This window comes from Trachurus trachurus, assembly GCF_905171665.1.
Source record: "Trachurus trachurus genome assembly, chromosome: 8".
NCBI lineage: Eukaryota > Metazoa > Chordata > Actinopteri > Carangiformes > Carangidae > Trachurus > Trachurus trachurus.
Window position 1 is genome coordinate 1,963,854 of NC_139905.1, and position 72,089 is coordinate 2,035,942.

Genomic DNA, 72,089 nt, shown 5'->3' on the forward strand with positions numbered 1-72,089 from the left:
TATTATATAATATTGATTTGGGGGGGTTGGACTGAGCGTTGACGGAGAAAAGTAAAGTCTGCAGCTGAGGGTGTCTTCAGGAGTTCTTTCTTTCTTATTTATACAAACACAGTAGCTCATACATTATAGATGAATGATTAAATGAAGAATAAAAGAATAAAGCAAAAACAAAAAAATAAATAGACGTACAATTGCATATTAATTAAAGACATTAAACGAAGTAGATTCACATGTTGGTAGTTTTAACAACTATTTTGTTTTGTAGACAGGAGAGAGTTGCAATGTAGGTAGTCTACCGTTCAAACTCTGACTTAAAGGGATAGTTCACTCAAAATTGAAATTGCTCATTATCTCCTCCCCCTCATGTGGACTAAGGGCTGGGAGAAGTTTCAGAGTCCTCCGTGGCTTCTCTGAGTTACAGGGGGTCTCGGCGTAGCAGTGCATGTCCATATGACGGTTGCAAATGGATACCAACTGTCTTCGTAACAAAAAGACACACCAAAAAACATCCAAATACCTCCATGCTGCTTGTATGTAATGTCCCTCTTGTATTGAAGCCCCAACATGAGAAATTGTCCCGAAAAAAATGTAATTAGTATATATTTCAAGCTTCTTGAAGCTCCTCTTCCCGGTTCGTCAAAGACCAAGAAGAGGAGCTTCTGCTACAAACAAGCTTAAAACAGAGACTTATTACATTTTTTTCTGAACAATTTCTCATGTTGGGACTTCATTACAAGACGGACATTACAGACGAGCAGCATGGAGGTATATGCATAGTGCGAATTACAGCGGGGTTTGGGAGGGTTTGACCCCCCTAATTACGACTGTGACCCCCCTAAAAGAGGTACAAATAACAGATAGGGGGGTTTGAAACATTTATCTTTCTTATTAGTAATCATAAATACTACAATATACAGTATTTCCAAAGTCATGCCAGGAAGATCCTTGTAGTAAAATTTCAGACCCCCCTAGTGGACTAAACCAGTGTGTCACTATGAACCTGAGATACCGGGACTGAGTCCAGGTGTTTCGTTCCTGTGTGGAGTTTAACATGTGAACACGAGATTCCGGGAATGAGTCCAGGTGCGCTGTGTAAAATGTTGACCCCCCCAGTTGTCATTGTATAATTCACACTCTGGGTTTTTGGATGTTTTTTTGATGTGTCTTTTTGTTACAAAGAAAAGTGAGCCCCATTCACAACCATTATACTGCTACGCGGACCCCCCCCCCCCCCCCCCCCGTAACTCAGAGAAGGAACGGAGGACTCTGAAACTTCTCCAAGCCCTTTACTGTGCGTTCACACCAAAAGCTTCCAAAGCGTCAAAACACTGGAAGTCAGTTCGTTTTCAATGAGCGCCGGCGACACTGAGCGACCAAAGCGTCACCAGACGAGAAGTTGAGCCTTGGTTAACTTTATGGTAATTAGCTATGACGCGGTTCGGCGGCAACCTGTCAGAATAGAGACGTCCTTCGGCTCCCTTTTTTTGTATTTCGGCTCCCCAATGACCAGCGCGATCGAACTTTGACGTCAGTCACGTGACGAGCGACCAAAGCAGCTGAAAATATTTGCCGTTTTGGGAGCTGTCTAGTCTGACGCCCAGCCTCGAGCGTTGTTGACGCTTTGGAAGCTTTTGGTGTGAACGCACAGTTAGTCCACATGAGGGTGAGTAGATAATGAGTGAAAATTGAATTTTGGGTGAACTATCCCTTTAAACAACAAGAAATTTGTTTTTTTTCTTGAAAGTTGTGGGAGTAAAATTATGTTTATTATAAAATATGCATCATTGTCCATCTTTCTGTGTGTCATAAAAGCCACATATGTAATAGACTACTTCTGTTTACAAATGAGGTAGGTGTCACTGCCCTGCGCTGACGTCACTAATTTGCCACTTGAACGCCGAGCACGAGCCCCAGGTGACGGTGATGATGATGGTGATGATGATGATGATGGTTCTGTAACAATGTGGCGAGCGCGTCCCCGCTGTGCGCGACGCTGCGAACTGTACCCACCTCCCGCCGTTACCGTGGTTACCTGCGTGTGTGCACGAGCGAGCAGTGGGCAGGCAGGAAGGGAAGGGAAGGGAAAGAAGGGAAGGAAGGGAGGAAGGAGAGAAGGAAAGAGGAGAGGAGGAGTACCGAGGGGAAAGAAGAGAGAGAGGAAAGAGGGAGGGAAGGAGGGAAGGAGGGAGCGGAATTAGTCAGTGATAGAGGGAGGAGGAGAGGAGGAGAGGAGAGGAGGAGAGGCGGACGTGGCGGGTCCGGCGGAGTTGTGAGCTTCAACTGACGGACATTGGACCGACAGCAGGCGGACATGAGCCGGACCTGAACCGGGCCAGAACCGGACCTGAACCGGACCATCCGCAGGTAGGTAACGTAACGTAAAGTAACGTAGTAACGTTAACGTAGCCGCTCAGCTCGCCGTCATTCCCCGCTCTGCGCTGCGCTCCGCTCGGCTTCCTGCCTGTTAACTTAACGGTTAACGGCTGTCACCGCCGACTCAACGGCTCTCCGCTGCTCCTTTTGTGTGTCTGTCTGTGTGTGTTGTGTTGTGTTGTTTAGGGGGGGGGGGGCAGGAGGAGCAGGAGGAGGAGGGGGGGTCTGGGTCCTGCTGCTCCCCCCGCCAGCAGCTTCTCCTCCCCGCCTTCACTCTCACTTTCTCCCCGTGCTAACGGCGGCTAGCCCCGCTAGTCAGTTAGCTTAGCGCCGTTAGCACCGTTAGCACCGTTAGCACCAAGCAGCAGCAGCAGCAGCAGCAGCAGTAGTGTGATAAACAAGATGGCCACTGTTAGCGCGGCTAGCTAGCAGCGTTAGCCGCAGACATGGCAGCCTGCCCTGTCTTTGTACCGAGCTGCCGCCGCTGCAGCAGCAGCAGCCGGAGCTCTGACGGCTACCGGCCGCTCCGGGGGGGCCGAGAGGCGGCAGGGGGGGCACTAACATCCCGCTGAGGTGGTGGTGGGGGGAATAATAATAATAAAATAAAAATAAATCACCGCCACTCTCTGAGTCGTGCAGCGGCGTGAGGAGGCTACCTGAGCCGGGGGGAGGAGGAGGAGGGAGGAGGGGGGGGGGACAGGTATGTTCACCACGGCGGGACCGACTCTGCTGCTGCCGCTCAGCCAGAGAGGAGAGGCCGAGGCCCGGGCAGCAGCCAGGCCGAGCCCCGCGGAGCCGCTCCGGCCTCTCGGTGCTCCTCTGCAGCCGGGACACAGAGCTGCAGCACGGGGCAACTCTCACCGAGGAGGCCGCTGGCTGCAGCTGCACCGGACAGATGTTGAACTGGTGGAGTTACACATGGAACTGTAACTACAGATGTTGGAACTGTAACTACAGTTAGGCTATAGGTAGTTCTATTGGTAGTTACAGGTGTAATTACAGATGTTGTAACAGATGTGGTTACAGATGTTGTTACAGTTGTGTGGAGGTAGTTACAGCTGTAGTTACTGTTACAATGACTCCAGTTGTAGTAACAGTTGTATGTAGGTAGTTACAGCTATAGTTACAGTTCCAGCTGTAGTTACAGGTAGTGTTCGGTTCAGTCTGCAGCGGTTTGTAACAGCTGAAGCTCATAAGCTTTGACCTGAACAAAGACCTGCTCCTAAGTCAGACTCAGTGTTTCTGTCCCTGGTTTGTTCAACTGTTTGGACAAAGATAAAACAATTTGAGTCATTTTCAAAAGTAAAAGACAAGTGTATGTTTTGTGTTGTGTATATGTGATTGTATTGTATTGTATTGTATTGTATTGTATTGTATTGTCTTATTGTTTTGATGTATAGGACCCCCTGGAAGACGAGATGATGCATCTCAAGTAGGCCGGGAGCCAGGTCCACCCCTCAGGATGTTTTTTGCTACCTTTTTTTCACTATTATTTCTTGTTATCCCATACATTGGGCCATCACAAGTTGATAACCTCCACCCCCAGCAAGGATCCGTTTGGCCCCAGGGGCCAAAAAACCCCCTTTTTGGGAAAAGCTTCTGGCGAAATGATGTAATGGCATATATTAAGGTACTGCAACTGCATACATGGTCAGATAACTCTGAAATTTTGCATGGTGTATCCTGACACATAGGGGAAACTATCAGAATAATATTCTGGGGCTTACTGCCTTCCTATTTTCAAATATCACCCTCAGTTTATCCCAAAAGACAAAAAAATGTGTTTCCGCCTGACAAATTGTCATCAAATGTGATCACTTTAAAGCGTTTATTATACATATCACTGCCTTAGATGGATATGAAAAACTTCCCACATTTGTAAGCCTTAATTTAAGCCCAAAATGACCTTTCTATCTAGAAGATTACATCTGCTATGACCAAAGTCTTCCAGTGTCCTACCTCAAAATCTGAGAAAACGGAACTTTCAGCATTAGCATTCCAAATGGGATTAAGCATGATTTCTTGTACATAAACTGTATCTTAAACAAGATTGGAGGCTTTAGTTATAGGCTACTACTATACTATCTGAAGTTAATTACATGAAAAGTGGATAATGTTACACCCCCAGGTGGACCAGGGTATCAGGGTACAATATAAAAATAAATGCTAACCGATTTACACACACCAACACACTTACCAACCGACACACTTTAACCAACCAACTAGTCTATGGGCCAGACCAGATTTTGGTACCACTCAGAGTGGCAAAATCTAGAAACATTTTTTGAAAAGGTACATGTCCATAGATGATATTTTGGTATGATAACCCATCCTAAGTGGTAGCTTTATGACAGTTATCAGCTCATAAAGTTATCAACCCCCTGCAATAAATAGGCCTCCAAACGCAGGGGGCATATCTTGTTTTGTGTTCATTTTCAGACCTTTACTCATATGTTATGAGGGCATGTTTGGTAGAATTATAAAGTGTACAATCCCAGCTTTCATTAAGACCTAGTTTTGGGCCTATCTATAAAAAATATAAAGGTCACATGGTCAAAGGTCAATCTATCTCAACAACTATTTTTCCACTATTTTCGCCTAAACTGTAGTCTTTTTTTATAGCACTGTGAAATGTAGGAACAGCACTGACACAAATAACAAAAACTGAAATACTCACAGGACTGTAACAATTCAGGAAATGTATAATCTTCCCATAATTTCCTACTATGAGGGATGATTATGGGTCTTAAAGTGGAACACGGGCCCAGGCGAGAATTTTCAATAACTGCTTATTCCTCTGTATTTCTCAAAGAGTTTTAAAGTTTTCTATATATCTTTGCCCTAATTATCACCATCATCATGATTATAGTCCAGAGTTAAGGCAACTTATTCATCCTCCTCCATCCTCTGATTTGTGCATGTTTGCAGTTTGCACATTTTTATGCACTCTCTTTACATCTTTACCCTAATCATCATCATCATCAGTCCAAAATATGTGGCTTTGTAGGTTTGAGCATCCTAGCTCTTTAAATAATAATTGATAAATTAGTTATAAATAGCCTTTCTAGACATATATCTGTTTTCAATTGGGATTGCCTCGATCAGATACAGTATAATGTAATTTATTTACTTAGCTAACTTTGTTCATACTTTCTAGGTGGCTCAATTAACCTTATAGTGGGACGACATAGCTAGACAATTGTTCATTTTGTGATAAAAGCATCAAATTTGGTGATCTGATTGCTGAATATATGTTTGATGAATGTGGATATTGGGCCACTGCAAATTTTAATTCTGATGACTGTGGCAGCCATTTTAAAGAATTACTGCCAGTGGTTACTGGCATGGAATGCTCTGTGTCCACCCTACAGCTGCTGTTTCATCTTTTCAGCACCACAAATATAATTTAGAGACATTATAACTTGAGAAAAGCCTTATTACAATGTAACAGAATAGAATATAAACTCTATAACTCTTTCTTGGCTCTCACATTCTCCTTCATAGTCTGCGGCCTCCTCTTTTTATTGGGGTTTTCAATTAATAACATATAGCTATGCAGTACGCACAGTACAAAAACAAGACCAAAGTTTCTGACACAAGCATGTCTAAATATAAACAACTCAAAAAAAATATGAAAATGTTATTTCAGTCAATCATTTCACATACAGCTGGTGTTGTATTTTATATTAATATTTTAAATTATATTTAATATTGGGATGACAGTGGCTAAGGAGGTAGAGTGGGTCGTCCAATAACCAGAGGTTCGAATCCCGCCCCATCCCAGTCGCTGTCGTAGACGTAGATATCTTATCCACCTTGCCTCGTGTGATGTGTATGAATGTTTGGTGGTGGTCAGGGGGGCTGTTTGGTGCACATTGGCAGCCACACATCTGTCAGTCTGCCCCAGGACAGCTGTGGCTACAATTGTAGCTTACCACCACCGTTACTGTGTAAAAGTGCTTTGAGCGCTTCAAAGACTTTGATAAGGGTCTTAGAGGTGGACAGGTCGGTGCAGTTGCAGATGGATTTGGGGAGAGAGTTCCAGAGGGAGGGGGCAGCGGCCCTGTTGCTTGGTCATGGGGGGTAGTACAGGAGGTTGGCATCGAAGGAGTGGAGGCAGCGGTTAGGAGAGTGGGGGTCGAGGAGGTCAGTGAGGTAGGAGGAAGTCAGGTTATGGAGTGCTTTAAATGTGAGAAGAAGGATTTTAAACTGTATACGGTAAGAAACAGGAAGCCAGTGAAGGTTTTGGAGGGGGGGGTGATGTGGTCATGGGGACAAGTATGAGTGAGCAGGTAGGCAGCAGAATTCTGGAGTTTATTGAGGGTTCTGGATGAGAGGCCATAAAAGATGCTGTTGCAGTAATCAAGTCTGGTGGTGACGAAGGCGTATAAAGGTTTCAGCAGCAGAGAGGGTTAGGACGAAGGGAGGGACGAAATCAGGCAATGTTTTTTAAGTGAAAGAAGGCAGTCCGGGCTATCTGGGTGATGTAACGATCATAGGAGAAGGTGCTGTCAAAGGAAATTCCAACGGGATGTGAGAGGAAGGGAGTTAGGGAGATGTTGTCAATGGAAAGGGTGAAGTTGTCCGTAGATTTTGTGAGAGATTTGGGATCAATGAAGAATATCTGATTTGTCATAGTTAAGTTTCAGAAAGTTGTGTTGCATCCATGATTTAATATTGTTGAGGCAGGAGATGAGAGTGGTGTGGCTGGTAGTGATGGATTTTGTAGAAATGTAAAGCTGGATGTCATTGGCGCAACAGTGAAACTGGAGACCTTGACGATGGATGATGTTAGCAAGTACAGGATGAAGAGGAGGGGACCAAGCCCTGAACTCTGGGGGACACCTTGGGACAGGGGGACAGTGGAGGAGCAGATATGACTGAATTCAAGAGAGTGCAGTTCCAGTGATGTTTAGGGTGGAGGAAAGACAGGAGAGGAGGATGGAGTGACTGTCGAATGCTGCGGGTCGAGAAGGATAAGGATGGTGAGGTGGTCGGAGTCTGAGGCGAGGAGGATGTCATTGGTGATTTAAGAGCTGCCTGTATGTTGTCTATGGAATCCAAATTGAAATGGTCCAAATAGGTTCTTAGCTGAGATGGGCTTTCAGTTGTGCATAAATGACATGTTCAAGTATTTTAGAGAAAAATGGAAGGTTTGAAATTGACGTTGATGTTGGGACTGAGGCCAGGTTTCTTCAAGATGGGGGTGACAACAGCTTCATTGAAGGAGGGACAAAGCCCGAGGTGAGGGAGGTGTTGATAATTGAAGTGATGAGAGGAGCAATGATGGGGAGACAGAAGCTAGATGGAATGGGATCAAGCACGCAGGTTGAGGTTTTCATTTCTTTAAGAAGAGTTGGGATGTCAGGATGAGTGGGTAGTGCCCCCCAAAAATGCCAAAATCCCCTGCAATATCCTCCTGTGGGTATTCACTCTTGTACTGAGCTCTAAGTGCTGCCATGTGTGTGTCAGTCACAGGTATGACTGGTCCAGACCTCAACCCAATTGAACTCTTGTGGGATCAGCTTGGGAGTTGCTGTACATGCTACAGTGACCAACACAACCACACTGGTTGACCTTCAACAACTCCTGGTTGATAGATAGATAGTTAGATAGATACTGCATATAAGCATCTTGTAACTTTGTTTTGAAAGGTGCTCTACAAATAAAAGTATTATTATATACTGTAGATATATACTTTACTGTCCCCTGGGGGTAAATTTGGCCTTGACTCAGCAACATCAGACCCTTCAACCACATACAAAGACCTGTAGGCTTCCAGACTTCTCCTGCCTCACCCAGGGGCGGGTCTGCCATGGTGGCATGGAGGGGCACCTGCCCCCCCCTAAAACCTGATTGGCCACCCTGTGTGCCCCCCCAATGGTCAATGACTTGTGGTCAATCACTGTGAAAAGCTCTTAACCACTCCTATGTTCAGTGTACAGAACTACTATAAGCACTAACTTCTGATTATGGGCCGGATCTACTAAAGGTTTGTGTGTATAAAAACGTGTTTGTGCGTGCAAACTTGATTGTACATGCAAACACATGCTGAAGCTGATCTATTAACCAGGCGCACCGAGGATTGCATCTCTCAAACGGTCAAAATTGCACGTGCAATTCATTTAGCGTGTTTGCCTTAATGAATATGGCGTTCCTGCCAGAACGTGCAAAATATTGGGAGGAGTAGATGCAGAAATAGTTTAGGCGAAAATGGTGGAAAAATAGTTGTTAAGATAGATTGACCTTTGACCATGTGACCTTTATATTTTTTATAGATAGGCCCAAAACTAGGTCTTAATGAAAGCTGGGATTGTACACTTTAAAATTCTACCAAACATGCCCTCATAACATATGAGTAAAGGTCTGAAAATGAGCACAAAACAAGATATGCCCCCTGCGTTTAGAGGCCTATTTATTGCAGGGGGTTGATAACTTTATGAGCTGATAACTGTCATAAAGCTACCACTTAGGATGGGTTATCATACCAAAATATCATCTATGGACATGTACCTTTTCAAAAAATGTTTCTAGATTTTGCCACTCTGAGTGGTACCAAAATCTGGTCTGGCCCATAGACTAGTTGGTTGGTTAAAGTGTGTCGGTTGGTAAGTGTGTTGGTGTGTGTAAATCGGTTAGCATTTATTTTTATATTGTACCCTGATACCCTGGTCCACCTGGGGGTGTAACATTATCCACTTTTCATGTAATTAACTTCAGATAGTATAGTAGTAGCCTATAACTAAAGCCTCCAATCTTGTTTAAGATACAGTTTATGTACAAGAAATCATGCTTAATCCCATTTGGAATGCTAATGCTGAAAGTTCCGTTTTCTCAGATTTTGAGGTAGGACACTGGAAGACTTTGGTCATAGCAGATGTAATCTTCTAGATAGAAAGGTCATCTTGGGCTTAAATTAAGGCTTACAAATGTGGGAAGTTTTTCATATCCATCTAAGGCAGTGATATGTATAATAAACGCTTTCAAGTGATCACATTTGATGACAATTTGTCAGGCGGAAACACATTTTTTTGTCTTTTGGGATAAACTGAGGGTGATATTTGAAAATAGGAAGGCAGTAAACCCCAGAATATTATTCTGATAGTTTCCCCTATGTGTCAGGATACACCATGCAAAATTTCAGAGTTATCTGACCATGTATGCAGTTGCAGTACCCTAATATATGCCATTACATCATTTCGCCAGAAGCTTTTCCCAAAAAGGGGTTTTTTTGGCCCCTGGGGCCAAACGGATCCTTGCTGGGGGTGGAGGTTATCAACTTGTGATGGCCCAATGTATGGGATAACAAGAAATAATAGTGAAAAAAAGGTAGCAAAAAACATCCTGAGGGGTGGACCTGGCTCCCGGCCTAAAGGGGTTATCCTTAATAAATTTGAAATTTGAAATTTGAAATTTGAAAACACACAACAGAGTTTCTTGTTTCAGTCGTTTATCTTTTCACATATTCTCACAACATAAAGTTTATTCTGGTGTCAGAGTTGTATTTTCACCATGACGACACGTTTTATTACCGTGACGACTCCAGATGTTTAATAAAACATTAATGTAATGTCATGAGCTTTATGACATGGACGAAGCTTTGATTGACAGACGGACGGAGGAAGTGTGTGTGTGTAGAGGTGTGTAGGTGTGTGTAGGTGTATGTGTGTGTGCATCCAGAACAGGAAGAGGGAGGTGAAACACTGAGACCAGAACCAGAACCAACCAATCATTGCTACAACCATCTGACCTATCAGGGTCTGGTTCAGATGTACGGTGGCCCAGAGGGCTCAGCTCACTGTGTCCGTCACTTTATCCTGTCCCCAGAAACAGCTGCTGTTGTTGTTGTTGTTGTTGTTGTTGTTGTTGTTGTTGTGTGTTTCATGGAGCAGCAGTGAGCGGTTGAACCACCGTAGTGATGGAGAACAGCTCCAGCTCTGATCCACCTGGATGAACTCACCTGTCCTCCTCCTCCTCCTCCTCCTCCTCCTCCTCCTCCTCCTCCTCCTCCTCCTCCTCCTCCTCCTCCAGCAGCAGCAGCTCTGGGGTCAGTCTGAACTGACTGCTGTCATGTATGAGTGCTTCCCTGTGTGTGAACGCCAAAAACGTAATTTATTTGTGGCAGGCCGCCACTGAAAGAAGGTGCTGTTGTTGTGAACCGGTACAGAGCATCGGTACCGTATCGATCCAGATGTGAAAGGTTCCTCCGTCCCTGGTTCTGATGATCCATGGGGAAGAGGAGGAATCGAACCCTGACCACGGCCGCAGCGTCTGTAGCGTTAGATGCTGTGTAAACACCTGATTGTTTGTTTTCATGTGCGTAGTGATATTCAGTCCCATAGAGATGGATATATCAATCGCTATGGTGATGTGTGCTGGTACAGTCTGTATCCATGGTAACGTCTTGTCCTGTAGTAAACGCCTGAAGTGAAGCTGCTACTTCCTGTTAAATATAAGTTTTAAACAACCGCCTCACCAGCTTCCATGCTGCTGCTGCTTTGTTTTGTTTGTTTTTTCCAACTTGTTTACTGTTTTCTGTCCCACTGACGTTGTCGTCAAGGTGATGACGTCTCTCGACGGCCACGCCGGTCGCCAGCCGGAGATCAGACCGGTGGTAACGGAGCCTGATGCAGATTGTTAGCGCGTCGACTCACGTTTAAAGAACCTGCAAAGACCTGTTAAAATGTCAGAGGCCAAACTGAATTAAACAGCTCAGTCAGAATTAACAGGTGGAATAAACCTTTACTGAAACCACAGTCCAATCCACAGTAAAATGACAAAATGTAAACGGTGAAACTGAATGTTGTCTGGTTCTGGTTCTGGTTCTGGTCTTTCTGCTCCGTGTTGACGTGAACGTGTAGAGACGTTTCTTCACTTGAGTCACAACAAAGATCAACCAGAGATCTGATCTGGGATCAGTCACAGGAGGTTTGGATCTCTACAGTTCTCAACGGGCCTGAACATTAAAACCGGACCGGACTGAACCGGACCGGACTGGACTGGCGGGTGTTGAAGCCCGGACCGGACCGCAGCTCACTAGCGTTAGGCTAACTAATAAAACGTCTGTGGTGAATAAATGCAGAGGCTCAATGTCAACACCAGATCAGATGAAACAGTTAAAACCTGGACGACTGATTCAGGATGACCTCGGAGAGGAAACGGTCTCCATGGAAACACATCTCCTGATGATGCTTGTTAGCACGGCAGCTAACAGCTCAGTAGGTGAATGGTGATGACATCACTTCCTGCTGGTGTGCGTGTGTGTGTGTGTGTGTGTCCATGTTGCTGGCATCAGCTACAGGGGTCAAAGTTCAGCCTTTTCAAAGTTCAAATTCTCATTTCATGAAAACATGAATCTTCATGACTGGAGAAGCTGAAGACGGTTTTATTTTATATTCATATTCATATAACTTCTGTTCAAAGTTTGTTTTTAATTCTGGAATTATCATTATCATCATTATTATTGTCAGTGTCATGATGATGATCGTTATTATTATCATTATCATAACCAAAAGAACACGTAGTTACACCCTAATCACCGTAAATCCTTTGTTTATGACAGTCCAGACTACACAAATCTATCTATCTATCTATCTATCTATCTATCTATCTATCTATCTATCTATCTATCTATCTATCTATCTATCTATCTATCTATCTATCTATCTATCTATCTATCTATCGTTCTATCTATCGTTCTATCGTTCTATCTATCTATCTATCTATCTATCGTTCTATCGTTCTATCTATCGTTCTATCTATCTATCTATCGTTCTATCTATCATTCTATCTATCTATCTGTGGCAGTGCCATGTTTGAAGTACTAATGTTACATGTCAGTATACGACAATGTTGTTAAATTTGTGTTTGTACTGCAGTGAAACTTGTGACAGTCACTCAAGTACAAGAAAAACATACTGAGGAATGTTGTTAAAATAACTGTCCATATCTGTGGAAGAAAATAAAAAAATAATTAAGTAACTTTATGTGTAATGGCGTAAGTACTTTATTCAGTGCGTTGCTGCCGTGTGATTGGCTGCAGCCGACTGACTGACTGACTGCTGTCTCCCCTTGTGTTTTCTCTGCAGGCTGGTCCTGGTCAGGTGAGGGCGGTGACGCTGCTGGATCGCCAGAGCAGCCTCTCAGGGACACGCCCCCTACCTCGAGGCCCCGCCCCCCTCCCCGGCAGCAGAGGGGGGGAGTGGAGGAGGAGGAGGACGAGGAGGAGGAGGAGGAGGAGGAAGGTGAGGAGGAGTAGCTCCGCCCCTCACCATGACAGACTTGGAGACTGAGTGCCTGAGCCCCGACCCCTCCCTGGAGGTGGCGCCGGCGCCCACGCTGGCCCTGCTGTCGTCCGACTGCCCGACGCCCACGCTCAGCTCGCTGGCGGCGGAGATCGCGGAGCCGCTGGTGATGCTGCCGTGCGTGAAGAGCGAGCCGGAGGACCTGGACCTGGACCCCATCCGGACCGTGGACCTGTCGGAGATCCAGCCGCTGTCCACTGCCGAGCTGGGCCAGGACCAGATCAAGATGGAGATCAGCGGCCTCGACTACATCAAGTCCGAGCACCACGGTCACCACGGTCACCACGGCAACCACCACCACCACCACAACCACCACCACCACCACCACCACCTGGGCCCGTTCCACCACGGCGACGTCGCAGAGCTCGAGTACAAGTCGCACTACGAGCCCAGCTCCATGTTCGACTACATCTCTCAGGTAATACGCGGACCAGGGAATCGAACCTGGTCTGGTCTGATCTGATCTCACCTGGTCTGACTGAGGCTCAGAGGTTACCACGGCAACTTGAGGCGGTTGCCAATGACGATAGGGCCCCCCCCCAGGCTGAGGCAGACAGAAACGTTGAGAAATAGAGCGATTTTCTGCCTCTGCTCTGGTCTCGCATTTGGGCTTACTCTGACAAAACAGTAGCTCGTATCAGAAAAATACACAGACCTTGGTCATCGTAAGGACTTCCTGAATGATTTGGTGTGATTCTGGTGTTTCTACAGTAAATATTTTGGAGACACCTGTGAGTTTAAAACATCGGTCCGCTCTGCTTCTCTCAGAAAATCTTTGTATTGGAGTCAATGAGGAGCAGAGACAGACGTGGCTGCACTTAGATGCTGATAATTCAAATTCTGTAAGTCTCTCTGATATTTTGAGCACATTGGGAGAGAGATAACAAGATTGTCTACACATTTGGAAAAAATCATGTGTGTAGAGTGTAAATTGTGGCCGGGCCGAGTGTGGAAAGAGAAAAAATCTGGAATTTTTTTGGGGCTCTCTCCCACTCTAACCGATGATGTCACACACTCTAACACGAACATTCCGTGCAATACACACCCATTATAATCTCATAATTTCTCCAAAAACGATCATGGTCATTGATCAGGGTTTGTTATAAAACTATACGACCTATCGAAACATGGATTAATACACCAATACACAAGACTTGTGTCTACTGTTTAAAGTTCAAATGAAGTCTCTAGGTGAAAGTATGCCTGAGCAGTAGACGTTTGAAAAACTCCAATGATTGTCCTTTTTCGCCCGTCCCATTGACTTCAATGCAAATTTTTTTGCAGTTTTTCGCAACTTATGTCACGAACAATTCATATTCTTTAAAGAAAAGTAATAGCACACCGATCCCAATTGAACCGAATGTTTTGATATATAATTTGTCAGTAGTAAAAATAAATTTGTAAAAAAATAAAAAAACGTTAAAAAATAACGGTAAGTAGGAAAAAATCCACACAATAACAATAGTGCTTGGTGCGATTGCCCCATGGCCCTAATTAAAGGTAATGAACCTACAGCTGACTGTAGGGATTATGGTGATGAAAATGTTGAACTGTCCCTTTAAGAAACTTTAGGAACCAACAAACTGATGATGATGATGATGATTCTCTCTCATGTAAAACTTTTATCCTCAGATTTTTTCCTCTCAAATCTCAGTGTGAGCCTCATGTTTTGACAAATAAGTCCTAGCAGAGCATTTATACAGATTTTAAAATGCCTCTTTAGGGGGACTTTAAAGGAATAGTTCACTCAAAATTTAAATTTCACTCATTATCTCCTCCCCCTCATGTGGACTAAGGGCTGGGAGAAGTTTCAGAGTCCTCCGTGGCTTCTCTGAGTTACAGGGGGTCTCGGCGTAGCAGTGCATGTCCATATGACGGTTGCAAATGGATACCAACTGTCTTCGTAACAAAAAGACACACCAAAAAACATCCAAATGCCTCCATGCTGCTCGTATGTAATGTCCGTCTTGTATTGAACCCCCGACATGAGAAATTGTTCCGGAAAAATTAAATAAGTCTATATTTCAAGCTTGTTTGCAGCGGAAGCTCCTCTTCCTGGTTCATCAAAATCTCGCGTGACACTCCGCTGCAAACAAGCTTGAAATATAGACTTATTTAATTTTTTTCGGAACAATTTTGCATTTCGGGGCTTCAATACAAGAGGGACATTACAGACGAGCAGCATGGAGGTATTTGGATGTTTTTTGGTGTGTCTTTTTGTTACGAAGACAGTTGGTATCCATTTGCAACCGTTATATGGACATGCACTGCTACGCCGAGACCCCCTGTAACTCAGAGAAGCCACGGAGGACTCTGAAACTTCTCCCAGCCCTTAGTCCACATGAGGGGGAGGAGATAATTTCAGTTTTGGGTGAACTATTCTTTTAACTCCAGTCAGACCCCCCCCCCCCCCCCCCTCCCTCTCTTGTTGCCCCCCCTGACTGCAGCTTCCTCCCTCCCCCTGCAGGTGACTGACACGCTGGAGTACATCAAGTCGGACCACCACGTGGACCTGCAGTGTTACTACGCCACGGGGCTGAGCGCCCTGAAGGCCGAGTACGTGGACTCGGCCGCCATGTCGGCCCACCTGCAGCCCAACAGCCTCGAGTCCATCCACATGGCCGAGCTGCGCACCGAGCTCAACAAGCTGCGGCCCGACGCGCTGCTGATGGACGGCGTGGGCAAACCGGACCCTGAGTTCGGAGGGGGGGCGCTGTACGAGCTGCAGCCGGCGGGCGAAGGCGCGGCGAGCGGCCAGGCCGGTCACGTCGCGACCAAGAGCCACCACCCGACGGTGAGGAAACCGCGCAACATGCAGGGGGAGAAGCCGTTCTCCTGCACGCAGTGCGGCAAGAGCTTCAGCACTCTGGGAAACCTGAAAACCCACCAGCGCATCCACACCGGCGAGCGGCCGTACACCTGCTCGCAGTGCGGCAAGAGCTTCGGCCAGGCGGGAAACCTCAAGCGGCACCAGCTGATCCACACGGGCCAGAAGCCGTACGTCTGCGCCCACTGCCCCAAGGGCTTCACCAAGGCCGACGACCTGCGCTCGCACCAGCGGCTGCACACCGGCGAGCGGCCGTTCATCTGCGCCACCTGCGGGAAGAGCTTCGGCCAGTCCAAGGAGCTGAAGGCGCACCAGCTGAGCCACACGGGCGAGCGGCCGTTCTGCTGCCAGCACTGCGGCAAGAGCTTCACCAAGGAGACCAGCTACCGCAACCACGTGCAGATCCACACGGGCGAGAAGCCCTTCACCTGCTCCGAGTGCGGGAAGACTTTCAGCAACTCCGGCGTCCTAAAGACCCACGAGAAGATCCACTCGGGCGAGCGGCCGTTCGGCTGCACGCAGTGCGGCAAGAGCTTCGGCCGCCTCGGCCACCTGAAGGCTCACCAGCAGATCCACACCGGCGAGCGGCCGTACGCCTGCCCCCACTGCGGCAAGAGCTTCAGCCAGTCGGGTCACCTCAAAGCACACGAGCAGATCCACAAACGGGAGCGATCGGACACGGCCAGCACCAGCAGCAGCAGCAGCAGCACCATGGGCAGTGACAGCAGCTGAGCGCTCCGAACCCTTTAACCTCGGAAAAACAAAGTATTATTCCTTTTTTTATAAATATGATCTATAAATCTTTTTTCCTTATGAAGTTTTCTTACATTTTCATACCTTTTGTGCTCTTTTTGCATCATATACGTGGGCGGGTGGATCGACTCATTTGCTCTTATGCAAGTGTCTGTGTGTGTGTGCACATGTTACGTACTGTGTGTGTCTGTGGGAGGGTGTAGATAATCTTTAAACTGGTCTCAACTGTAGTGAGCATAGTCTCTCTCTATCTCTCTCTATCTCTATCTCTACTTCTCTCTACCTCGCTCTCTCTCTCTCTCTCTCTCTCTCTCTCTCTCTCTCTCTCTCTCTCTCTCTCTCTCTCTCTCAAGGACCAAGTACCAGTACTTCCTGTCTGAGTACTTAACTGATACACAAGCACAAAACTTCAGTGACCAAGTTTGAGGACTTAACTGAACCTGACCGGGACCCAACCGCTCATCACACCGGCCCACCTGACCCCTAGTGGCGCTTTTCCTCTACACAGTCACGGCTCGGCTCGGTAAAGGTGCTTTTCCACTACAGCTGAGTTCTTCTAGTTCCTCCTCAGCCGTCTCTCTCTTTTTCCGATCCTCTCGTCAGCTCCAAACTCACTCGTCTGCACCTCGATTACAGATCACATACAGCGTGGTTCTACACCAAGGGGGCAGTTGTCGGTCTGAGAAGTGAAGCTTCTTCACTTCCGCGTTCAGAAGGGAGCAACTCTCCATAGACCCCCATGTTAAAATCGCCGACTTTACGTCCTCAATAAACATGATCAAAGCCTGGTGTCAGCACGTTTTTTGGTCTCAAAAATTTTCGCACACACTCTGAGGGGGGTGATTTTTTAAAACTCTACCGTTTTACTAGCCTGACGCACCAGACTACATCATTAACATGTCTAGTGTGTCAACGAGCGGTAGACCTCGGCTCAGTCCAGGGGGCGGGATGAAGGCTGTCTTTCAAACTGCCTCTGCACCAATAGGGTAGCGCTACGACCAATCAGAGCAAAGAGCAGGATGACGTTAGCCTGACAAGCCAATTAAAATGTATGTTGTCATGGCGTTAAGCCCGCCCAACGACTCTCTAAACAGATAGAGCGCTGTGATTGGTCAACACAAACGGTGTTCCAGACTCAAAAAGTTCCTATGGCTCGTTTCTAGACCCACCTACGGAGCAAAGAGATTTGCTGCTGCTCGGGGGCAGATAGATTTCTAGGCTAGTGATTTACTGTTATTAGGTTAAAATTCTGGCCAATTAGGGCGCGGAAACGTTGAGTGACAGGTCCGAGCAGCTCCGTGGACAGCTGCTTCGAGGCCGCCATATTTGAGTCACAAAAACAACTCCCCAAAACCAATGGGGGACGTCACGGATGCTACGTCCATATTTTTTACAGTCTTATGTTTTCCACACAGCAACATTTAACTCAGGTGAAGGAACAACAACAGTCTCGATACATATCGGCGGTCGCTGTTGCCGCTCTGTTTTTTTAAAATTTCCGGGTTTGATTCTCATGTGGGACGTAGCGCTCGCGACTCTCCCAGCGACGACGCTCTGGCCAATCAGTGGAAGGCAGTTGGCTGACGTCACGTTTTTGGTATCGCTTCGGCTCGCTTGGAACCAGGGCCGAGGAGGAACTTAAAGGGACAACAAGGAGTTTCTATTTGGTTATAAAAAAGTCTGATATTAATGTGGATGAATCTCCGTTACCACTTGTTAATGGTCCATTTTAGATAAATCTATGGTTTTGTCTCTATGGTTATTTTGTTATTATTAGTGGTGGTGGAAATGCTGGTTGAGCCGACCAGCGTTTCTTTACTTTCGGTTTCGTGGCGAGTCATGAGAATAACGCCGCCGAATCTCCGTTTATGGTGGGAACTACGACGGTATGTGATCGTCTTCCAACCTCTGACTTTAATTCTTGATGAATGAAAACATGAGTCTGTCTTGCGCCGGTCAAAGAATTTCACGGTGCGGAGGCTCATAAATGTAGTGAGAAAAAACATTTCGCTTTTCCAAAACTCCTCGTTGTCCCTTTAAAATAGTACCTGCTACCAGGTACTAGGGCTAGTGGAAAAGCAGAAAAAGCGTGCCGTGCCGTGCCGCGCCGTGCCAGTGGAAAAGCGCCATGGGTGTGACCTCAGCTGTGACCTCAGGTGTTTCCGTGAGCTCCTCCTGTTTCCTGTTTCCTGCTCCGTCCTCACGACTCCAGAGTTTTCACGCCTCAAGTTTCAGAAACGCTGCTGGACTCTTTTTTTTTTCTTTTGTTCATTTTTTTTGAAAATTCTGGGGTTGTGATTGACTTTGAAAAAAAACGATGAAACAGGAAGTGACAACTTTTCGCATCGGCCGTCATACGGCTCAGATAAAGCCGCGCGCGCTCGCACGATTTTTTTAATTTTTTTTTACTGTAACTGTTCGATCTACTTCCTGTTTTCCTGCAGCTCGCTCGTGTGCTCAGTGTAGCTGATGGTCACGTGACCTGACTAGACAGAGGCGTGTGGGCGTGGCCTCCTGAGAGCACGCCGTTGGTGATGTCATAGTGAGCTAAAAGACGACGATGATGACGCAGAGTGTTTTCTACTCAGGTGAGGAGGCGGAGCCAGTTAGTCGATCCAATCCGTGTGTGTGCAGGCGTTACCACCTCTGCGTTACCACCTCTGCGTCGAATTCTAGATTCGTCGGGTTTTCGAAACGCGCGGCTCTGAAGCGACAGTTCGTTGCCATAGCGTCGTCATTAAAGGATAATTACCGTTTTTTACAATCTGGACCTTATTTCTAGCATAAACTCCGATAATTTTCTGAAGGGATGAAAGAATTTGAGTCTACAGGGCAGCAGAATGCAGCCTCTAAATAACACATTATCTGCAGAGAAACTCCTTCATTTCACCAATATTTAGTTCTGATAGGCTAGTGCTATTCCCCTCTGAGTCCGGGGTTAGCTGTTATCAACATCCGGGGTCTGTAGGTTGACCTACTGACCTCTGACCTGGATGATGTCATCTCTGAGCGCCGCGCCGCTCATTCTGATAATAATCATTCTGCTTCGGCATTCGGGTCCATTTTTATCTCAACTAGCCGGAGCTTTAGTGAGTCCAGGTTGAGGAGAGGAAGCCTGTGGAAGCTGAACTTCATCCAGCTGCTCATTTTGTTCTGACAAGTCAGAAACACGCAGAAACGAACCGTAGCATTAGCGCTAGCAACAAGCTCAGAGATGACATCATCCAGGTCAGAGGTCAGTAGGTCAACCTACAGACCCTGGTCGGATGTTGATAACAGCTAACCCCGGACTCAGAGGGGAATAGCACTAGCCTATCAGAACTAAATATTGGTGAAATGAAGGAGTTTCTCTGCAGATAATGTGTTATTTAGACCAGGGGTTCTCAACTAGTCTCACTCTGGGCTCCACATCTTCTCATGGTCATTAAGTCACGACCCACTTTTATAGAATTCAAACCAAGAATTTTTTTTAAAGCCTTTAAAAACTAATTTTGCTCTTTATTGAGCAAAGTGCATTTCAGGACACATGAATGAAACTGAGGAGTTACCATGACAACTGCATGTACGGAAGTGAATAAAAAAATATCAAACTGCACAAAATGGAGACCAACAAAACGATAAATTTGACTTCTAATGCATCTCTGCATTCAGAGCATGTTCACACAAGTGAATAAATATCAAACTGCACAAAATAAAGACCCACAAAACAAAACCAGATTCACTGCATTCAGGCCACATTAATAAGAAACTGATATCTTTGCATTCAGAGGAAATGGAGCAAATAATAAGAAAGTGAGGAGGAGCATTACAACTGCATGTGTTCACATGTCTCGTGCCTTTCAAAATAAGTTATTTTTCAAAATAAAAGACATGTCCAACATCAGATGTGCATTAAATATTTTACTTTTTTGACCAGCTGTCCGCGACCCATCCAGAACGGGTCTAGACCCACTTTTGGGTCCCGACCCACCAGTTGAGAACCACTCATTTAGAGGCTGCATTCTGCTGCCCTGTAGACTCCATTATACGGATATACGCGCCTCTCGGCTGGAGCTCATTTCATCACAACCACTTGGAATGACACCAAAGTTATCTGGGGGAGGAAATGATCGGATTTCATGATAGAAATAAGGTCCAGATTGTTAAAAAAAAAAAAAACGGCAAATTATCCTTTAATCGGTGTGATTATAGATTTTCAAAGTTTTCCAAAAACTCTGAAACTGAAACGAGGACAAAGATCAGAGGAGGAGAAGGACAGACAGGTGGACAGGTGTGTGGTGGGCAGGTGGACAGACAGGTGGACAGGTGTGTGGTGGACAGGTGTGGTGGACAGGTGTGTGGTGGACAGGTGTGTGGTGGACAGGTGGACAGGTGTGTGGTGGTTGAGTCCCGGCTCAGGTGACGGTTCAGTTCAGTCTTTGCCAACAGAGCGGCGAGTTCTTCTTCTTCAACTCGCTCGCTGCCAAGTTTACTATTAGTATTGGACTTTTCCAGGTGTGGTGGGTACTCGCTCTGTTACCGTACTGTTCATTTTGATATTTGATATAATTATTGACCAGTATTGTTGAATTATTTTAACTGATCAGGAACAGACCACAGTGATCAATGTGTCTCAATATGATGATGATGATGATTGGCAGAAAAGTCGTTATTGTTGTTGTAGCTGACAAAATAAAGAATCATTCCAACAGCAACAGCAACAACAGGACCAAACACGGCAGCACAGCCCCCCCCCCCCCCCCCCCCCCCTCCCTCCCCCGATCGCTCACTGTGTACAAATCTTCTATTGATCTATTGATAATAATGTCATTCCTAAAAAAAATTAATAAAATAAAAAAAAAAAAGACAGGTGACGCAGCATCTTGTACTGGAAGAAGAATTATTAAAGGAACTAATGGCACTTCCTGTTTCTGTTTCTGTCTCTTTCTACTTCCTGTGTCTCGTTTGATTTTCTGCCTCTGGAATAAAAAACGTGAAAACAAAACCGACCAATCACAGAGCTCGTTGTTACGTCCACACAGCAAACAGATGTTCCTGAGGATCAAAGGGCAAACAGGCTTTTATTTTATTTTTTTAAACAAACTCTATTATCATAATAAAGACGTTATACAAACATGACATCATTCAAACAACATGACATCATAAATAATATGACATAACAAACATGAAACAACAGTGAAGTACAGGGAGTGCGTAATAAATATCAGAAATAGCAGAGCTTGCCAAAATAAAAATACTATGTATCAAGATGCATAAGTATACATTTGATCAATAAAAAAACAAATATATATAAATATATATATAGAGAGAGAAAAGAAGAAAAAAAAAGATCAGTAGATAAATAAAAGTGCCACATAAAACAGTTTCATTTGGCCTCGTCTGGAGAAATCTGGCTTTATGGAAGTGAAATTTACCCAACAGACACAGCAGTTCAACATTTAAGAATAAGACCATACTTTCACTTACCGTATTTTCCGCACTATAAAGCGCACCGGATTATAGACACAGTCGGCAAGCAAGGAAACGTCACTTCCGGTTAGGGCCGTGGGGGAAAACAAACCGTGTCCCCCATACACACTCATGCAAAAACGCGGCATTTTAAACCTTTGTCAAAGGCTTTTTCGCCGTCCTGTCTTAGTTTTAATCACATGTATATGCTGACAGAGAGCTATATTTTTAGAAACTCATCACGATCTGGGTCGATTGTTGTCCGTACATTTAAAAATATTAGGTATTTCACAGTCAGTCATATTTGTCTTCCCCCACGGCTCTGACGCTCTCTTAGTCGTCGCCGGCCGGCTCTAGACACTCGTAGACACTGCCTGAGTTATTGTGTATTATTTTGCACCGCAAATAAATTCAAAAACCACAACCTGAACTTTTATATCGGAACTTCGCTCATCTTCTCCAAACGTGTAACGCTCTGACCGGAAGTGAAGGTTGCCGACCCTGCTGACTCGGTGTAGGCTATGGCTGTGAAAACTTTATATTTTAAGATGTACGGACAGCAATCGACCCAGATCGTGATGAGTTTTCTAATATATAGCTCTTTGTCAGCATATACATGTGATTAAAACTAAGACAGGACGGCGAACAAGCGTTTGACAAAGGTTTAAAATACCGCCTTTTTGCATGAGTGTGTATGGGGAAAACGGTTTGTTTTCCCCCACGGCCCTAACCGGAAGTGACGTTTCCTTGCTTGCCGACTGTGTCTATAAGACGCACCTTCAATGAATGGCCTATTTTAGAACTGTTTTCATATATAGGGCGCACCGGATTATAAGGCGCATAGAATAGAAGATACTGCAGTCAAACTGGGGTTGCGATATGCGTCCACTAGATGGAGCTGTGCTAAAGGGAATGTCAACAAAACAGTCGGATAAAGTCAAACAACTTTATTAAGCGTTCTGACAACTCCGTTCCCATGGTAACGTTGTTCAAACGTTAATGCATATTAACATATTGCATATTAACAATATCTCCCAGCCTTGTTCACTCTTCTCCCAAACGTGGAGGGGAACTTTTCCCTGATTCAATAAACACGTAGTAAAAGAAACAGTCTGATACCACTAAATCAAACGTTAGTGCATAACTCAACATTGTTCAGTTACGTAAACACGTAAAGCTCACTTTTTCAGTTCATTCCCCGTCCACGAATCCCTCGAATTCTTCTTCTTCAGTGTCCGAATTGAACAGTTGGGCGAGTACGGCATTCAACATGCCCGCCGGCGGCTCCCTCTCGTCATTCTCCGAGTCAGTGTCGCTGCTGTTGCCTGGCAGTTCAGTGATTATTCCTGCCTTCGTGAAAGCCCGGCGCTGTCTCCCCGTCTTGGTGAACGTGTGTTCGCCTTCTGTCATCCACTGCTCCCACGCAGTTCGCAGTCTAGCTTTGAACGCCCTGTTGACACCGATATCTAGCGGCTGGAGTTCTTTAGTTAATCCACCCGGGATGACGGCAAGCTCCGAATTAGTTTTCTTCACTTGTTTTTTGACAGCATCGGTGATAATGGGCGCGCATGGAGTCGTAGATCAATAGGGACGGAGCTGTGTGGAAAAAGCCACCCGGTCTCTTGACGTAAATTTCTCTCAGCCACTCATCCATCCATCCCTTCGGGTTAGTTTTGATGATGACCCCGGCTGGAAAGTTTTCTTTTGGCAAGGTCTTCCTCTTGAAAATAACCATGGGTGGAAGTTTCTGGCCAACCAGTACCACATTGCATCAGGTCTAAACCTGTTAATGAATTCATTACAGGGATAATATCTACCGTATGTAGATTTTAATATGTAATTCTTCCCAAGATGCAATGTAATCACAAAACTCCCTAAACCTCAGTGAGTTGGTGGCTCAGCAGGAGGTCGCAGCCTTCACCTGCAACCTGGACAGGTGGAGTGGGGAGTAAAGGGGGAGGTGGGAGATGGATGGAGGGGAAGGATTGGATCAATTTACCCCATACACGGGGTCAGCTGAGCCACGAGACCACTTTTTTTTGGACATGTTTTATACAGTTAGACTCATTCTGTTTGTTTGTAGAAATATATGTTAGTTAGCAACAAAACTCAATCAAATCAAATCATCAAAGACGGTATAGAAATATATAGAGTAGCCTATCTTTGCTATAATTGTCTTGATGTAGAGATCCTAAATATGAAACGTGGCAAACCCCACTCCCCCCTACAGATAAATGTGAGTAAGTTAGCTTGGCTAGTTAGCTTCGTCTTGTCCCTTTGATTTAAAAACAGTATTGATCGATCAGGGCTGAGTTTTGATTGACAGGTGATGCTCAGAGCAGCTGAACAACTTCAGTTTGAGTCCAGGCTAGCTGTGGCTAGCTCACAGCTAACGTCAGGTTGATGCTGTAGCTAACTCTGTTAGTTCAGCCGCTGTTAGCATCACGTAGCATGTTTTGTGTTTTACAGGATGTTCAGTGCTCCTGTCAGGATGACCTCTGACCTTTCATGTTGCACCATCGTCAGGTCAACAGTTTAATGTGTCCTGTTAGCATATTAGCATGCTAACCTGCTAAACTAAGATGGTGGTAAACATTCAACCTGTCAAACATCAGTTTCCTGGTTTATATAGTGAGTCTGTGGCTTCAGAATTAGTTTAATGAGAATTAATGAAATCAGTTATAAATATATAAATATTGATAATAATGATAACTAGAAAATTTCCTCTCGGGAAATTTTGAATGGGCCACGGGAGCTACTGCGGGTTGTGCCATCTCTGTCAACATGGGAATCAAACCCACGATCTTAAGGTCAAGACAGAGCTGATCAGACAGACACATGATCATCTTTCTATAAGCACTGATATGGAGGAGCTGTAACCACATTAGGTTACCTGTGTGTGTGTGTGTGTGTGTGTGTGTGTGTGTGTGTGTGTGTGTGTGTGTGTGTGTGTGTGTGTCACATGAAGTTACCTGTGTGTGTTAGAGTGTGGGAGAGGAGTGCGCGCTTCCGCGCGCATTTGTATGTTACCTGTGTGTTTTGATGTGTGTGTGACTGTAATCACATGAAGCTGGCTCTAGAGTCTGTGTGTGTGTGTGTGACTGACTTGACACATAGTTAGTTAGTAGCTGCATCCTGTGTCAGTCTGATTTAGCTGTGTCGGTGTTTATAAACATTTAAACGAGCGCCAGGTGGATTGTTTATGAAGTTAACGAGCTCTGGCCTGAGGATCAAAGAGGTTACCACGGCGATAGGGGCCCCCGCAGGCTGAGACAGACAGAAACGTGGAGAAAAAGAGCCATTTTCTGCCTCTGCACCGGTCTCACATTAAGGCTTAGCATGACAAAACGGTAACTCCTATCAGAACAAAACACAGATCAACGTTGCTCTAAGGACTTACTGAAAATGTTGGTACGATTTGGTGTTTCTACAGTAAATATTTTGGCGACACTGGCAGTTTTAAAACATCAGGCCGTTCTGCTTCTCTCAGAAAATATTTATATTGGAGTCAATGAGGAGCAGAGACAGACGTGGCCGCACTTAGAGGCTCAGAGTTTAAATTCTGTAAGTCTCACTGATATTTTGAGCAGATGATGAGTGACAGGACAAGTTTGTCTTACAAATTCTGAAAAAATTATGTGTGTAGAGTGTAAATTGTGGCCGGGCCGAGTTTGGAAAGAGAAAAAATCTGGAGTTTTTCTGGCATCTCTCCCACTCTAACCGACGATGTCACGCACTCTGACACGAACATTCCGTCCAATACACACCCATTATAATCTCATAATTTCTCCAAAAATGATCATGGTCATTGAACAGGGACTGATCAAAAACTATATGACCTATCAAAACGTGGAGTAATACGACAATACACAAGACTTGTGTCTACTGTTTAAAGTTTAAATGGAGTCTCTAGGTGAAAGTATGCCTGAGCAGTAGACTTTTGTTAAACTCCGATGATTGGTCTTTTTCGGTCTTTTTTTTTCGCCCGTCCCATTGACTTCGCCCGGGCACTGGTCCCTGCAGCTATTTCATAGCTGTTGGGACCAGTGCCCGGTGCGATTGCCCGTGGCCCTAATAACAACACTCAACTAGCTAAAAACTTTATCAGCAGCTGAGTGTTAATGACTCGGTTCATTAACTGTGTAGGGGACATTTCTGCATTTATTTTGGCGGTTATTTTTTTGTTTTATTTTGGTAAGCTTCTGTTTAACAGGAAGTGATGTAATGTGCTTTTACTAAGAAGTTGGATTTTGTTCAGTTTAAAGATCAGAAATAAATATCTTCTTCTTTATCAGTGGAACTTTGTTAGCTTCATTGCACCCGACCCGTAGGCTACACCCGCCAATACATTGATCAGCAACCGTGACTTTCTTTTTTACTGGTGTTTGGGAAGAGGAAGGTCACTAACAACTGGTGAACGAGTCGTTATCTAATGAACAGTTAATTTCCTGCAGAGCTTTAACCACATTGATGAAGCTCAATGTGTTTCTCGCTGAAGCTCGTGAATGAACAGAAAGTGACTGGGACACGTTCAGGTGAGTTTGATTGAGTTTTTTTATTCCTCCGATTGAAAGACAGACAGACGTTTGGTTGGCATGGCAATGAAAATGAAAATGACAGTGTAAGCCATGCTTCCCCCTCCCTAGTACACACACACACACTCCCTACACACACACACACAAAGACACACTCAGTTCCTCAGGCTGTGGTGTGATTGGTTAGATGGTTTCTTCGATGACCTTTGTGATGACGGTGGTGGTGGTGGTGGAGGACGAGGACAGGCTAGAGGACGACATGCTGGAGGACGAGATGCTGGCGGAGCTGAGACAGAGAGAGACACAAGGTTTCATAAGACACTGGTTCTCTAACTGGTTTACATCAAGTTCAGTTCAGTTCAGTTTATTTCATGTCCCCAAAGGGCAGTTTGGGTTGCAGCTCATAGAATCACATAAAGGTAAAAAACATACAACGCAGAGGCATATATAGTGACATAAAGACGCATCATTATAAATAACAATAGCCTATAAATAAGATATGCACTAATTGTGATCATATAAGAGATAAAATATAGGAAATACCGTTAAAACACTGAATACAAAATCCAAGATAACACTGTTAACCACACCAAGGACCCTCGACTGACACGTTTTAGACCACGGACCCCCATTGGACAAGATATTGAAGCACCAAAAATACACAAATATTTGTTCTGAGACTTAAGAACGTTACTTTTTAGTTAATGTACATCAAAAGTAGGGCCAATGGCGTGACCTTTTGGAAATATTGTAGAGAAATTTCTGGAAAAAAGTGGTACAATTTCTCCAAAAACGTTTAAACAGCGGTTTGAGGAAGACAAATCGCTACTCAAATTCTTTCATCCCTTCAGTTATTAGGTTGGTCAATGCCAACTTTAATGAGTAGGTTTGTGCTTGTGGTTTATTCATCTATTTACTTGCATATTTGCACATTTACATGACATCGCTGTTGGTTTTTGATTTACTGAAAACTGAGAGCTGAGGGTCAGAGTTGTCTGTCCAATGAATGATTGTTATAGGTTATGTGTTGTGTTTTTTCTTTTCTAACTTAAAGAAGAACTATTGCAAATTCCAATACTTTATTCGGCCACTAGATGGGGCCGGTGGTCCAGCGTATCAGATAGAAACATCCTCGCCGGGCTGGCTTGTCTCATAACAAAAAGGAATTCTGCATTTGCTCCAAAGGCACGACACCGTTGGCTATATATTGTGTACAGATAGTTAATGCTCCCCTAGACCTATTTAATGCATATCATTAAACACTTTTTTTTATTGCTATTACTACTGTATTTGTGTGTGATAGTGCTAGTGATACTTTAATTGAACTGGGAGCTGTAAACTGAATTGCTCATATGGGATGAATAAAGTTTTATGAACCGAACTGAACTGAACATTTCTAGAACAAGTGGTCAAATTTCTAGTCTAAATCCTTACGCGCTGGCCTCTCCGTCCAGCAGCCTGCGGTACTCGGCGATCTCCATCTCCAGCCGGGTCTTGATGTCCAGCAGCATCTGGTACTCCTGGGACTGGGTCTCCAGGCTGGCCTTCAGCTGGGTCAGCTGCTCCTCCATCATCACCACCTGGCTCTGGAAGCCGCTCATCTGCATGGCGTAGCGGCTCTGGATCTCAGACAGCGTCCCCTCCAGAGCGGCTTTCTGCAGGGGACAGGGGTCAGGGGACACGGGTCAGGGGACAGAGCTCAGAGGTCAGAGGTCAAACATCTGGACCCCACAGACAGGACACAGACGTCCAGCTGTGAGTCCAGTCCAACACACAAGGTCATAAAGGTAAATATCTAGAGGAATCGATTTCCCTCTGACAAACTACTGTCTATTGATCCAAATGGCTGGAAAAGAAGAGTTGGTAACACTTTACAATAAGGGTTCCTTAATTAATGTTAGTTAGTACATTATTAAGCACTAATTAACTGTTTACAGATATACTAACAATCATTATTATGTATTATTTAGCACTAGGAAACACATTAATTAATGTAGCTTATTAGTAAGCAGTTAATAAATGTTTACTACTCAAAGTTGGTTAATAAATTATTAAGTAATAATACAAGTTGAATAATGTAATTAGTTATCATTATGTATGCATTACTCAGCATTAATTAACACATATTAATGCTTAATAATGTACTAACTAATGTTAATTAAAGGACGTTATTGTAAAGTGTTACCAGATAATGTTTCAATTACAATATATTTCCTTTGTGTCGACTGTGAATCCTGTGATCGTATCTTAAGAAGAAATAATTAGATTGATTGTGATTAATCAGAATTATTGTCATTGTTGTTATAATTATTATTATAGTTGGTAGTCATGGTAGTTGTTGTGGTGTTGTTTACCATGCTCATCTGTGACTGCAGCTCGATCTCCAGAGACTGGAGCTGACTCTTGGTCTCCTTCACCTCCGAGGTGGAAGACTTCAGCGTCATCTCGGTGCTCACCACCTCCTTGGTCAGAACCTCCGACTGGCGACACAAACACACACACAGACACACGGTGAGTCACAGGTTGTATAGCACATTAAACACAAGTGCTGCACAACATAAACACAGTCCAGTGTCGACAATGTAGATGAAAAACAGCATAAAATATCAACATAGATCACTACACTGCAAAAACTCAATATCTTACCAAGAATATTTGTCTTATTTCTAGTCAAAACTAATCTAATTCTACTTAAGATAAGACTCATTCACCACTTTTTACTTCTTTCAAGCAGATTTTCACTTGAAATAAGTAGAATAATCTGATAGTGGATCAAGTTTTTCTTTCTTATTACGAAGACAAAACAACTTCCTTTCACTGGCAGATTTTTCTACTTATTTCAAGTGAAAATTAGTTTGAAACAAGTGAAAATGATCTAAAAACATGTTCATTTTTTAAGTGATTAGTCTTATTTTAAGTGGAAAGTGGAATAGAATAGAAGGACTTTATTGTCCACCGAAGACAAAATTTCTACTACGGTGGACAATAAAGTCCTTCTATTCTATTCTGTTCTATTCTATCCTAAAGAGTTTAGTTTTGACTAGAAATGAGACACTTTGTCAAGAAATGAGTCAAATATTCTTGTAAAGATTTTGAGTTTTTGCAGTGTAAAATGAGGTAATGAGGACAAATAAAAGCTTTACTAGTAATAAATAAGAATAATGATAATGAAAGCTTGAGTTTTGACCGGTGCGTGTGCTCACCTTGGCCTGGTACCAGGCCTCCAGCTCTTTGCGGTTCTTGGCGGCCACCATGTCGTAGTGTTCTCTGATCTCCTCCATCACGCGGGTCAGATCCTCCTGAGGAGCCGCGTCCACCTCCACGTTCACCTGGCCGCTCATCTGGCCGCGCAGCGCCACCAGGTCCTACACACACACACACACAATATGTTAAATAAGCAAATATAAGCAATATGTTTTTAATCTTCTAAATTCTTAATTTAAGATTATGATAAAGATTTTTATTCTGTGGGTAATGGGGGCGGGACTAGATCAGCTTTTGCTTCTCCCGCTTTCCCTTTCGGCCATGTGTATTGTATTATTTGAACTAAGATGAAGTGTGATGATGATGATTTAAATTGACATGCCCGAAATAAACAAATTGATTGATTATATGGAACTACAGATGTATGACATGAATCACAATGTAAGGGGGGGCTGAACTTGATCAGCTTTGCTTCCTTCAGCCTCTTCTCAAACTTGCACAGTATCATTATTGTTTTTGTTTCTTTTTGTTTTTCTTTTACATAAACTGTTTGTCTTTTGATGTGCTTGTTTGAGACAAATAAAAATCTAATGAAATGATGATGATGAGGTGGTCACCTCCTCGTGGTTCTTCTTCATGGACACCAGCTCGTCGGTCAGGCTCTCGATCTGCATGCTCAGGTCGGTCTTGGCCATTCCCAGTTCTCCCAGAAGCATCTTGAGGCCGGCGATGTCGGCTTCAACAGACTGGCGCATGGACAGCTCGGTCTCAAACCTGCACACAGAGAAAACCATTCAATTATAATAATAACAACTCTGAGTCAAGCTAAATTAAAAAATCTACCAATTAAAAACCCAAAGTTAAAATTGACCCTTTGTTTATTTGTAGATGTTTCTGATCAGTTTATTGATCCTGCTGCTGCAGTTCCCTCCGCCACCAGCAGGGGGGGCGCTGCTCTCAGCTAAAATCAGTCGAGTATTCAGAAACAAACAGACTGAACCTGAACAGCTGATCAGAGGGATCAATATTATAAATGTATAAACAGTATGAGGTCATAAATTATATCTAATGATGATGATGAATTATCTTTGCTGGGGATCAATAAGAGATTCTGATCGATAGATTAACTTCCTTCAGTGTCATCAGATATTTTAACCAGTAAAATGTTTTTTATATAGTAATATATATAGTATAGTAATATGTTTTTTATATATTCTAATTGATTAATAGTAACGTCTGATATGAGTTTTATTGATTATTGATCGTGTGTCTGAGCCACTGACTTGAGCCTGAAGTCGTCCTGAGCCAGTTGTGCGTTGTCGACGCTCAGGATGATGGTTCCCCTGGCGATGATGGCGCCCTGGATCTGGAACAGACAGGAGATCAGTTTATAAATCAGCTGCGTCGTCGCGTCTCGACCAATCAGAGAGGAGAACGACGTCTCGACCAATCAGAGAGGAGAACAACGTCCCGACCAATCAGAGAGGAGAACGACGTCCCGACCAATCAGAGAGGAGAACGACGTCTCGACCAATCAGAGAGGAGAACAACAACGTCTCGACTCCAGCTGTCAATCACACGCCCACTCTCTCTCACCAGGTGTGAACTCACCTGTTTACTCAGAGACTCACATCCAAACGTTGCCGTGGTAACCACCTGCTGTTTATCAATGACATCACCCTCTCTCTTCTTTGGAAGCTGTTTTTTTTTTCTTTTCTTTTCTCCCTTGATAACCCTCCCTTGATAACCTTTGATTATTCTAACTTTCTCTCTTTTTTTTCAACAACCAAATCTGAGGTTGATTATTGTAAATTTCTTCCTGCAAAAAATCTAACATCTTACCAAGAATATTTGTCTTATTTTTAGTCAAAATGTCATTTCTAGTCAAAGCAAATCTCATTCTACTTAAAATAAGATTCATGACATTAAAAAGCAGCTTGTTTTTAGACACTTTTTCCTTCTTTCAAGCTGATTTTCTCTTAAAATAATCTGATAGTGGAGCAAGTTTTTCTTCCTTATTACAAGCACAAAACAACTTGCTTTCACTGGTGGATTTTTCTACTTATTTCAAGTGAAAATTTGTTTGAAACAAGTGAAAAGTATCTAAAAACAAGTACATTTTTAGGTGATGAGTCTTATTTTAAGTGGAAAGAGATTAGTTTTGACTAGAAATGAGACATTTTGACAAGAAATAAGACAAATATTCTTGGAAAGATTTTGAGTTTTTGCAGTGTGAAACTTCTCCCAGCCCTATTAGTCGACATGAGGGTGAGTAGATAATGAGTGAAATTTCAATTTCGGGTGAATCCCTATCCCTTTAAAGGGGCTAAATGCCTCTGTTTGGGGAGCAGAAGTCTGCCCAGCCCCCCTGACTTTCCCATGATGCCCCTCTTCCCCCTCACCTGGGCCTGCAGCTCAGCGATGGAGGTGAAGTAGGCGCTGTAGTCGCGGGTGGTGGGTCCGACCTTGTTCTCCACAAACTCTCTGATCTTCAGCTCCAGCGCGGCGTTGGCAGCCTCCAGCGTGCGCACCTTCTCCAGGTAGGTGGAGAGGCGGTCGTTCAGGTTCTGCATGGTGAACTTCCCGTTGCCGATCACGCTCTCCTCCATCCCGCCGCCGAACCCTGCACCTGCACCGCCACCGGCACCGAATCCTGCACCTGCACATTTACAACATTTATTAGTCAAACAGCTCTCTATCTAGCTGAAGCTATTTGGTACAATCAATTAGTGCACTGCAAAAACTCAAAATCTTACCAAGAATATTTGTCTTATTTCTTGTCAAAATGTCTCATTTCTAGTCAAAACTAATCTCTTTCCACTTAAAATAAGACTCATCACCTAAAAATTAACTTGTTTTTAGATCATCTTCACTTGTTTCAAACTAATTTTCACTTGAAATAAGTAGAAAAATCTGCCAGTGAAAGCAAGTTTTTTGTGCTTGTAATAAGAAAGAAAAACTTGCTCCACTGGCAGATTTTTCTACTTACTTCAAGTAAAAAGTGTCTAAAAACAAACTACTTTTTAATGTGATGAGTCTTATTTTAAGTAGAATGAGATCTGTTTTGACTAGAAATAAGACAAATATTCTTGGTAAGATGTTGCGTTTTTGCAGTGTGGTGTGATGTGTTGCTGTAATTATCTGCTGCAATGGAGAGTTAATCTGTGAAGGTTTAAGGACTCTAGGAAGACTAGCGATGGCCTTTGCCAAAGCTTTTTAATGGAGATCTAAATAAATAAATAAATGAAATGAAATGAAATGAATCCTGCACCTGCACCGAAGCCGCCGCCGCCGCCGGAGGAGTAGCTCCTGCTGGCCTGGGAGATCTTGATGCCTCCGCCTCCAGCTCCTCCGGCCATGCTGAAGGAGCTCATACGACCGCCGCCCATGCCCATGCCCATGCCCATGGAGCCGCCGCCCATGCCGCCGCCCATCATGGAGGAGCCCCGAGAGGAGAAGGAGGAGGAGAACATTGTGGTCATCCTGGAGTCTGGAGGAAGAAGAGGAGGAAGAGGAGGAGGAGTGTGTGTCGTCTGTCTTCTCAGAGGGAGAGGAGAGAAGTGAAGAGAGACGGAGATGACTGCTGCTTTTAAAGCTCAGCTCAGGAGCCGCAGGTAAAAAGGGGGCAGAGCCTCGGACACACCCCCACCAACCAGAGGAAGTGTTCTGTTGCACGACCGATCTCAGCCGTTCAGGTGTGTGCACACTGCAAAAACTCAACCCAACTTGTTTTTAGATCATTTTCATTTGTTTCAAACTAATTTTCACTTGAAACTTTTGTGCTTGTAATAAGAAAGAAAAACTTGCTCCACTGTCAGATTTTTCTACTTATTTCAAGTGAAAATCTGCTTGAAAGAAGTAAAAAGTGTCTAAAAACAAGCTGCTTTTTAATGTGATGAGTCTTATTTTAATAAATTGATTTGTTTTGACTAGAAATGACATTTTGACTAGAAATAAGACGAATATTCTTGGAAAGATTTTGAGTTTTTGCAGTGCAGTTTTTATCCCAAAGCCATCACAATACTGAACGGAAACAGAGACTGACAACATATCATCATATTCACATACACATATACATAATAGTTATTTATTTACTTATGTATTGCTAACTTCTATTTTATTAATCTTTTTATACTGTTAGCATTGAATAACTGAATGTCGGCGCTGGTTGTTGTTATTGTTATTGCGTATTGTTTGTCTGTCTTTTATGTGATGGCACTTTAAGGTTTTAGCTTTTAATTTTGTTGTACTGCTGCACAATGACAAATACAATTCTGATTCTGATTCTGATTCTGAGTCCAGTTTCTGCAGCACACACCCATTTTAACCTGCACTTTGAAACAACAGTAAAAAAGTATCCGAGTACCTTGGTGCCTCAGTTACATCGCCCCCCCTCATGTTATATAACTGGCTGTGATCTGCTGAGTCTGCGATTCTTCTCCTTTCAGCCTCTGGCTCTAAACTCTCACCTGTCACTTGGCAGCTGTGGGAAAACCCCCCCGGCTCCGAGAGGGAGGGGCAACACCGCGTCTGTTGTTACAGTGTCCTGCAGCGCATTGTGTGTGTGTTTCTCTGTGTGTGTGTGTGTGTGTGTGTTTGTGTGTGTTACAGCAGCTGTACTGTGTTTAACTACTGGTAGAAACACTGGGTTTGTTTATGACACTATACTGTATTTTACTCTGCTTTGCTTTGTTTTAACTTTACTTAAAGGCACAACGAGGAGTTTTGGAAAGTGAAGTGTTTTCATACTACATTTACCATGAGCCTCTGCGCAATGCTTGGACCGGTGCAAGACGGACGTCTTGCCAAGAATGTTTTTATTCATCAAGAATTAAAGTCAGAGGTTCGAAGACGATCAGATACCGTCGTAGTCCCTGGCGATGAAAACTAGCTTTTTTTTAGCTAACTCGGGTGCATCGTTCTCAAATAAGTTAAACTGAACTGAGTTCCGACCATAAACGGCGATTCGGCAGCATAATTCTCATGACCCGCCGGGCAGCGCCCGGGAAACCGAAAGTAAAGAAACGCTGGTCGGCTCGCCCAGCATTTCCACCACTAATAATAATAACAAAATAACGATAGAGACAAAACGATATATTTATCTAAATGGGCCCATTAGAGTAGAGTAGAATAGAGTAGAGAGTAGAGAATAGGCCGCTGGATGGAGCAGGACCTCTGGATGCAGCAGGACCTCTGGATGGAGCAGGACCTCTGGATGCAGCAGAACCACCAGGTGGAGCAGGACCTCTGGATGGAGCAGGACCTCTGGATGGAGCAGGGCCACGGGATGGAGCAGGATGGAGCAGGACCTCTGGATGGAGCAGGATGGAGCAGGACCTCTGGATGGAGCAGGACCACCAGGTGGAGCAGGACCTCTGGATCGAGCAGGACCGCCAGGTGGAGCAGGAACCGCCAAGTGGAGCAGGACCTCTGGATGGAGCAGGACCTCTGGATGGAGCAGGATGGAGCAGGACCTCTGGGTGCAGCAGGATGGAGCAGGACCTCTGGATGGAGCAGGACCGCCAGGTGGAGCAGGAACCGCCAAGTGGAGCAGGACCTCTGGATGGAGCAGGACCTCTGGATGGAGCAGGACCTCTGGATGGAGCAGGACCTCTGGATGCAGCAGGACCTCTGGATGGAGCAGGACCACCAGGTGCAGCAGGACCTCAGGATGGAACAGGACCACTGGATGGAGCAGGACCTCTGGATGGAACAGGACCGCCAGGTGGAGCAGGACCTCTGGATGGAACAGGACCTCTGGATGGAGCAGGACCTCTGGATGGAGCAGGATGGAGCAGGACCTCTGGGTGCAGCAGGATGGAGCAGGACTCTGGATGGAGCAGGACCGCCAGGTGGAGCAGGACCTCTGGATGGAGCAGGACCTCTGGATGGAGCAGGACCTCTGGATGCAGCAGGACCTCTGGATGGAGTAGGACCGCCAGGTGGAGCAGGACCTCTGGATGGAGCAGGACCGCCAGGTGGAGCAGGACCTCTGGATGCAGCAAGACCTCTGGATGGAGCAGGACCCCTGGATGGAGCAGGACCGCCAGGTGGAGCAGGACCTCTGGATGGAGCATGACCTCTGGATGGAGCAGGACCGCCAGGTGGAGCAGGACCTCTGGATGGAGCAGGACCCCTGGATGGAGCAGGACCGCCAGGTGGAGCAGGACCTCTGGATGGAGCATGACCTCTGGATGGAGCAGGACCGCCAGGTGGAGCAGGACCTCTGGATGGAGCAGGACCGCCAGGTGGAGCAGGAACCGCCAGGTGGAGCAGGGCCTCTGGATGGAGCAGGGCCACCGATTGTTTTACAATGTTTTATTAATATACACTGTCCCTTCTCAAATAAATTAAACTGAACTGAGTTCCGACCATAAACGGCGATTCTGCGGCGTTATTCTCATGACCCGCCGGGCAGCGCCCGGGAAACCGAAAGTAAGGAAACGCTGGTCGGAGACAAAACCATATATTTATCTAAATGGGCCCATTAGAGTAGAGTAGAGAATATCAAGAGCGTCTTGCTCAGAGGCATATCAGCGCTATATTTATGAATATTAATAATCACTAAACAACCTGACACCACTACAAAATTGCGTGGTCACAATGTAAACATAATGGTGATCAAAATACGGCTTTTATCGATTCATAAATTGCATCATGTAGCGCATCTGCAAGTCTGGTCACTTCCCTGCTGTTTTGCTAAGCCTCCCCCTCGGTCCTGTGTATTTTCAACGAAGCCTTTCATAATCAATCAGTGGATCGATGAATTATCATATGTTAGGATGTATAGTCTCATAAACAAATAAATACGGGTAACAGGACGTGGTGTTTGTGTCGCGGACCGAGACCAGAGCTTCTTCTTTTCTTTTTTTTTCTCATTCACACACTCATTCACACACACACACACACACAGAAACGCACATGCTGCAGCAGTGCGTGGTGAAAGTGAAATGTCCGATCGCCCCCCCCCCCCCCACCCCCTCACTCCGACAGCCGCCACTCCTTTAAAAAAATCCTAGAGGAAACACTGTGGTAGTGAGTGATTTGGGATACAGCCCTTGTCCTGCTAGCTTACCTTGGAGCAGATGGAGGCTGTAGCCTATGCTTGTTTATTTTCATGACATTTAGCTGGGAGTGGGAGAAGGGTCCAGCTGCGGGGTGGGGGTGGGGGTGGGGGGGGGGGGCTTCCACACGGTTTGACCCATTGTCGGCACCTCTCCTGTTGTGTTTTCAGCTTTGGGAAGGGAAAGAACACGACTCCCCCAGCCAAACTCTTCAGGTAACTACTGTCCGACAATACACTTTGCTTGTCGGAGGTCTGAAGCTTGACGGACCTTGTTTACATAGTAACGGTTGCTATGATGTCTGATTGGCGAATGACCGTTCGGGGGCGTGGTTTTGCGAAAGGTCAATTGCCTCCTCCTTCTTCAGTGCTCTAGTGCCTCAGGATGTTTAGTCTGTATCCTAGCAACAACTTCAGATGGAACTTAAGCAGTTGCCATTGGGTGGGATGTACAAGTGTTGTTATGATTCGAAAAAATAAAAGAAATGTCTTCTTTCTGAGTAGAACGTAGATCCTCTCAGGACTGGATGGACACAACGTTTTCTTTTTCTCCTGTTTTTATTCATCGATAAGTGAGAGATGGCCACAGAATCATAGACGACTTTTATCTTCTTCCAAAGATTGGAACAGAAAGGAGCCAGATTAAGCTTGGATTTGTTCAGTAAATCTGATGGAACATCTGCCTGGAAGCTACCGAGTTGGAGCGACGCCAACAACCTGTCGTCACATCTGAAGAGTGGTGAACCACGCGACCCTGAAAACTGACAGCCACATCTGCCTGTGCACGCAACTGTGCTGGTATGTGCACATTACTGTACGAATACAAATCTTCTATATGATCGTATGGACTCACATACCTGCAGGTGAGGGCTTCGTGCCAACTCTGCTGCTCTGGGACCATATGTCATAGCGATACGAGAATCAGGTCGTGTTGCATCAGAGACTCGCGGATCATAAACGGATCCAAACTGAAGGTCAACAGGTCAACAAACAGACCGAGGTTTGACCATCGGTTCATTAAATGGAGTTTTACTGTAGAACAGAACCATTCAGTCAGTCAGTTCATCCATCCAAGTCCTTTGTCCCGTGGCGACGCTGCAGCGCCTCCAGTCTTTGGTAAAGGGTCAATGCCATGATGCAACCCAATGTCAAGTGGTGTAAACAGTGTTTCTTTAACTCTATCCACTTTAGGTGGATAAAATATTTAGTATTTATCATTCTTTTGTAGTTACACCATTTGACATTTTCAGGGCAATCAGTCTGACTTCAAATTTCAACCAACATGAATGCAAAATGTACATTTTAACACATCTGATGCATGTTTTTAAGACATTTTTAAAAATATATTTCTGAATTGGCAAGATGCGCAATTCAGAAATATCTTCATATATTCTCACTCAAAAACAGACCAGACTCAAAAACAGACCAGAACCAGAACCAGCTGCAGGCTCAGAGACCCGTTGACACGGAGATTGTTGTTGGATTAGCCGTTGATCTATCTGGCTCCTGCAGTGACTCTGGAGCTGTGGCCGCACCTCAGCCTGAATGAGCTTTAAGCTCCTGTAAACTATCTGTCAATCATCTCCAACAATGAGCGGTGACATTTCGACTTGGCTCCAAACAGAGGCCGCTGGGCAGCTGATCAGGAATCTGACACGCTAATAAAACACAGAGTTTCTGTCGCTGACAAGTTCATGAACCTCTGATGTCATTTGCTTCCTGTCACTCCACTTTGACTGGCCCAGGTTTTCCAAAAATAGAAAAAAAACCCTGAAGTCCAGACTGGTACCTGTCAGTCAGAGAAGCCCCGCCCTCAGTTCTCTTCGATGGCATTGAGGGACCAACACAACAGGAAGTGTTTCTGGGGACACAATACAGCGAGGGACCGGTCTGGGGACACAATGTACCTGTTCCTATACGCACAATCACACGTACACACTTGGCCACTTCACATGTGTGTTCATGTTCTTAGCAGGGACGTGCACATGACTATAGAGGGGCAGGAGCTCAACATCAGAAAAGGGCAGTATCTACAATTTTTTCAGGCCTTAATATCAAAATAAATAAATTAAAATAAATTACAGTTTAGTTGGTAGAGAAAGCCTGCACGCCTTCAGGACTGCAGTCAACACGCTGGACCAATTTCCCAACTTCCCGAAACAGAGTCATGACTTCTGAACTGGTAGGCTAAGGCTAATATGGTATTGGGTGCACATTAACATGGCTTGCAGAAAAAAAAAAAATTTGAGTGCAAGTGCAAAATAGAAGTAGGCTAAGCCTACAGGCTACACACACAAAACCAAGAAATGACTACTGTGACTGCTACTGTGCATATTTCAGAACAGCAGCAATATTTACAACAGCAAAGTCACAATTACCAGTAGGCTAACTCAATATCTGGAAACAAATTCAAATAGTCAGTGAAATCAAGCTGAGTGAGTGATTCCTCCTGTTGCTGTTGTTGTTCACTACATTCAGGTGATGTTAGACAGAGGACGGGGTGGGGCTTAACTCTTAACAAGCAGTCAGCTAAACAAACACAAATGGGGCTTTTCTGAAATATGACTCATATTAAGCTCGTTGAATAAGTGGACGGCGACTTGTCAGAACCGACAAGGAAGTGATGTTGGTGGATTTATAACTCACGAGATTCGACACAAGTCGCTCCACTGTCACGTCTATCTATCATCTACATGCGGCACACACAGAGTTATCGACGAGGCAGCTTCTACTTCTCTCTCTCTCTCTCTGGACGTGCATGTGAGGGAGCGCGCACCGCGGGGCAGCCCCCCCCCCCCCCCTCAGTGAGGGACAGAGTGGAGCAGCAGCGGACAACACACACACCAACGTACACAATACCGTGTATATTACAAGGAAATGCGTACGACAGATAACCGTGGCATTTTACAGCGCCGTTGTTTACATCCTCATGCACAACAGGAATGCATTTATTGAAAAAAACAAAACAAAAAAACATTTTTTAAAAAAGGGCACTTTTTAATACGAGGCAAAAAGCGCAGGGGCTCAAGCACCCTTTGGGCCCTATGTGTGCACGTGCCTGGTTCTTAGTGTCAGTTCAGTGTGTCCCATTTCTCCAACGACCAAAAGTGCAGCGTTGATTTGCTCTTTACCCACTGACGCATAACTCCCACAATGCACCACGGTAAAGTCTGATGTCACCGGGAGCAACAAGCCACGTTTGGGTAACGCCACTGAATATATTTCAATAAAATTAATTTGACTTTCTATTACTCATAATTATGACTTTTTAATCTCATATTTTGTTATATTTCGTTTTTTTCTGGGTTTTCGAGTTGAGCCTTCGGAGCCACCATATTCCTCCACACCTTTAGATGTTAACAAAGTGTAAACAAGTGAGTTGTGTAAATAGGAAGTGATCAGTCGAGACCAGGATGTAAATCTCTACATCTTCTATCTATCTATCTATCTATCTATCTATCTATCTATCTATCTATCTATCTATCTATCTATCTATCTATCTATCTATCTATCTATCTATCTATCTATCTATCTATCTATCTATCTATCTATCTATCTATCTTACAGCTGATCTATCTTACAGCTGATATACAAATGCATTAACTTTAATTACCCATCCTATCTCCAGCAGTATCTTACACCATATACAACACGTTATCATATCAGACATTCATCGCAGCCCTTTTTTTTTTCCTGTTCCCAATGTCATAAATCATTTGGTAGAATAGCTTTTATGTTTAAAGCAGCAGCAGCAGATTGGAACAACCTTCCTGCTAATGTCAGATCCAGTTCCTCTCTTGGTATTTTCAAGCTCTGTCTTTTCATCTCATGGTGACCTCTTCCTGTTTTCACTGAAGATGCATTTCTGATTTGTTGATCTGTTGCTTATCATTATATACTGTCATTTTAGTCTCAGTGTTGACCATTGTGGCCTTATTATGGTTGTTTTGTTTTGTCCCAATGTAGTTACAATAACTGTGGTTTGTTAACAAGATGGTACATCTCAAATCTCAAGGGGTTTTATCCAAATAAACAAATTTTCAACATCTATCTATCTGTCTTGGAAATCGCATCAGTGGTTTTTGGACCTGAGGAGTGTTCCCTCCAACCTGCTGCATGAAAACCACCTGAAGCTTCAGTTACACAACAGCAGCAAAGTTTGACAGGCGGCCGGAGGCTGGGGGCGGAGCTAACGAGCAACGAGACGGTAAATCACTGAGCTACATTATTCAAATTCAACTTTTATTAGCGCCACTGATGCTGCTGCACCAGCCCATACCGGTCGGTCCTCAAATCAGACGACGCGCAGTGAACAACATATTCTGACACAACATCTCATTTCCATCTGTAAAAACCTTTTTTTGATGTCGGAAAATCGACTGAAGGTTTTGAACCAGAGTCAGTGAGCATCAATCAACAGCTGCTGAAATAAAACGGTTTCTATAGCAACTGAGCTGCAGGTGTTTCCCACAGTTTACCTGAACGACACCTGTCAGCTCAACACACTGTCAATGTTTCAGTGCTGAAAATAGTTTCTGAGTCTAAACAGATTCTTTTTATGAGTTAATGTGAGTCATGGTTCTTCTGAAGAACTTCAGAGGAATATTTATCTGAAACAACAGAACAAACCAGTGTGAACCAGTGTTAGTAGTAGTAAAGTTCACTAAAACTAAAAATAGCAGTGGAAAATAATTTAGTAAACTGAAATAAAAATAAAAACTAGAACTAACTCCACCCTCCAGGTGTTGATGCTAAACTGCAGTAAAGTAAAGTTTCATCAGATAACAGCAGCTTAGTTGTAGTTTTCTTGTCGATGTCTTAAGCTGCAGGAAGAAAACGCCACAGCTCAATATGGGACGACTTGGAGTACGACCCACAGCTAGATAAGAGTGAATGGGACCTGATGAGGACTGATGGGAACATTATGGGATGGATGCAACTAAAAGGGAACAAGTTTATCTTCAGAGGTCTGACAGAGGCTTTCTCCTAAAACCTGGAAAACTACAACTAAGACTAAATAAAAACTACAACTAAATAAAAACTACAACTAAGACTAAATAAAAACTACAACTAAGACTAAATCAAAACTACAACTAAGACTAAGACTAAATCAAAACTACATAAAAACTACAACTAAGACTAAGACTCAATCAAAACTACATAAAAACTACAACTAAGACTAAATAAAAACTACAACTAAGACTAAATCAAAACTACAACTAAGACTAAATCAAAACTACAACTAAGACTAAGACTAAATCAAAACTACATAAAAACTACAACTAAGACTAAGACTCAATCAAAACTACATAAAAACTACAACTAAGACTAAATAAAAACTACAACTAAGACTAAATCAAAACTACAACTAAGACTAAGACTAAATCAAAACTACATAAAAACTACAACTAAGACTAAGACTCAATCAAAACTACATAAAAACTACAACTAAGACTAAATAAAAACTACAACTAAGACTCAATAAAAACTACAACTAAGACTAAATAAAAACTACAACTAAGACTAATACTCAATAAAAACTACAACTAAGACTAAATAAAAACTACAACTAAGACGAAATCAAAACTACAACTAAGACTCAATAAAAACTACAACTAAGACTAAATAAAAACTACAACTAAGACTAAGACTAAATAAAAACTACAACTAAGACTAAGACTAAATCAAAACTACATAAAAACTACAACTAAGACTCAATAAAAACTACAACTAAGACTCAATCAAAACTACAACTAATGGTGCGTTCCAGGCAACCCGTAACTCGCGTTTTTCCGACCTGTTCCTATGGTTACCCGTTAGAACGTACAGTCAAACTCGTAACTTCCCACCTGTGAACTCGTACTAGATCGATCTACTCCCAGTTCCCAGTTCGTAACTCGTAACTTGCCTGGAACGCTACAAACTCGTAACTGGTGACTTGAAGTCGTGACTTACGGGTTAAAAAGCCTGCCTGGAATGCACCATAAGACTCAATCAAAACTACAACTAAGACTCAATCAAAACTACAACTAAGACTAAGACTCAATAAAAACTACAACTAAGACTAAATAAAAACTACAACTAAGACTAAGACTCAATAAAAACTACAACTAAGACTAAATCAAAACTACAACTAAGACTAAATAAAAACTACAACTAAGACTAAATAAAAACTACAACTAAGACTAAGACTCAATAAAAACTACAACTAAGACTCAATAAAAACTACAACTAAGACTAAATAAAAACTACAACTAAGACTAAATAAAAACTACAACTAAGACTCAATAAAAACTACAACTAAGACTCAATAAAAACTACAACTAAGACTCAATAAAAACTACAACTAAGACTAAGACTAAATCAAAACTACATAAAAACTACAACCAAGACTGAGACTAAATCAAAACTACATAAAAACTACAGCTAAGACTAAGACTCAATCAAAACTACATAAAAACTACAACTAAGACTACATAAAAACTACAACTAAGACTAAATAAAAACTACAACTAATACTAAGACTAAATAAAAACTACAATTAAGACTAATACTCAATAAAAACTACAACTAAGACTAAATAAAAACTACAACTAAGACTAAGACTCAATAAAAACTACAACTAAGACTAAATAAAAACTACAACTAAGACTAAGACTCAATAAAAACTACAACTAAGACTCAATAAAAACTACAACTAAGACTAAATCAAAACTACAACTAAGACTAAGACTCAATAAAAACTACAACTAAGACTCAATAAAAACTACAACTAAGACTAAGACTCAATAAAAACTACAACTAAGACTAAATAAAAACTACAACTAAGACTAAGACTCAATAAAAACTACAACTAAGACTAAATAAAAACTACAACTAAGACTCAATAAAAACTACAACTAAGACTACATAAAAACTACATAAAAACTACAACTAAGACTCAATAAAAACTACAACTAAGACTAAGACTCAATAAAAACTACAACTAAGACTAAATAAAAACTACAACTAAGACTAAGACTCAATAAAAACTACAACTAAGACTAAATAAAAACTACAACTAAGACTAAATAAAAACTACAACTAAGACTAAGACTCAATAAAAACTACAACTAAGACTAAATAAAAACTACAACTAAGACTAAGACTCAATAAAAACTACAACTAAGACTAAATAAAAACTACAACTAAGACTCAATAAAAACTACAACTAAGACTAAATAAAAACTACAACTAAGACTAAGACTAAATAAAAACTACAACTAAGACTAAATAAAAACTACAACTAAGACTAAATAAAAACTACAACTAAGACTAAATCAAAACTACAACTAAGACTAAGACTCAATAAAAACTACAACTAAGACTAAATAAAAACTACAACTAAGACTAAGACTCAATAAAAACTACAACTAAGACTAAATAAAAACTACAACTAAGACTAAATAAAAACTACAACTAAGACTACATAAAAACTACATAAAAACTACAACTAAGACTCAATAAAAACTACAACTAAGACTACATAAAAACTACATAAAAACTACAACTAAGACTCAATAAAAACTACAACTAAGACTAAGACTCAATAAAAACTACAACTAAGACTAAATAAAAACTACAACTAAGACTAAGACTCAATAAAAACTACAACTAAGACTAAGACTCAATAAAAACTACAACTAAGACTAAATAAAAACTACAACTAAGACTCAATAAAAACTACAACTAAGACTAAATAAAAACTACAACTAAGACTAAGACTCAATAAAAACTACAACTAAGACTAAATAAAAACTACAACTAAGACTAAATCAAAACTACATAAAAACTACAACTAAGACTCAATAAAAACTACAACTAAGACTACATAAAAACTACATAAAAACTACAACTAAGACTCAATAAAAACTACAACTAAGACTAAGACTCAATAAAAACTACAACTAAGACTAAATAAAAACTACAACTAAGACTAAGACTCAATAAAAACTACAACTAAGACTAAATAAAAACTACAACTAAGACTAAATAAAAACTACAACTAAGACTAAGACTCAATAAAAACTACAACTAAGACTAAATAAAAACTACAACTAAGACTAAGACTCAATAAAAACTACAACTAAGACTAAATAAAAACTACAACTAAGACTCAATAAAAACTACAACTAAGACTAAATAAAAACTACAACTAAGACTAAATAAAAACTACAACTAAGACTAAATAAAAACTACAACTAAGACTAAATCAAAACTACAACTAAGACTAAGACTCAATAAAAACTACAACTAAGACTAAATAAAAACTACAACTAAGACTAAGACTCAATAAAAACTACAACTAAGACTCAATAAAAACTACAACTAAGACTACATAAAAACTACATAAAAACTACAACTAAGACTCAATAAAAACTACAACTAAGACTAAGACTCAATAAAAACTACAACTAAGACTAAATAAAAACTACAACTAAGACTCAATAAAAACTACAACTAAGACTAAATAAAAACTACAACTAAGACTAAGACTCAATAAAAACTACAACTAAGACTAAATAAAAACTACAACTAAGACTAAATCAAAACTACATAAAAACTACAACTAAGACTCAATAAAAACTACAACTAAGACTAAATAAAAACTACAACTAAGACTAAATAAAAACTACAACTAATACTAAGACTCAATAAAAACTACAACTAAGACTAAATAAAAACTACAACTAAGACTAAGACTCAATAAAAACTACAACTAAGACTAAATAAAAACTACAACTAAGACTAAGACTCAATAAAAACTACAACTAAGACTACATAAAAACTACATAAAAACTACAACTAAGACTCAATAAAAACTACAACTAAGACTAAGACTCAATAAAAACTACAACTAAGACTAAATAAAAACTACAACTAAGACTCAATAAAAACTACAACTAAGACTAAATAAAAACTACAACTAAGACTAAGACTCAATAAAAACTACAACTAAGACTAAATAAAAACTACAACTAAGACTAAATCAAAACTACATAAAAACTACAACTAAGACTCAATAAAAACTACAACTAAGACTAAATAAAAACTACAACTAAGACTAAATAAAAACTACAACTAATACTAAGACTCAATAAAAACTACAACTAAGACTAAATAAAAACTACAACTAAGACTAAGACTCAATAAAAACTACAACTAAGACTCAATAAAAACTACAACTAAGACTAAGACTCAATAAAAACTACAACTAATACTAAGACTCAATAAAAACTACAACTGAGACTAAATAAAAACTACAACTAAGACTAAGACTCAATAAAAACTACAACTAAGACTCAATAAAAACTACAACTAAGACTAAGACTCAATAAAAACTACAACTAATACTAAGACTCAATAAAAACTACAACTGAGACTCAATAAAAACTACAACTAAGACTCAATAAAAACTACAACTAAGACTAAATCAATACTACAACTAAGACTAAGACTCAATAAAAACTACAACTAAGACTCAATAAAAACTACAACTAAGACTAAGACTCAATAAAAACTACAACTAAGACTAAGACTCAATAAAAACTACAACTAAGACTAAATAAAAACTACAACTAATACTAAGACTCAATAAAAATTACAACTAAGACTAAATAAAAACTACAACTAAGACTAAGACTCAATAAAAACTACAACTAAGACTAAATAAAAACTACAACTAAGACTAAGACTCAATAAAAACTACAACTAAGACTAAGACTCAATAAAAACTACAACTAAGACTAAATAAAAACTACAACTAAGACTAAATCAAAACTACATAAAAACTACAACTAAGACTAAATAAAAACTACAACTAAGACTAAGACTAAATAAAAACTACAACTAAGACTAAGACTAAATAAAAACTACAACTAAGACTAAGACTAAATCAAAACTACATAAAAACTACAACTAAGACTAAGAATGAATAAAAACTACAACTAAGACTAAGACTAAATCAAAACTACATAAAAACTACAACTAAGACTAAATCAAAACTACATAAAAACTACAACTAAGACTAAGACTAAATAAAAACTACAACTAAGACTAAATAAAAACTACAACTAAGACTAAATAAAAACTACAACTAAGACTAAGACTAAATAAAAACTACAACTAAGACTAAGAATGAATAAAAACTAGTCAATTGAACCAGTTCGTTTTAACTGTGTCTGTTAGCGAGGATCTAGGCAACTGAACAAAGTTTAGTTCATTCGTTTGTACTTTAAAAACCGTCCTCGTTATTAGAACAAAGCTCCTATAGAAATATCCACTGACTAGTTTTGCATGAGAAAACCAACCAGGTCAAATTCCCATCATGCAACAGGATCCTATAACTCGATCAGAGGAGTCGAGAGTCTGAGCAGGAGAGTGATGGATGAAGCCCTGAGGGACGAATACAGAGGAAATAAAATCAGCTCTGAGGACGGGCGTGAAGAAACCTGCAGCTGCTGCAGCTGCCAGAACACTGGGGGGCTTCAACACACACACACACACACACACACACACACACACACACACACACACACACACACACACACAGATTCATAAAACCCTCTGACTGTAACGGCTGTACTGTGACATCACCAGCAGGGGGCGACGTCGCTCCTCCTCAGGTCAGAAGGACAGGAGATGTTGCCATGTTGACCAGTCTAGGGACACAATAAAGCGAGGGACCGGTCACAATAAAGCGAGGGACCAGTCACAATAAAGCGAGGGACCAGTCACAATTAAGCGAGGGACTGGTCGGGGGACACAACAAAGCGAGGGACCAGTCACTATAAAGCGAGGGACCGGTCACAATAAAGCGAGGGACCGGTCACAATAAAGCGAGGGACCAGTCACAATAAAGTGAAGGAACGGTCACAATAAAGCGAGGGACCAGTCACAATTAAGCGAGGGACTGGTCGGGGGACACAATAAAGTGAGGGACCGGTCACAATAAAGTGAAGGAACGGTCACAATAAAGCGAGGGACCAGTCACAATAAAGTGAAGGAACGGTCACAATAAAGCGAGGGACCAGTCACAATAAAGCGAGGGACCGGTCACAATAAAGCGAGGGACCAGTCACAATAAAGTGAAGGACCGGTCACAATAAAGTGAAGGACCGGTCACAATAAAGCGAGGGACCGGTCACAATAAAGCGAGGGACCAGTCACAATTAAGCGAGGGACTGGTCGGGGGACACAATAAAGTGAGGGACCAATCACAACAAAGCGAGGGACCAGTCACTATAAAGCGAGGGACCGGTCTGGGGACACAATTAAGTGAGGGACCGGTCACAACATAGCGAGGGACCGGTCACAATAAAGCGAGGGACCAGTCACAATGAAGTGAGGGACCAGTCACAACAAAGCGAGGGATCGGTCACAATAAAGCGAGGGACCAGTCACAATAAAGCGAGGGACCAGTCACAATGAAGTGAGGGACCGGTCATAATAAAGCGAGGGACCAGTCACAATAAAGCGAGGGCCCAGTCATAATAAAGCGAGGGCCCAGTCATAATAAAGCGAGGGACCGGTCATAATAAAGCGAGGGACCGGTCATAATAAAGCGAGGGACCGGTCATAATAAAGCGAGGGACCGGTCCGACCGGTACTACAGATACACTGAGACTCTGAGGACCAGGACCAGGACCAGGACCAGGACCAGGACCAGGACCAAGACCAAGACCAGGACCAGGACCCGGACCAGGACCAGGACCAGGACCAGGACCAGGACCCGGACCAGGACCAGGACCAGGACCAAGACCAGGACCAGGACCAGGACCCGGACCCGGACCAGGACCAGGTCCAGGACTTCATCACAGGTGAACTCCATGACCTCAGGTGAGTTCACTGACCTGAGCAGTTGTGGTTGTTTCCATTATTTCAACCCTGAACCTCTGACACCAGAGTCTAGATCCTGGTCTTGGTCTTGGTCCTGGTCCTGGTCCTGGTCTTGGTCCTGGTCCTGGTCTTGGTCCTGGTCCTGGTCCTGGTCTTGGTCCTGTTTCATCTTCGCTCTTCTGTGTTTTATTTTCTCTCTTTTTATTTTCTGCTTTCTTCGTATGTTTTATGGTTTTTATTTGACTGTACAGCACTTTGGAAACCTTTGTGTTTATTTCAATTGTGCTTTATTAATAAAATTGATTGGATTGGATTTTGTTTATTTGTTTTTGTGGCTTTTTGGGCCTTTATTGTGAAAGTCACAGTGTGAGACAGGAAGTCAGTCTGTTCACAGGTGATCACTTCATGTTGTTGTTTGTTTATTTGCTTGGTTGTTTTGTGTCGACATGTTTGTTTTTATTCTGCTGCTGCTTTTATATCTGTCTGTAAAAGCCTTCGTGACTTTATTCTGAAGTCGATGTATTGATTTTCATAATGATGTAAAGTATTGACATGAAGAGTTAAACAGACACACAGAGACACAGCGTTTCTTATGGACTCTCTCTTTATTTTATTGTTTCAGAGTCGGGACGTCGTGGCGGTCAGTAAATGCCTCGGGACAGCACGCTGGCAGACGAGGACGAGGATGAGGAGGACGTCACCTTCCCATCAACCACCTCCTGCACCACCGTCACGACACGCGTGGACTTTGTGGACGACGACGAGGAGGACATGCTGTGGACCAATCAGAGAGCAGAGTTAGGTTAGGTTAGACTGACATGCTGTGGACCAATCAGAGAGCAGAGTTAGGTTAGGTCAGACTAGAGCACCGGAATAAGAGAGTAAGGACACGCATTGGTCCAATGGCAGCGCCTCCTGGTGGAGGAATATGGGTTTTGCAAAAGCGCCCAAGAACTGACATCTCTGCATTGTTGGTGAATGAGCAAGTGTGGTGTTTTCAATAATTTAAGGACATTTATAGATCACCCACGTTAATAGCATCATCGAGGACCCTTTACAGATAAACATTAACACATGGGCGAGTAAAAAACAAAACAATACAAAAAATAGTTGTCTACATTAATGTTTCAATCTACATTTTGTAATAAACAAATTATAAGTATAATTTGATATGACCAAGACACCTAAAAACAAAAACACGGCCGTTTTCATCAATTTACAAGCAAGTGGGCAACACACATACATTGGAGTGAATGAGTTTTCTGGGCGCTTTTGCAATACCCACATCCTGCTGCAAAACCCTTACCAGTTTTGTTTAGTTTAGTTTAATAAGTTTATTTGTATCAGGGACAATGTACAAAATAACATTAGTCTCGAAATGAGAAGAGATGCCTTGTACCGGATTTAGCTTATTAGCTACTTTCAATGGTGGTGTCGTTACTCTCTGTTACAGTGCTCTGGGTTAGACTGACATGCTGTGGACCAATCAGAGAGCAGAGACTGACAGTTTCCTGCAGCTGCTCTGAGCTCAGTGTGTGTGTGTGTGCAGCAGCAGCAGCGTCTCACCTGGCCTCTCCGTCCAGCAGCCTCCTGTACTCGGCGATCTCCAGCTCCAGTCGGGTCTTGATGTCCAGCAGCATCTTGTACTCCTGTCCCTGGGTCTCCAGACTGGCCCTCAGCTGGGCCAGCTGCTCCTCAAGGGACGACACCTGACGGCACAAGAAGAAGATTAGTTTTATCTTTATTTTATTTTAGAATTATTGCTGTTATTATTATTACTGCTATTATTGCTGTCCAGCTATTATCATTAATATTATTGCCATTATTATTATGGCCAGTATTACCATTAGTATTATTGTTCATTCATTTATTTAATGAATAACCCTTTAAACAGGAGGAAGTGACTGGAAGTATCAAGAGTAAAGTAAAGTAAAGTAAAGTTTAAGTAAAGTAAAGTGACATAAACAAATAAATGATGATTAATATATGTTATTATTATGACCACTGACTTGAATTACATGCACACACACACCTTCTTCACACTTTGTATGTACACTATACTGTTTGTTTTGTATTTCACAATAAAAATAAATAAATAATAATAATAATTTAAACAGGAGGAAGTGACTGGGAGTATAAAGAGTAAAGTAAAGTAAAGTAAAGTTTTTGCTGCGCTCCGCCCCTTTACCTGCATCTGGTATCCTGAGAGCTGCATGGAGTATCTGCTCTGTGTCTCAGACAGCGTTCCCTCCAACGACGCTTTCTGCACAGGAAACACACACACACACACACACAGACACACACTTTAAAAATACAGTCGTTGTTTCTGCAGCTGGGTTCACATGTTCAGACTCTAAAGTTGATGAAAGAGGTCATGTGATGAGACACTCACCATGCTCATGATGGACTGCAGCTCGATCTGCAGCGACTGCATCGTGCGCTTGACCTCTGTGATCTCTGACCGGGACGTCTGGAGTGTGACGGTCTGTGTGACGACTTCCTTGCTCAGAGCCTCCGACTGCACGGGACAAACACACAAACACACACACACACAAGTTGAGTGAGCAGCTCCACACACACATAGACACACACTCATTGGTCAGGTCAGGCGTCTCACCTTGGCCTGGAACCAGACATCCAGTTCCCTCTGGTTCTTGGCGGCGATGCCCTCGTAGTGCTCTCTGATCTCAGCCATGACCTTGGTGAGGTCTGCAGCTGGAGCCGCGTCCAGCTCCACGTTGACCTGTCCGCCCACCTGGGTTCTGATGACGATCAGCTCCTGCAGCAACAAACACACACACACACACACACACACACACACACACACACACACACACGTATTTAGAGTCATATACTTATGCATTTCAAGTTTTTACAATAGTGTGTAGGCTACATAATACATTTATGTATACAAATCTAGTGCAATATTAGACACACATCTGCATGTGCAATCGTGTGCCATGGGCATAGTGCAAGTTAAGTCAATCCTGCACTTTATTGGGGCATCGTGCAATCAGATTAAATTTAATCTTGCACTTGTAGCACTTTAATTAGCACTGTAGCACTTCATAACTGTTCTGTAATCATCATGTCATATAATATGTGTGTTTGTGTCAGATGTCAAGGTGTTATCATGATGCATTGTTCTATTGTCGTAGTCCTCTTGTGCTTTTATCTTCATTGTTTTTTTATGTCTAACATCAACCTGCCAATGGGACTGGGGATGGAAATTAGCCACTTGGCTACAAGAACCCCACATATTTACACAACAGTGTTCATTAATATGTAGGCCTACTCTAAATCTGAAATCTGAGTCAGCTCTGAGAGTCTCAGTCTGTTTCGTCAGTCGTCTGTCGTCTGTCGTTCTTCCACTCACCTCCTCGTGGTTCTTCTTGAGGAAGATGAGCTCCTCCTTCAGACCCTCGATCTGCAGGGTCAGGTCGGTTCTGGCCAGGTTCAGTTCGTCCAGGACCCTCCTCAGTCCGGCGATGTCGGCCTCCACAGACTGACGCATGACCAGCTCGTTCTCATACCTGCAGCCGGAGGAGAAGGAGGTTCAACATCAGTTCAACAGGAACAGATAATTCATATAAATAACCCGTACTCAGATAAATATGTGTGTGAAACCCTTTGAAGAGTGTTTGGCGCCCAGAGGGATGAGCTGCTCCACTGAACATTAACTGAGTCTAATCTGAATTCATTATCTCTCCTGTCAATCAATCAACACCTGTGACTCTTTACTGGCACAGTCGTTGTTTCCTGTGAAACTCAGGTCGATCCGGTTTAATCTGGTTTGAGAACTGATCCAGAATCAGTTCAAACTGTTGCAGCTCAGTAACTTCTTCATCCAAACCAAAACCTGAAGCATGCAAGCATTAATGCTAGAAGAACTACTGCTACTTCTAATAGCTACTACCCTACTGCTAATACTACCACCGCTATTACTGCTACTGCTAATGTTGCTACAGAAGCTACTGCTAATACTCCTGCTAACTTTAGCAGGGGAGCTATTGCTACTGATACAATTAATACTACAAGAGCTACTTATCATTAAAAAAAACTGACACTAACATTTACTGCAGGAGCCACTGCTACTAATCTGCTGCTGCTAATACTGTGTCATTCCATGAAATCGGTGCCTTTTGCATCCCCAAGAAGTAATCAGTCATAAAATTATGATAACTGTTTATATAAATTAATATGTGATTTAAAAATATAACATTAAGGATCAAACATCTTCATCTGCTCAAAACAGCCCTGTTCAGAACGGCTGGTTTCAGTGTCTGTCCCTTTAAATGCAAATGAGCCACTGCTTGCCCCGCCCCCTTCTACCGGTAACAGGTAGTGGTTGTATTATGCAAATTCAAATCCCAGTTACATCACTGGAAGACATCTGAGGGAACAGCTCTCGTAAAACCACGTGGATTTCAAACTAGGAAGCCTCCACATTACAGATTTCTTTTGGTCAATTCTTACATTTTGGGGGCCGGGAGGCACTACAAACATCCAAATATGGTTAAAGTGCTGCTAATAGCTACTGCTGCTAATACTATTAGGCTACTAGGCTACTGCTAATACTGCTACTACTGTTACTTATAATAATACTGCTACTACTTCAACTGAAACATGTGTGTATTAGCTTCTTAATTTCAAGTTAGTTAGCCTGTAGCTGTTGTTATCTACTGCTAACACTGCTAAGTTCCTGCTACTGCTAACCTCAGTACCAGAACAAAATAATAATAACAGTGATGACTGTGACTCTGTGTGTGATGAACTGTGCTTCAGTGTTTTCATCATCACTTGTCATCTTGTTTCTTTAAGAGGAAGTGGTGGTGGTGGTGTGTGTTTGTGTGTTAGTGTGTGTGTGTTTGTGTGTTTGTGGGGCTGTTGGACTCACTTGGTTCTGAAGTCATCGGCAGCAAGGCGGGCGTTGTCGATGTTGAGGTGCACGGCTCCATTCAGGCTGATGGCGGCCTGGATCTGGAGACAGACAGGAAGACAGAGGGTTGACTCACAGGTGAACTCTAACAGATCAGATAAGATGATGCAGAGGAAGGAGGAGGAGGAGGAAGAGGAGGAGGAGGAGCGTTACCTGGCCGGTGATGCCTGTGATGGTGCCGAAGAAGGAGCCGTAGTCGATGCTCCTGGGGCCGACCTTGCTCTCCAGGTACTGTCGGATCTTCAGCTCCAGCTCGGCGTTGGCCTTCTCCAGCGTGTGCACCTTGGCCAGGTAGGTGGCCAGGCGGTCGTTCAGGTTCTGCATGGTGAACTTCTCGTTGCCGATCACGCTGTCGCCTGAGGAGCTGAAGCTCATGGAGGACGAGTAGCCTCCGCCTCCGCCTCCGCCCATGCTCATGCCCATGCCCATGCCGGCGCCGAAGCCCCCACCCATGGAGGAGGCAGAGGAGATGCGGACGCCGGAGCCTCCCGCTCCACCGTACACGCTGCCGGCCCTCATGGACATACGACTTCCGCCGCCCATGCCGATCATGGAGCCGCTGGAGCTGCCCATGGAGGTCCTGATGGACCTGGAGGAGGAGGACATGTAGCTGGTCATGACGGCTGCCTGGCTGGGAGTTTCTGCTGTGGCTGGAGTCGGCACAGAGAAGGAGAGTGAAGAGCTGCTGCAACACGGCTCCTATTTAAAGCTCCCGAGCACAAAGAGATGCCGATCACTCAGCGCATACCGCACAGGTGAGGCGGGGACTCAACTCGGTATGCACGGGACGCTGCAAGCAGGGCGTGACGGGGATGGTCAGGGGGAAAAATGTAACCTTCAGAGCCGACAGCTGAAGGTCTGAAGGAGCTCCAGGCCTGGGGAGACCTTTACACCGACATGCAAAGCATGATGGGAGTTCCGTACATGACACTGTTGCAGCAGGCACAGACTCGTCTACTGTAACCAAATAACCAACTATCACAGGTCCTGTAAATGTCAGGCATCGCTGGAATGAAGGTGTGGAGATAATTGTACTGTAACAGTGAATCCACTTGCCAGCGTGAAGAGGTCAAAGTTAATTACAGCTCGTTAACTCGCAGGTCGTCTGTAATTACAGTCAAAGAAAGAAAGGGAACGTCGCTGGGAACGTGTGCAACGGGACGAGGATCAACACACTCATTCATGATTTAATTTGTGTGATTCAGGGAGCAACGGACTCCTGCAAGGCCATGCACGGAGACAAGACGAGACACGTCTGTCTCGGATCAGACAGGAGAGAGACAGAGGACGGCCGTCACCACGACACCACATGGCAGCTCCACTGGGAACTCTGGGAACTCTGGTCTACAGCAGAGGAGAGGAGGGGGAGCAGTGGTCGGCTAAGATCTAACCTGGCTGCAGCTCATCTGATTAAAGATGTGTGTGTTCGTGTGTGTGTGTTGTGTAGAAGCCAAACCAAAGGGTGGTGATGTTTGTGACACAATGACTTCACCATCATCATTAATGTTATTTAATTTATTGGTTTATTTGACAGGGACAGTGCAACACTGATCAACAGAATTAAAAAAAAAACTGCAAGTAAGCCACAGTTGGCCAGTAAGGCTAATTTTCATCCGTTGTCCCAAGGCAACCTAAGAACCAAAAAAACAATTAAGCAATGAATTAAAATACAGCTGAAATTACATAGCAATTTACAATTTACAATAGGACATGTACAACAGCCCATGAAGGCAGGTGACACATAGCAACACTGGCATGCAGACATAACATGCAGACAGAAAAAGAAAAGAAAAGTAGATTACATATAGTACAGATAATACATATAGCTATGCAACTAAGCACAAATAGTAACAGACATTAAAAAGCAGAAGTTGCAATGGCAAACATAGGGAAACAGCACGAACAATAACAAGCATTGGAAAACAGGACATGGACATGGACATGAGGCAGGGTACATGATTGATTATTGATTTAAAAACTGCCTTAACTGCCTTTTAAAGGAATGCAAAGGAGTATTTGATTGATTGTGGAAAAGCTCCTACAGATATTTATGATTCCAAACTTGTCTGACAGATGATTTGATACGTGATGATGACAGACGTTGATCAGCTCAGATCAATAGTTTGTTCTTCGGTTTTTTACACAGAAAACAAAACGATCTGAGCTCAGTTCAGCAGGAGAACACCTGTTCACCTGTTCACCTCTTTACCCGTTCGCCTGTTTACCTCTTAACCTGTTCACCTGTTCACCTGTTCATCTATTCACCTGTTCATCTATACACCTGAGCTGCTGTATGAGGTTTAATTAAGGCTTCATAGTGACTAGGTATTATAAAGTATTAGTTATAAAGTAATAATAACAACAAGAATGTGGATAAATGAATGAGGAAGTAACCGATGATCAAAAATAGAGAGTTTAATATAAAAGTTATTGACGCTCTGTAAACATGTATGAGGGTGTGTGTGTGCAGGTATGTGTGCAGCAGGTGTGTGTGCACAGGTATGTGCGCGGTACAGATACTGTAGCTGTGTGCAGACACACAGGAGCAGTAACAGGTGAAATGTCACTCACACAGTTACATAAGAGGAGGGGCCAAACAAAAAACATTAAAAGGTCAAAAGTCTGAATCAACACAAGAGTACGGTGGCCCTGAGGGCTCAAAGCTCTGAGCGCCACAGGCAAGGTAAGGCAAGGCAAGGCAAGGCAATTTTATTTGTACAGCCCGTTTTTACCACCAGTTTGTCTCAAAGGGCTTTAGCCTACATCCCATCATAGCAACATCCTCTGCCCTTAGACCCTCACATCCACTGAGGAAAAACTCCATAGAAAACCCTTTTAACAGGGAAAACCAGGAGAAACCTCAGGGTGAGCAACAGAGGAGGGATCCCTCACCCAGGACGGACAGACGTGCAATAGATGCTGTTACAGACAAGAAAACAGCTCATAACACAGAATGTGGGAACATAGAAATGTTAACAAGATTGATGAAGGCATGGAGAGCAGGTCATCTTAATGGGAGGACTGGATGGCAGACTGGTTCATGGGAAGGGAGGGCAGACCAATATCAAATCAAATCAATCAAATAAACTTTATTTGTCCCGGAAGTGAAATTTGTCTTGGGCAAGTGGCGTCGTATCAGCTGCTTTGCACTTGTAATACATACATACACAATACATACACTACAGTAGTAACAATGGCACACATATCCAAGAAAGAAAAGAGAAAAAGAGAAAGTGCGGAGAGTGCAATATCCCTGTTCATCATCCCTGCGAAGGCCCGAGTCCTCTTCAAGCGCCTCCATGACCTCAGTGAACACCCAGACTCCCAGTTATGGTTTCCAACCAGACCGTGGAGCTGCAGAAATGATCTTCTGTGCTCGCCAGCTGCTTGAAAAATTCCAGGGAACAACATCAACCCATGACGATGGTCTTCTTTGACCGACACAAGGCCTCTCTGATCCAGTCTGCCGGGCCGTCCTCTGGGGAGTTCTTGAGAGGTTCGGCTGCCGCTTTGCACTTTATCAGACTAGTACAGGGTCTGACTCTGCACGATGAAATGAGGGGCTCCGTCATCCAAGGTGCATCAGTTTCACCAAATCTCCCAATTGACCTTTCGCAAAACCCCGCCCCCGAACGGTCATTGTCCAATCAGACATCATAGCAACCGTTACTATGTAAACAAGGTCCGTCAAGCTTCGGACCTCCGACAAGCAAAGTGTATTGTCGGACAGTTAGTTACCTGAAGAGTTTGGCTGGGGGAGTCGTGTTTTTTCCCTTCCCAAAGCTGAAAACACAACAGGAGAGGAGCCTACAATGGGTCAAACCGTGTGGAAGCCCCCCGCAGCCGGACCCTTCTCCCACTCCCAGCTAAATGTCATGAAAATAAACAAGCATACAGCCTACATCTGCTCCAAGGTAAGCTAGCAGGACTAGGGCTGTATCCCAAATCACTCACTACCACAGTGTTTCCTCTAGGATTTTTTTTAAAGGGGGGGGGGGGGGCGATCGGACTTTACAACTTTCACTTTCACCAAGCACTGCTGCAGCATGCGCGCTTCTCTCTCTCTCTCGCTCTGTGTGTGTAAATGTCAATAACAAACAGCGCTATGAGGAGATGAATGAACGGAACACATGCACCGGTGGGGGTCATTCCTATGTTCCCTCAGCCCTATGTTCCCTCATTTCTAACTTTTGTTGTCACTGAAAATTAGGCCCTATGTTCCCTCAGCCCTTTGGTCCCACCATTGGTTGGGTTTAGGCAATGAAGAAAGGAGTTGGTTAAGTTTAGTAAAAGGACCAGGTAGAGGCTAGACAGGCCAGATAGGTAGAGTCCAGATAGGTAGAGAGAGTCCAGAGGGAACATAGGGCTGAAGGAACATAGGGCTGTGGGAACATAGGCACGCTCCCCGGATTTGCGACCATTTTAAAAAACAGAAGGAGCTGTACGTATGAGGAAACACTGTAGGCCTACTATAGTGTACTTCCATAGATTGAATCCTCTCGGTGGGGAGAAAAAAAGAAAAGAAGAAGCTCGGTCCGCGACAAACACCACGTCCTGTTACCCGTATTCTCTTGCAGATGCGCCACATGATGCAATTTATGAATCGATAAAAGCCTTATTTTGATCACCATTATGTTTACATTGTGACCACGCAATTTTGTAGTGGTGTCAGGTTGTTTAGTGATTATTAATATTCATAAATATAGCGCTGATATGCCTCTGAGCAAGACGCTCTTGATATAAAAACACTGTTGACACTCGGGCAGCGTCGAGAAGCTTGTCGGGCTAGCAACGGTAACTAAGGGGGGCGGAGCTTTTGTGAAAGGTCAATTGGTGTCAAGTAGGGCTGTGCGCTCGTGCCAACATTCTTCTCGCTCTACCTTGCAGCCATTCTGATATGTGTCAATAACAGAGCAACAGAGGAGGCATCCCTCACCCAGGACGGACAGACGTGCAATAGATGTTGAATACAGACAAGAAAACAGTTTACAACAGAGAATGTGATGAAGGCAACTTGTGGTGGGAGAGGATGGCAGACTGGTCCATGGGAAGGGAGAGCTGGCCGGTCTAACAGCAGGGGAAATGGGGGGGGGGGCGATGCAAGCGGCTGGTGGTGCAGAGAGATGGATCTCCGGTGGATCTGTGGAAACACAGAGAGGTACAACAACTACAAGGTGTAACAGACACAGGCTTAAGCAGCTTCTCAAAAGGACCTGGTGCCGGACCAGACAGCTCATCCTGGCGTTTACCACTGGTGTCCAAACAGATAGGGCACAAGCAGCAGAAGCAAAGTGTCAACAAGGACACCAACGCCTTACACCCTGGATGCACTGCACGCGGAAGCTGAGCGCGCGCCTTCCCGGGCGCTTGGCTGGTCGCACTGGGAGCTACTTCTCCTCCTCTCTCTGCGCCCGTCAGACATCGACTGCAGTAGTTCATACTCGTATTCACTCGGTTTTCCACACACACGTCATTTTAAACATGTGTGTGTGTGTCTCGTGTGCAGACCGCAACGGTTTGAAAATTGACCGGATTTGCTTGCCTTTTCTGTGCCCAACTTCCTGTCTGGTATGATCTGGTCTATCCAGCTTGACAGACGGCGCTCGCGGCGTGCGTGAAAAATAGAACTGAACTGATCTGATGCACTCCAGAGCGCGAGATGTGCGACCAGGCAGACCAGTTAACATGTGCGCTGATCTGAAACTGCCTCCGCTCCAGAGCGCTGCGCTTCGGTTCCCTGCGCAGTGCGACCAGGTCGTTACACTTCCCCTCCCTCCTCCGACACTGTTCAGACTGCCCCGACTCCTTCACTCTCACTCAGGTTCGGCCCCTGGCATAAACACTCTATGTGGTTGTTCAGGGCCACAGCCGTTAGGTGGGGGGCCACATGATCAGAAAGGTACCGGGGTTCATCAAGTCATTTAAACATCCTGAGGTCTGCATGTGCAGCTATGAGCTTTATATGTTATGTGAAGTCAATATTCAGCTTCTTTTATCTCACATTTGAGACATTTGGTGAAAATAGAACGGCAGAATGACAACATTTGTGCTCAAAAAGCAATCTTACAAAATGTCATTTTAGACTTGTTTTCTACACTTATCTATTACTGTATTCATATCCTATTTCAAGCACCAAAACAGTTCATTCTCATGACTGAAGGAGTGTTTTCACAAGGGATTTGACATGTTTCAAAAAGCAGACCTCAAATTTCCAGCATTTGTCCTAAATTATTTCTTTCTACAGTGTTGTAGGACAAACTGGCCTCAGTGTGCTTACAGCAGAGGTTCTAATATTTAGACATAAAACACTTGAGTATTGTTACTGCAAGTATCTTAAAAAGATCCATTTAAGAAAATATGTTAAATTCGAGAAAATGGCCTCAAACCTCAGAGGGCATAAACACGTCTGTATTCAGTTTTAACCAGTGATTTGTGTAGTAGTAGTAGGACTACTATTCCCAGGATGCTTAGCTCCCACAATGCAATGCGTGTAATGGGCTACCGGGTTCACAGTAAACAGAGATACGACTCGAAGCAACACATCGGTGTCCGGTGTTATCATTATTATACATGGTGTCAGAAGTGGTGAACTGTAAGTCTCCGCGGTAGTTTCAGTAAGTGTTAGCTGGCGAATACAAACGTTTCGTGCAGTTTAAACCGGAACTGGCCGCTACGAAGACGACGGCAGAGCCCCGAGCGGAGCGGAGCGCTAGCTCGTTAGCACCAGCACACCGAGGAGCGAGTCGAGAGAGACGGCGCACCGAGGTCCCGGACTCCGAAAGTGAAAGGACAAGGGAATCGACGCAGATGGCGACAGCTGTACAAATAACACCCCCAGACCCGTTCGACTTTTCAAGCCCAGCAGAATGGCCGCGGTGGATCCGCAGGTTCGAGAGGTTTCGCATAGCAACGGCTCTCGATGAAAAGGAGGACGAATACCAGGTGAATTCACTCCTGTATGCAATGGGTGACGCAGCGGATGATGTGCTAGCAGTTTTACCATTGACTGATGAAGATAAAAAGGAATATGAGGCAGTCAAAACAGCATTTGAACAGCACTACATCGGAAAGCACAACATAATATTCGAGAGAGCACAGTTCAACAACAGACGTCAGCATGAAGGAGAGACTGTGGAGGCTTATATCACAACAGTACACAAACTTGCTGAAAATTGTGGCTTTGGAGCACTGAAAGAGGAGCTCATAAGGGACAGAATCGTAGTTGGGATAAGGGACAAAAGACTGTCTGAGCAGCTACAAATGGACTCTGACCTGACACTTGCTAAAGCCATACAAAAAGTCAGACAAAGTGAAACAGTAAAGAAACAGCAGACTATACTTCACAGTGAAATAATGGGGGATAACAAAGCAAACATGGACGCCATCATCAACACCAAGAAAAAAGAGTGGAAACAGAAATGGCAACACAAACAAAAGCCAAATAAACAGACACTGGGAGAGTGTGGAAGGTGTGGCCGCAAACAAAAACATGCATGGAAAGACCCCACCAAACATTGGACGTCTGATGGACGTACAGATCATGTCTATATTGCGTCCGTCGGTCCAAGACCAATTCTGGACGCCTAAACGACGTCCAAACTAGGTCCACTATTTGGACGTCTAATCATGACCCCACTTGGACGTCAATATGCAGTTAAACATTTGGACGTCAGGCTTGGTCACTTTTTTTGGACGTCTAAGACAGGTGCAGGAAATTGACATGATTAATGATTGTAGTAGTTTTAGTAATACCTAGTAGTGGACAAATAACAATATTGTTATCAACATGATTAATAAATACGAATATATATTGTTTGTGATTAAACATTATAAGAGACGTCCAAACAACGTCTTGTCTACGTCATTTTTATATGTCTAATTTTGGTCCCCTGAAGGTGCAGACTGTTACTCCAGATGACGTCCAAATGTGGGCATTGTAGACATCTCGTCTATGTTCAATTTAAACTCATTTAAGACATTGTTGTTCTTGAGTAGGCTACATGTGATATTTTGTTATTTTACATCTTTGATTTTCCTACTGTTTTTTTTTCAATTTCATTTCATTTCATTTCAATTAATTAATTAATTAATATTTTAATTTATATATTTTGAAATGAAATTTGTTGGAGATTATGGCTTCAGAAAATAATTTCACCCGATCATGGTTCATAAGAGTAGAGAGAAGTAAATATAATTTTGAACAGTCTTTGATAAGAGCCTTTATTATTTAAACTAGTCAAAGGCACTCTGATTGGCTGAGGCAGCATGTGATCATACTCTGATTGGCTGAGGCACCAGCCAACGCCACTCTGGTTGGCTGAGGAAATACACCAAGCAAGTTGCTTGAAGCAACTGGCGCGTTTCTTCTCTACTGCAGAAGCAGGCTGTGGTCAACACAACGCTTTGGTTACAACAACATCGTTTTCCACTAAGTGGAAGGTAAGTTTGCTTGGTTTAGTTGATTTTATGTTTACTGTATGCATTTATAGTGTCAGGGGCCGTTTACACGGAGACGCTTGCGAGTAAAGACGATAAAATATTTTATCGGAAGTGCCTTTCGTTTATATGGTGACGGCGTTTTTGGGGCTTGAAGACGCAAAAATCTCAAACCACCCCTGAAAGTGGAAAAGTTGAATACGCTCCAGCGCAGCGTCTCCGTCTAAACAGGCCAAGACGCAAAACTGGCTCAGATCTGCTGTACTACTCACGTCAAGTCGGCGTGTTGACGTCAGGTCGGCGTGTTGACGTCAAGTCGGCGTGTTGACGTCACGATACAAACAAACATGTCGGATTACATCCACCCTTCAGAGAGAGTGGTCTGGAGCAATAGCTCGACCTCTTCATCGGACCAGACAAAGTTCTTCTTGTTGTTAGCTGTAGCCATGTTTTCCTTTTCTGATTTCCCGGCACAGTGACGAGAAGAAGGAAGGTTCTACGGATGCACGTAGGCATCGCGGCGTTTGTGACAGCACCACCTAGTGGTCTGGCGTGCATTAGCAATGGATTTGTACACACTTTTGCGTCTCCGTATGCACACAGATTTCCTCCCGAGAACGCTCGTATAGACGCGAAATAAAAAGTGAAGACGCGACGCCACTTTTGCGTCTTCTGTTCACACCGTCTTCGTGTAAACCTGGCCTCAGTTTCTTTCCGATGCCCATTTTAATGTGTCGTTCACACAAGACGCGCTGCGGCGTGCACCTTCACGGCCCCGGTGTCTGGTCTGTTTGCTGTAATGAGTAGCTATGAGGACTGTTGTGGTAAACTGGGATGTGAGTGGGGTCAGTCACGGATGCTAGCCGCCACCGCTACTTAGCATCGGGCTAGCGGAAGTTAGCATCGTGCTAGCGGAAGTTAGCATCGGGCTAGCGGATAGCATCCACTGCTTGCACTCACTAGCATCCAGGACAGCTAACAGTGCTAACAGCCAGCTCCTATACTCTGCTGTACGGAGCTCCTCCTGGGCTCTGTCATACACACAAGCTGCCACTAGCCACTCTTCCTGGGTTCTGTTTCACAGTGAGGATGGTGTGTTGTGCAGTTTCCACCAGAGTTTTGCATGTAGACAAAAAAAAATCTGTAACACTACACGTATTTTTCATCCACTTAACAATTATGCACTACTTTGTGTTGGTCTATCACATAAAATCCCAATAAAATACATTAAAGCTGTTGTTACATGACAAAATGTGTAAAGTAAAAGTTCAAGGTGTATGAATACTTTTGCAAAGCACTGTATCATTCGCATTTATTTATAAATGTTTTTTTCCCCTATAGGCTCTTCACTAATGCCCAGATGGTGACATCTAATATCAAGGGAGAAGACAAAGGTTTATAGAGTAATACAAGGTAAGCCCATATGTCATATCTTAACATTTGCTGAGATGGTTTTGTATGAATCCAGTATTGGTAGTGGAGACACAGGCTGCAGGTTGTCTTTGCATATTTCTAATTATTTGTCTTCTTCTTCTTCTTCTTCTTCTTCTTCTTCTTCTTCTTCTTCTTCTTCTTCTTCTTCTTCTTCTTCTTCTTCTTGTGCAGATGGAGCCATACATTTTGATGACACAGCCACAGAGGACTTCATAAAGACACATGCTGGAGGAGAGGGATACACAGCGTCACCCAGGACTGATTATCCATTGTGGAGAATCTTGTCACAGTTTTGTATCACTTTTGTACATGTATTTTCTGTGTTAAGTATGCAGTAGTTGGTTCTGATTTGTAATTCTTCTCAAAACACATTGAGTTTAGCACTTTAATTTTTATTGTGTTATATTTGTTGTTGTGCCACAGACCGAAGCAAGGTGGGCTGTGTAACTTTATGTATTTATTAGTATTTTACCAGCAGTATTAATTTCAACAGATACCAATAACTTTATTAGAATGACATGTTTGTGCCAGTGATTAAGAAAATAAAGATGGAAATAAATGAATGGGGATTGAATTGTGATTTATTGGTAAACCTGTGTATAACTGTAGTCCCATATGTTTACAGGAGGTGGAGGATCTGTTTCCTGTTAACTTTCCTGTAGCTTCATCTGGCTCAGCAGCAGGTTTGAACTGGAAATGCATTACACCTTTGCATGCATTTCCAGGTAATCTGCTGATGAGAAAACCAAATGAAGCTATAGGAAAGTGAACTGGAACAGTCTGACACCTTCTGAAATGGGACTTTATGCACAGGGCCTAGAAGCAGTATAAAAACAATGTCTAAAATTAGTTTAAATTTGATGCAAAAAAGACGTCGAAACGACCACATTTGGACATCAAATAGCCCTCATGCGGCGGTCCTGTGGACGTTCAGTGGATGTCGGTTTAAATTTTGACGCAGAAAAGACGTCTATAATGACCACATTTGGACAACAAATAGCCCTTATACGGCGGTCCTGTGGACGTCAATACTGGACGTTCAGTAGACGTCGGAAAAAGACGTCGTCTGGAGTAACAGTCTGCACCTTCAGGGGACCAAAATTAGACGTGCAAAAATGACTTAGAAAAGACGTCGTTTGGACGTCTCTTTGCTCAGTGGGACTGCCCAGCGAGAGATGCAGAATGTCGGAAATGTAGGAAAAAAGGACATTTTGCTGCAGTATGTCGCTCAGGGGATGCAGTAGGTTTGCGAGAAGTCACAGAAATTCAGGGCGACACAGACACTGATGACTATTATTTTCTAGGTGACATAGGAACTGACACATCAGAACCATGGATGGAAAGAATCCAGATAAATGGGGAGAATGTTGAGTTTAAGCTAGACTGTGGGGCAGATGTAACATCAATACCTGAGAGACTGTACAAGCCAGAGAGAGACGGGAAACTACAGGAGCCTAAAAAGAGACTGCTAGGGCCAGGTAGATACCCACTTAAGGTAAAAGGCTGCTTCAAAGCAGACATGGCAGCAAAAGGGCGCAGCACCTCTCAATACATTTACATAGTGTCAGGACTAGAACATGCGCTTCTAAGTAGACCAGCACTGACAGCTTTAAAGCTTGTAGAGAGAGTAGATGCTGTCATGGAAACAGAGACAGACTTTAGAGCAGCCTATCCAGATGTTTTCCAGGGACTAGGCAAATTAAAAGAGCCTTACCACATAGAGCTTGACCACGGTGCCATACCAGTTGCTCTCTCCGCACCCAGAAGGGTCCCCTTGCCCCTCAGAGACGCAGTGCAGACGGAGTTGAACAGAATGGAAGATATGGGAGTTATCTCTAAGGTCACGGTGCCGACTGAATGGTGTTCAGGAATGGTTCTCGTTCCCAAACCAGGAAAGAAACCACCAAGGATCTGTGTGGATCTCACACCCCTGAATTTAGTCGTGAAAAGAGAGCGTCACATTCTTCCAGCTGTAGACCAAACACTGGCAATGATGAAAAATGCCAAAGTTTTCACCAAACTTGACGCTCGATTTGGATTTTGGCAGATTCCTCTCACACCAGAATCACGGCCCCTCACAACCTTCATCACTCCTTTCGGGAGATACCAATTCAACCGACTCCCTTTTGGTATTGCATCCGCTCCGGAACATTTTCAGAGGAGAATGTCACAGATGTTGGAGGGTTGCGATGGAGCGCTCTGTCATGCGGATGACGTCCTCGTGTATGGCAGAGACAGGCAGGAGCACGACCAAAGACTGCACCGCGTGCTTAAGAAGATACGACAGGAGGGTCTCACGCTGAATGAGAAGTGTGAATTTGCAAGAGAAGAAGTCATGTTTGTGGGCCACAAGGTCTCTGCAAAAGGCATCGAGCCTGACCCGAATAAAGTCAAGGCTATCCAGCAGTTGCCACAGCCCACATGTGTGGAGGACGTGCGGCGCCTCATGGGCATGGCAAATTACCTTGCCAAATTCTTGCCGCAGCTAGCCACAATAACCACACCCCTAAAAGAACTGCAGAAAGAGAGGAACGAATGGATATGGGCAGAGCCCCAGGAAACAGCTTTTCAGAGATTGAAACAGATACTGAGCTCTCCAGATGTGTTAGCCCAGTATTCCAACACTGCTGAGACAAAGGTTGCTGCAGATGCATCGCCATACGGCTTGGGAGCCGTTCTCAACCAGCAACAGACTGACGGCTCATGGCGACCAGTGACATACATTTCTAGAGGACTGACAGACACAGAAAAGCGCTACGCGCAAATAGAAAAAGAGGCGTTGGCAGCTACATGGGCGTGTGAGAGACTAGCATCTTACCTGTTAGGTCTGCATTTCACACTACAGACAGATCATAAGCCATTAGTTCCACTGTTGAGCACAAGAGGGTTAGACGACCTCCCGCCGCGGATCCTGAGGTTTCGTCTGCGGCTGCTGCGGTTCTCCTACACCATCGTCCATGTTCCAGGGAAGCAACTCATCACAGCAGATGCGCTCTCCAGAGCTCCCCTGGAGGGTCCGCCTACAGCAGGAGATCTACAGCTGGAGAAAGAGGTAGAGGTTTTTGTGGACTGTGTACTGTCTTCTCTCCCAGCTACAGACAAAAGGCTGGAGGAGATCAAAAAGGCACAGAAAGAAGATAAAGTGTGCGCAAAAGTGACAGAACACTGTCTCACAGAGTGGCCAGAGAACTGTGAGGCTGACCCACACATCAACCCATACTGGCGGGACAGAGCGGATCTCCACATGGCTCGCGGCCTCCTTATGAAAGGAGAGAGACTTGTTATTCCACCCCCCTTAAGAGCAGATGTGCTACAGCGGCTGCATGAAGGACATCAGGGGATCTCAAAATGCAGAGCAAGAGCAAAAGAATCCGTCTGGTGGCCGGGCATTTCCGCCCAGATAGGACAAATGGTGGAAAGGTGCGAACTATGTCAGAAACACAGATCACAGCTCAAAGAACCACTGGTGCCTACTCCCCTGCCGGACCGCCCCTGGCAGAAAGTTGGTATGGATCTATTTGAGTGGTCCAAGAGAGATTACCTGCTGATCATAGACTATTTCTCAAGATACATTGAGATAGCAGAGCTCAAAAGCACTTCGGCTGAGGTGACAATCAGGGCTATTAAAGAGGTCTTCGCCAGGCACGGGACTGCAGAGTTTGTCATATCAGACAACGGGCCGCAGTTTTCATCATCAGTGTTCAGAGAGTTTGCCAAAGAGAACAATTTCATACACATCACAAGCAGCCCCCGCTACCCTCAAGCAAACGGGGAGGCGGAACGCGCTGTACGGACCATCAAGGACTTGTGGAAAAAAGACAGTGATTACAGCAGAGCACTGCAGGCCTACAGGTCCACCCCATTGGTGCACGGGTTCTCACCAGCACAGCTGCTGATGGGAAGAAACCTGCGTTCAACTCTACCTCAATCAACGACCAAGCTGGATCCTAAGTGGCCAGACCTGCAGGCCTTTCGCATGAAGGAGGAGAAGGGTAGGCATAGACAGGCCACAAACTACAACCTGAGACACCGCTCAAGACCTCTCCCAGCACTGACTGCTGGTCAAAAGGTCTGGATTACCACTGAGAGAACCACAGGAGCAGTCGTCCGATCAGCCAACACTCCGAGGTCATATATGGTAGAGACTGACAGGGGTCTCCTCAGGAGAAACAGAAGTCACCTCCGACCTATAGGGACTGTTACCAGAGTTGGTTGTGTGACAAAGCCGCCTGACAAAATGGACTTGTGAATAACGTTAACAATGACAGTTATGTTCCCATGGAAAAAAAAAAGAAGAAACAAGTGATTTGGGATGTTACAGTTCATAAGTCTTGAGTTAAAAAAATACAAAAGAATGCTAAGGTTAAAATGTTGATAAAAATGATATAATGTGTTTCAGTTTTAGTTCATAAGTAAAACACATAGAAGTTGCACAACAGTTTATTTGAATGGAGAAAGAGTTTAGCTATAAGGGGGAGGTGTAGTAGTAGTAGGACTACTATTCCCAGGATGCTTAGCTCCCACAATGCAATGCGTGTAATGGGCTACCGGGTTCACAGTAAACAGAGATACGACTCGAAGCAACACATCGGTGTCCGGTGTTATCATTATTATACAATTTGGTGTTTGCGCTTAGAGTGCAGGGCCACAAACAAAAAATCTTGTTTAGGGGGCCACCAACATCCTAGGGCCGGCCCTGATCTCACTCTCAGCAAGCACTCAGACAGAGATCCCGGCTGGCCCAGAAGGACGACGACTCAATGGATGGATGAGGAGAACGGATCCTCGATGTACGAGGCTGCCATGATGATGATGTGTTGTGGTTTTGTTTTGTGTTGTGTTGTTTTGAGGCCTCAGGGCCACCGTACACCTGGCGTCTCACCTCCTCCACAGGTCAACTTAAAGGGACAGTCTGTGGCGTCATGTTTTGATCACTGGGCAACTGTGCTGCTATATATTCACCTGTTCATCTATTCACCTGTTCATCTATTCACCTGTTCACCTGTTCATCTATTCACCTTTTCACCTGTTCATCTATACACCTGTTCATCTATTCACCTGTTCATCTATTCACCTGTTCATCTATACACCTTTTCATCTATTCACCTGTTCATCTATTCACCTGTTCATCTATTCACCTGTTCATCTATTCACTTGTTCACCTGTTCATCTATTCACCTGTTCATCTATTCACCTGTTTATCTATTCACCTGTTCATCTGTTCATCTACACTGCTCAAAAAAAATAAAGGGAACACTTAAACAACACATCTTAGATCTCAATTAATGAAACATTGCAGTTTAAAATCGTTATTCAATATATAGTTATACACCTGTTTACTCATTCACCTGTTCACCTGTGATTCTCCCCTGAACTCTGATCTACTGATAAGTTAAGTGTCTCTTCTCCTTCTCTATTCATCGTGTTTGTTTTATTAAATAACTCCCCCCACCTCTGGTCTCTTTATCTCCGCCTCACCTCATTCCTCTCTTTGTGAACACAGCGTCGCGTCTTTCAGCAGCCTCTCACACCCTGACCAAAAGAGTGAAACTTCCTGTAACTCTCATTGGATCTTTGAATTGATTTGTCCAAACCTGTTGACCCCCCCTCCCCCCGTCGGGGTCACAGCTAACTTGTTGATGAAATCACTTTCTGTTGAACAGATTTATGAGCTTCTCAGGTGTGTCAGGTGTTGAACGACTGGAAGAGTGTGATTCCTGAACGCAGCTCGCCCTCCTCGGAGCACTTGACATTTAATTAGGTGTTGATGGATTGACGCGTGTGATTACAGAGGGAGTGTTCAGACCAGAACAACAACCAGTTTCGCTCTCACTGCTCATTTAAGTTTCATAATAGTTCATCCAAAATTCAAATTTCCCTCATGATCTCCTCCCCCTCATGTGGACTAAGGGCTGGGAGAAGTTTCAGAGTCCTCCGTGGCTTCTCTGAGTTACAGCAGGGGGGGTCTGCACAGCAGTATTTGTCCATATAATCATTGTGAACGGTGCTCACTTTTCTTCGTCCAAAAAGACACACCAAAAAACATCCAAATACCTCCATGCTGCTCGTCTGTAATGTCCCTCTTGTATTGAAGCCCCGACATGAGAAATTGTTCCAGAAAAAATTAAATAAGTCTATATTTTAAGCTTGTTTGTAGCGGAAGCTCCCAGTGTCTCAGTTCACTGCTCTTCCTGTGTCAGTGCAAATCTCGCGTGATTTGCACTGACCGGCGGAACAATTTGTCATGTCGGTGTGTCTTTTTGGACGAAGAAAAGTGAGCGCCATTCACAACCATTATATGGACAAATATAATATATAATAAAAAATTCTCCCAGCCCTTAGTCGACATGATGGTGAGTAGATAATGAATGAAATTTGAATTTTGGGTGAACTATCCCTTTAAATAAACTGACGGATAAGAAATAATTCCCTCGATTCACGCTGACATTTCTGAAAACAAAGAAAAATCCAGTCCAGAAACTGAGCCTAATCGGATAAGACATTAAAGCATCTGATCTGCATGGCTGAAAAACAAGCTGTTGCTATTAATCCACATTCCGTGCAAAAGCATAGATGTCAAAGAGTTGTCATCCATCTATGTAAAGGTCACACTGAGTGCGCCAAGCAAACAAAATGATTAATGATGTCTGTGACAAGCTGGCTCAGTGAATGTGACAAAGTTTAACTAGAACAAACAAGTTATTGTAACCGAAATATAGTTCTTAGTTATTATTATTTTATATTTTTAGTTCTTATGGTGCGTTCCAGGCAGGCTTTTTAACCCGTAAGTCACGACTTCAAGTCACCAGTTACGAGTTTGTAGCGTTCCAGGCAAGTTACGAGTTACTAACTGGGAACTGGGAGTAGATCGATCAAGTACGAGTTCACAGGTGGGAAGTTACGAGTTTGACTGGACGTTCTAACGGGTAACCATAGGAACAGGTCGGAAAAATACGAGTTACGGGTTGCCTGGAACGCACCATTAGTTCTTTTATTTTGCACAATTTAAAAGAATACAACATAATGGTGTTTTGTATTGTTTTGTTTTGTTTTGTTTTTATCCTCTGTGAGGCACTTTGTGTAACTGCAATGTATGAAAAGTGCCATATAAATAAAGCTGATTTGATTTGATTTAAAACATGATAGGTAATAATGAAGCAGTGCAAGGAGAGGCAAAAAAAAACAAAAAAAAAAACACGGTGGGCATATGCATTAGCTTCCACCTTATAATAATATTAATATTACAATTGCATGTACAAAAGCACAAGATAACATGAACAAATTAATAAAAAATAATAGTGGTGTGGGTTGAAGATGCAAAACCAAAACCAAAAGGATGTCAACGGAAATGTGTCCAATGTCCTGCACTCAAGTTTAAAAACTCCATTGTCTCTGTTTTTATTGAGCTTTTAAATAATGGGAGATAAAGCTGAGATGCAACTGCACTTTATGGATGCTGTTCCAAGTTGTTTTTTTTATTTTGTTTTTTAATCTTTTTAATACTAGTTGTCCCATTTATTACCTGTCGCCCACTGACTATGTTGCACTTTCTATCTACAGTTGTGTACCATTCTTTAGGCTAAGGAAAACATGAGTGTTCAGGCAAAACAGATTTCTCTTATTTTTAATGGGATTCAAATTAGACCGTGAGACATCCCAAAATAACACAATCATTTGATCATCAGAGAGTCTGACCAACAAATGTTTGTTTGATGGTACCAGACCGTGCCTTGGTATCAACAGAACCCCTCAATTTCCACTTTTATGAGAGTTTGAACTCTTCTGATTGGCTTTCTCACATCTCTGGATATCTTTATATCTCCTTTTTCTGTTTTATAAAGTTGAACAACCTCCTCCCTCAGGACTTTAGACAGTTCTGTTGCTTTCCCCACGACTCAGAATCCAGCAGAGTCAGTGCAGAAATGGATTAAATGTGCAGGTGTTTGTCTCATTGACTTTTTATACACATACACTAATTACAAACAATGTGTGTGTTTATTATCAGGGTAAAACTTTAAGGGGATGTAAACTTTTGATCAGGGCCATTTTGGTGTTTGCATTTATCATTAGGATTCAGAAAGATTAAACACAGTTGCCAATCATGTATAGGCTACTGTATATTGTGAAATACTGGCTATACCAGTTCTGCCGGGGTATGTAAACTTTAGAGCACAACTGTATTCATTTCATTTCCTGCCCGACTTGCTTGATGTTTCTCTGACTGCAGCTGAGGTGTAAGCCAAAAGACAAATGTCCCACTTGTTGTGGGACATTAAAGTTAATCTGGAATCTGGAATGAATGTGTGTTAATGAGGTCACACTGTTCGCCTGAGCTTCATGCATGATGGGGATACTGCTGATTGGTTTGTGACCACTGGCATTATGGGATACTGTGAGTTCACTGTATTAGACGGCTAGCAAAATCTTGGGTTCCCCTGTCCCACGCTCACCTCAAGATCTGTTTGAACAGGCCACCATTAGGTTGGCAAACTCTATTCTAGCAGATCCTACGCACGCACTCCTCCCTGAATATGAGCTCCTAAATTCAGGTAGAAGATACCGAGTCCCCCTGTGCAGCACAATCGCCTCAAAAACTCGTTCATCCCTCTGTCCATTAAATTTATGAATGAGCAGCTAGTGTGATGATAAGTATGAATGTTTGCGTGCCCACACATCTGCCACTAGTACTTTCTGAGGCATATTGCACTTTAATGATTTTACTGTATGTTTTTAGTACTTCCCAGCTGCTTTTCTCTTGTACTGTTTTTGTCTTTGTTGTGAAGCAGCACTGCTCTCTGTCCGAGAGAAATTTCTCCTACGGGAGACTAATAAATGATTTTGACTTTTGACTTTGACTTTGTATTAATCCTCTCATTCATTCAGTTCATTTCATTTA

General features: G+C 43.3%; 3 protein-coding genes across 3 annotated transcripts; 1 reads left to right on the top strand and 2 right to left on the bottom strand.

The window, feature by feature from the left end:
- Positions 1-2,094: 2,094 nt before the first annotated feature.
- LOC310989440 (uncharacterized protein) lies at positions 2,095-18,736 on the top strand. The gene is made up of 3 exons (XM_083976512.1): positions 2,095-2,364; positions 12,462-13,095; positions 15,145-18,736. Exons 2-3 carry the CDS (start codon positions 12,646-12,648, stop codon positions 16,234-16,236), a joined length of 1,542 nt encoding a protein of 513 aa, XP_083832638.1. The 5' UTR covers positions 2,095-2,364; positions 12,462-12,645; the 3' UTR covers positions 16,237-18,736.
- Positions 18,737-26,266: 7,530 nt separating this feature from the next.
- On the bottom strand, positions 26,267-32,840 carry LOC310989450 (keratin, type I cytoskeletal 13-like). Its single transcript, XM_083976523.1, has 8 exons — positions 32,716-32,840; positions 31,847-32,103; positions 30,728-30,810; positions 30,062-30,218; positions 29,444-29,605; positions 28,595-28,720; positions 27,675-27,895; positions 26,267-26,526 (listed from the first exon to the last, which is right to left on the bottom strand). Exons 1-8 carry the CDS (start codon positions 32,837-32,839, stop codon positions 26,424-26,426), a joined length of 1,233 nt encoding a protein of 410 aa, XP_083832649.1. The 5' UTR covers position 32,840; the 3' UTR covers positions 26,267-26,423.
- Positions 32,841-49,014: 16,174 nt separating this feature from the next.
- On the bottom strand, positions 49,015-53,978 carry LOC310989447 (keratin, type I cytoskeletal 50 kDa-like). Its single transcript, XM_083976520.1, has 8 exons — positions 53,477-53,978; positions 53,282-53,364; positions 51,761-51,917; positions 51,002-51,163; positions 50,777-50,902; positions 50,573-50,647; positions 49,951-50,093; positions 49,015-49,158 (listed from the first exon to the last, which is right to left on the bottom strand). The coding sequence occupies exons 1-8, from the start codon at positions 53,939-53,941 to the stop codon at positions 49,026-49,028; spliced, it is 1,344 nt and encodes a 447-aa protein (XP_083832646.1). The 5' UTR covers positions 53,942-53,978; the 3' UTR covers positions 49,015-49,025.
- Between the last annotated feature and the right edge of the window lie 18,111 nt (positions 53,979-72,089).

What these genes read in the sequence shown, in the direction of transcription:
- LOC310989440 (XM_083976512.1), top strand. Translation starts at nt 12,646, where the DNA reads ATGACAGACTTGGAGACTGAGTGCCTGAGCCCCGACCCCTCCCTGGAG. An exon ending in TGTTCGACTACATCTCTCAG is followed by an intron (nt 13,096 to 15,144) that starts GTAATACGCGGA and finishes CTCCCCCTGCAG; the next exon opens with GTGACTGACACGCTGGAGTA.
- LOC310989450 (XM_083976523.1), bottom strand. Translation starts at nt 32,839, where the DNA reads ATGGGCATGGGCGGCGGTCGTATGAGCTCCTTCAGCATGGCCGGAGGA. An exon ending in CGGCGGCGGCTTCGGTGCAG is followed by an intron (nt 32,104 to 32,715) that starts GTGCAGGATTCA and finishes GTAAATGTGCAG; the next exon opens with GTGCAGGATTCGGTGCCGGT. An exon ending in CTGGACGGAGAGGCCAGCGC is followed by an intron (nt 26,527 to 27,674) that starts GTAAGGATTTAG and finishes TCTCTGTCTCAG; the next exon opens with CTCCGCCAGCATCTCGTCCT.
- LOC310989447 (XM_083976520.1), bottom strand. Translation starts at nt 53,941, where the DNA reads ATGACCAGCTACATGTCCTCCTCCTCCAGGTCCATCAGGACCTCCATG. An exon ending in TCACAGGCATCACCGGCCAG is followed by an intron (nt 53,365 to 53,476) that starts GTAACGCTCCTC and finishes GTCTGTCTCCAG; the next exon opens with ATCCAGGCCGCCATCAGCCT. An exon ending in GCCGATGACTTCAGAACCAA is followed by an intron (nt 51,918 to 53,281) that starts GTGAGTCCAACA and finishes CTCCGGCTGCAG; the next exon opens with GTATGAGAACGAGCTGGTCA.